General features: G+C 40.0%; 4 protein-coding genes across 6 annotated transcripts; 2 read left to right on the top strand and 2 right to left on the bottom strand.

Moving 5' to 3' along the window:
* Positions 1-15,928: 15,928 nt before the first annotated feature.
* Positions 15,929-45,790, bottom strand: gjd1b (gap junction protein delta 1b). The gene is made up of 2 exons (XM_075473986.1): positions 44,899-45,790; positions 15,929-22,421 (listed from the first exon to the last, which is right to left on the bottom strand). The coding sequence occupies exons 1-2, from the start codon at positions 44,967-44,969 to the stop codon at positions 21,572-21,574; spliced, it is 921 nt and encodes a 306-aa protein (XP_075330101.1). The 5' UTR covers positions 44,970-45,790; the 3' UTR covers positions 15,929-21,571.
* Positions 45,791-52,964: 7,174 nt separating this feature from the next.
* nop53 (NOP53 ribosome biogenesis factor) lies at positions 52,965-61,522 on the bottom strand. 2 transcript variants are annotated; one of them, XM_075473981.1, is made up of 12 exons: positions 61,289-61,522; positions 60,738-60,814; positions 60,522-60,618; positions 57,735-57,937; positions 56,845-56,900; positions 56,641-56,736; positions 56,318-56,419; positions 56,057-56,221; positions 54,104-54,279; positions 53,655-53,721; positions 53,163-53,239; positions 52,965-53,052 (listed from the first exon to the last, which is right to left on the bottom strand). In XM_075473981.1, the coding sequence occupies exons 1-12, from the start codon at positions 61,492-61,494 to the stop codon at positions 52,992-52,994; spliced, it is 1,383 nt and encodes a 460-aa protein (XP_075330096.1). In that variant the 5' UTR covers positions 61,495-61,522; the 3' UTR covers positions 52,965-52,991. The 2 variants fall into 2 exon arrangements, with proteins under 2 accessions (XP_075330096.1, XP_075330095.1); XM_075473980.1 differs by having other exon boundaries at positions 60,522-60,624; positions 61,289-61,521.
* Positions 61,523-62,141: 619 nt separating this feature from the next.
* Positions 62,142-64,819, top strand: LOC142388571 (histone H3.3A). Its single transcript, XM_075473982.1, has 4 exons — positions 62,142-62,230; positions 63,169-63,312; positions 63,718-63,871; positions 63,963-64,819. Exons 2-4 carry the CDS (start codon positions 63,185-63,187, stop codon positions 64,089-64,091), a joined length of 411 nt encoding a protein of 136 aa, XP_075330097.1. The 5' UTR covers positions 62,142-62,230; positions 63,169-63,184; the 3' UTR covers positions 64,092-64,819.
* On the top strand, positions 62,170-69,245 carry LOC142388572 (histone H3.3A). Of its 2 annotated transcripts, none has more exons than XM_075473985.1 (4): positions 62,170-62,230; positions 66,992-67,135; positions 67,412-67,565; positions 67,788-69,245. In XM_075473985.1, exons 2-4 carry the CDS (start codon positions 67,008-67,010, stop codon positions 67,914-67,916), a joined length of 411 nt encoding a protein of 136 aa, XP_075330100.1. In that variant the 5' UTR covers positions 62,170-62,230; positions 66,992-67,007; the 3' UTR covers positions 67,917-69,245. The 2 variants fall into 2 exon arrangements, with proteins under 2 accessions (XP_075330100.1, XP_075330099.1); XM_075473984.1 differs by lacking the exon at positions 62,170-62,230 and adding an exon at positions 65,770-65,878.
* The last annotated feature ends 2,427 nt before the right edge of the window (positions 69,246-71,672 follow it).

The raw sequence follows: 71,672 nt of genomic DNA, 5'->3' as shown, positions 1-71,672 counted from the left end.
TCTGTTTTTAGCAGTTCATAGAACATACAACTTCAGGTGTACATAAAATCCATAGAATATTTTACAGTGTCATAACTGATTCAACGAAATTGATTCATATTTTTATATTGACAAAATTATATGTCAGTGTAAGTCACCATTTCCGTGTCTTTAGAAAAAGACGCACTCCAGTTAGCCTGCTAAGAGCTCCTGTCTTATGTCCCTGTTCCTCTGTTTGCATCTTAAATCTGTATCTGTATTTTAGTGACTGTAGCTACTCCTTGTGCTTTAAAATTTCCAGCATATAACAAGGTTTAATGATGAAATCAATCACTTCTTACATTGGGACCTGCTTAAATCCTGAACCACATAATAAGAACATTTAATTTATTGAATCCAAATGAACAGTCCACAACAAAAACAATAGGCAGAGATGGTACAAAGATAGTTTAAAATCATGGAAAGGTCAAGAGAAATATGACAGCTGAATGATGTTCTCTCAATCCCCAAAGAAAAATTATATTGAGAGGTCCTCCTCAAATTGCACACAGCTTGAAAATAAAATCACAATGATAGCTGATGTCAGTTATTTATAATCAAAAGCAGCAAAGTGAAATTTTCTACAATAAATGAATGGAATTCCTTCACATTCATGACTTAAACAGTATGCAAGTGCCTGCTGGAGACAATCAAAATCGGTCTGCTTTAAAGGGCATGATTATGCCAGATTTGTGCAATGTATCAGCCTGTCATTTAAATCCTATTATCAAGGTCGCATTAGAGGATAAGAGCAAGTAACTTGCCTACTTTCATATGCTTTGCAAATGTATTTCAAAATTTTTCAAGTTTAAACTTTCCAAGTTTACATGAATGAATTCAAACACATATATTGTCACAAGGCTTCCGTGTGACTACACAGTATGACGTAAATGCTGTTTGAAACGTGTTGTGGGTCTTGGCACACTGCTGTTTACATTAAGGTTCCTGGCCCATGATGAACAGGCTGTGTATTGCGGAGAGACATTTACGACTGTTTGTAGAAGTGGACTTTCTTGTTATTCCGTTTGAAATGATTCAGTTTTGTCACTGCCAGCACCAACTTCCTTTAGTTTATTCTTTAGTCACCAAACAATTCTTTGCTGTCACATCCTCAAACATAACTTAATATTAGTAACTGCTTCTGTGTATACCTTTGCATTACCCAAGCTCAACATTATTATGTATAAACGACAGAGGTACAACAGTGAACATAGCTTGGTGTAGCTTTGAGTCTGTGCGGTGTTGAATTGTTTCTGAAGTGAAAGTGAATGTTCTCGGAAACATCATATCTAGAGATAAAACAGAGATCTGTGAAGAAAAGAATCTAAATTTACGACCCCCTGTACTTAATCTTTGTCAAATTGATCTATTCAGATTGTTTATTTACAAGAGTCCTCTCACCCTCTTGCTAAAATTTGTAGTTTATTTACTTAATTAATCTGTAAAAAACCTAATTTCTCATCTTTGATGATAAATGACAGCTTCTGAAATGATTAAAGTATGTCCAAACTTAAATATGATCCAAATTAAGATTAAACAGCAGCATGGGAATTCCCAGGCTAATTAAACATCTCAACAACACCAGGAACTATTTAATTTGATGTAAAATAATGTGATGTAAAAGTAATTATGCTACATTTGTAAAAACCTGTATTTAAAAACAGTTTTAATGCAAGGGCTGTCCAGATCTAATCTCAAGTATTGTATCAGGGTCCCGATCAAGGTGTTTGATTGGTGTCAGGGTAACTAAGAACAACTCAGCTCCCAATGTCTGTTATCTTATATCACCAGCACCATATTACAGCTTCCCTAAATAGTTGTGACAGACACTTGCTAACATGTCTGGAAATACTTTAAAGTGGAAAACAGTCAGTCCAACAGACACTTGTAACGTCTGCAATTCAAGTGTTTCGCAAAGTGGGGATGACAGAGTGTCATTAAATACCACATACTTAGACACTTAAAGTTTAAGCACTTGGTTGAATGCATCAAGTTCACTCAGCTAATTCAGGCTAAGGCTATTACTTCTTTTACAACTAAAGTGTCACAGTGCTTCTCTCGCAATTGGACACCTCTCCAATTAAGTAAAAAGAAATTAAACAAAGCAACTTGAGGGTATGAAAGTAAGAAAATGGCACTAATAACTGTTAGTTGTGTAACATGGGGGCACACATCAGTTTCAGCCTCAGTTTGATAGGTACACTTAAATCTTCTACTTATTGAGTATGTGTATTGTGTGTCACACAATGACCTCAAAGATTGCAAGCTTGAGTGTGAGGATAGGGGCACTATGACTGGTGCTTGAGGAAATGGTCAGACATTGCCTGGACACTGGGTCATGCCATCTTATCTGTGTGTGTGTGTGTCTGCACATGCTCATAATATCTGTATGTTCATACTGTTGTTCAAGAAAGGCGCCTGGGAGAACTGGTGTTTGATTGGCGCATGCCGCTGAGATCTGCTCCTTCCTGTTAGCGTACGCATCACTTCCTCTCACCCTGCCCTGAGCTACTGCCTCGCCCTCTCACGATCACTCTGACACCATTCAATCCCTTCTCCTTATTTCTACATCTTCCTCTTCTCATCGTCTTCTCTCTTTTCCTCTCCTCTCTTAACTTCCTATTTCTATTACTTATTGTCTCAATTCATCCTTTCTTTAAATGCCTCCTCACTCTCTGCTCTCAATTCACTCTTCCATCTTTCATCTTCCTTTTTTCACTAGTCTATGCTTCTTACTGTTTTATTCCCTCTATCATAGTGGTCATTTCCCCCCTAGTCTTAATCCATTTGTCTCTCTTCTCTTCCCCATAACTCTCAGAAGGCCACTTTTGTTTTAACAACATGACAGCCAGTTAATCATCCTCAATGAAGCATTACTTTGCCTTCTCCTCCCTGTATCTCTTCCCTTCAGATTTTTCCCTGTCCTTCCCCGACCTTTTTCTCTCTCCATATCTGCTTTGTTTTCAATCCTAAAGCGAACCCCTTCCTCCTCCTCCCGATCTTCCTCGCCCCTTCCTCTCCTCCTTCTCAGCTGCTCTCCCTGAAGACAGAGTAGAGGCAGCCAGGCAGAACAGCCAGCATGTTCCCATGTTCCCTTCTCTTACTCCAGCTCTGCAGCAGCCCTTTTAAACCTCTCAGTTTTTCTCCTGCATACACCTTTTCCTCAGCATGCAGTATATTTGGCATTTTCAATTTCTTTCTTACTTTTTAAATTTCCCTTTACATACAGCTTTTAATTCTCTCATTCTGTGCACTGTGCTTCAGTACCTCCTATGCCTCCTTTCCTTCCCCCTGCAGGATTTATACTTTTCTCCCACCTTACTAAACATTCCTCGAGGCCATGTTTGTTCCGCCCCTTTACCTTTCTGTTTCCATTTTCTCTTCTACATCTCTCTCCATCATTCTCCACCATTTCTCCTGTCATCGTCTCCCCCTTTGTCTTTTGAGCATTTTTTTTATTAGCATCACATATGGCTTCATGTTTATGATAATGAATCTCCTGCTTGTTTGTACTTTGCCCACAGCCCCTTCGCATCATATGCAGTGGAATTTTGAGGGCAGTGGCTCAGCTTAAAAAAAAAGAAGAAACTAATTTAAAGGAAAGATAAAAGCCCTTATTGGAGTTGTGTGACATGGCTTTCAGACATTTTCCATAAAGATTTTGCTTTGAGCTTGCTACTGATTTGCTGACAGCTCTGTTCAGTTCCCTCTCAGTTTGTAATTATCCACTCATGTTAGATAATTACTGGTTAAGGCAGGTGTATTAGATTGTGTGTATTTAATCTCATTTCATGAGATCACTAATATATATATATTATATATATATATATATCGTGTACCCACGAATGGAAGTTGGCCAATTCAATTAAAAAGCAGTTCGTCTGAACACATTAACATATTTGAGAACAAACTGGTGGTGAAAGCTGAAATATACATGCAGGGTTTTTTGTGAAGACTCTTGTGGGTGATGTTTTTGTTATCTGATTCAAGAGTCTAAGGATAGAGGCTGTTATATACTGTGCAGGCTGTAAATCCCCTTGAGGCAAATTTGTGATACTGGAATATAAAAACAAAATTGACTTGACTATCAAATCTTGTGAGTTAGGGGCAAAATGCATGCGAAATGGAGAGCTTTGTTATTACTGCTTCATATTTTGCAAAACTACATCATAAAACAATGTGAATTCAGTGGCATGCAAAGGTTTGCCCAGGGCGATTTGAACTTTCAGATTATTTCAAACAAGGTCTCAAACTTTATTCAACTTGTTAGGACTCTGCTTTGTTAGCAATCCCAAAACTGATGCCCGCAAGCAGAAGATTAGAAGCTTTTGGGTAGCTGTTTCCTATGTTTTTAATGTAAAATGTAACAGTGGCTGTCAAGTTGTGGAATCTTTCTCTAGAAAAGTGAAAGGCTGTTAAACTGTGGCCAAAATCGTACAAATGTAAATACGTTTTTCTTGTACTCGTCAGAATATTTATTGTCAGAGTGCTGCAAATTAAAGGGATAGTTCGCCTCTTTTGACATGAAGCTGTATGACATCCCATACTAGCAATATCATTTATTAAATTTGACTTACCCCCTGCTGCATCCTGTGAGCCGAGTTCCAGCCTCGTTTTGGCGTTGATGAAGGTAGTCCGGCTAGTTATATGTTCAAAAGAGTAATACATTTGCATCACAAAATCGGTCATCCAGAAAAAGTCAGACCTTACAATCACTTGGCGCTATTTTCTCTCCCTTCATATCAATGCGTGCAGCCACCTGCCGATAGCCGCACCTGTTACGGTGTTTACTGCTTGGTCTGCACTTCGGTCTGCACGGTCTACACAGCCCGTAGTGATACGAAGGTAGAGAGAAAATAGCGCCAAGCGATTGTGAGGTCTCACTTTTTCTGGATGAACGATTTTGTGATGCAAATGTATTACTCTTTTGAACACATATTATTTTGAGAAGCAAAACGCTTTATTTTTGTGGCCCCAGCCAACTACCTTCATCAACGCCAAAACGAGGCTGGAACTCGGCTCACAGGACGCAGCAGGGGGAAAGTCAACTTTAATAAATTATATTGCTAGTATGGGATGTCATATAGCTTCATGTCAAAAGAGGCGAACTATCCCTTTAACATTTAAACAGACCCGATTCATTTTGAGCATGAAGTTGAAATGGAACTTTCTGGCTGAAAAGTGGAAGCTGACATTTCTACCATGATGATTTATTCCACACAAGCCCTACACATCCAAAAGTGACGCTTCTGGGTCGTCTTCTACTTTCAAAACCAGTGCAGGGGACTCCTCGCCACGTATCACCATGAGCCGAATTGGGAGTGAGCATGAGTTGGCTTTGGGATTTTCATCCAGCCAGAGGTACAGGGAGAGATTCATTGACAAAAGAGGAAATGTGTGACCAGGGAGCCCCTTAAACCCTAATTTCCAAGGCGAACAAAAAGTGGAAATTTTTTACTACAGGGTTCATAAGACACTGTCAAGCTTAGGTTTTGTGAAGTGATGAAGCCAGCAACTGATTAAGCAACCTCACAGCAATGCAAAAACAATTTCATGAAAAATATTAGTTCAAGTTAAATTAGATGAAAAAGTTGGGACAGGTGCAACACAAGGCAAAAGAAGAAAGTGGTACAAAAAATAAAATAAAAAGCTTGAGGAACATGTTGCAACTTATTAGATTCATTGGCAATGGGTCAGTAACATAACTGGGTATAAAGAGGAAGGTAGTGAGGCAGAGTTACAGAGGTAATGAGAGGAAGAAATATGGCAATCTGCAAAACCTACACCCTACAAAGATCTGATGGTCCTAGGTAAAAAAATTTTTAAAAAATGCAATAAAATAGCAGTCAACCCCACAGCAAAGTAGCATTTCACCTTTAGGGCCCCAGTTGTCACACAGAACATCTATGCACTTATTTTCTTTTTACTTCTAATGCATTTAATTGTACTTTATATGTGCTCTCACCAACTTATGACTTTCCTGCATTTGTTACCACAAACAGTACATAGCTGCTAGATAAGTTTGTCTGTAATATTTAAACCTTTAAAACAATTCTCATTTGATTTACAATAAACTCTTCAACTAATAACTTCAACCTATCTCTTCAAACTCTAAATGAGCGTGTCCTACCTGCAGTTGACAGCAGTTTGGAGAAACAGTGTGGAGGGCTGGTAATGAGCAAATCAAATTTTTGCCATCTTAAAAAACTCAAACCTGAATAATTTCATTTATGGTCATTTTCAGCTGATAATATATTGTATTTTTACATCTATCTCTTTTGCATTAGATGGTTACTTGCTATTATATTTTTTTAACCCAATGGAATTACTTGTTAATTTGCATAATTTCGTGCATGCTCAAAAATCTCCACTTCTCTCATGCCACATTGTTGTTGTTTTTGTGGTAACGTAGTTTTCAATTAAGACTGGCAGCACTGCCAGTTGATCAGCTCTAACTTCTAACCTCCATGGGTTTACATGGGTCAGATTGGTTAAAATAGTGGCTTGTTGGCTTTAACTGGAACGGGGAAGATCTCAACAAATATGACTAGCCTCCCGGTGGAATGCAAATTAGTTGCACAACAATTTTCCCAGCTATTTATTCATTTATTTAGGTGGTACTGCGCATGAAAATAGCTCCATAGAGTAATTCAGTGTCACACTATTTTGTCAAATAACATATATCAATTGTGAAATAAAGTCAGTGGGTGTCAGGGCTTGGAGGATGGAACTCCCCTGCTTTCATTCACTTGCTGTTTCATTGCTGTTTTACACATTACAAACTAATTAATTAAGGTTAGGTATAAATTTCAGATGATTAAAGCAATACAATGTAACTTCTCAAAAAGCCCATTATGGAGCTCCCCCTACAGGCTTGGAGGTAATGTACGGTTACACTGTCGTAAGTACAACACCCTTTCGCTTTCACGTTTCACGTTTGTTGACGTACCGGCGAGGAGTCGGAAGGTGCAAGCTATGTCGACCGAGAAGGTAAGAGTAATCAAATGTACCTGGGAGCGTGAGAGGGGTCTATTTGTTTTAGCGGTAGGTGTGCCAGAAAGCAAGTCGAAGTACTTCCGCTCAGCTCCCGGGCCGGTCCAGCAAAATTACATAGCGCAGTTTTTCCAACTCAGACCCCCGAAGGGCATAGGAGACAGGCCAATCGTAATATTAAAACTCATTCTAGCCTCCTCTCGATGCGGAGGAGCAGCTGTTCTACTCTCGAAGGCCCTCGAAGTATTCCCCCCACCGACTCACGACGTCCATAGTTGAAGTCAGCAGAGCCCCGCCCTCACCATACACGGTGTTGACTGGGCACCGCTTCCCCCCCCCTGAGCCGCCGGATGGTGGACCAGAATCTCCTCGAGGCCGTCCGGGAAGTCGTTCTCCATGGCCTCCCCGAACTCCTCCCAAGCCCGAGTTTTTGCCTCAGCAACCGCTGAGGCTGCGTTCCGCTTGGCCTGTCGGTACCCATCAGCTGCTTCCAGAGTCCCACTGGCCAAAAAGGCCCGATAGGACTCCTTCTTCAGCTTGACGGCTTCCCTCACCACTGGTGTCCACCAGCGGGTTCGGGGATTGCCGCCACGACAGGCACCGACCACCTTACGGCCACAGCTCCGGTCGGCCGCCTCAACAATGGAGGCACGGAACATGGCCCATTCGGGCTCAATGTCCCCCACCTCCCCCGGGACATGGTTGAAGCTCTGCCGGAGGTGGGAGTTGAAACTCCTCCTTACAGGGGATTCCGCCAGCCGTTCCCAACAGACCCTCACAATACGTTTGGGCCTGCCAGGTCTGACCGGCTTCCTCCCCCACCAGCGGAGCCAACTCACCACCAGGTGGTGATCAGTTGACAGCTCCGCCCCTCTCTTCACCCCAGTGTCCAAGACATACAGCCCACACCTGCTCAACGCCTCTCACCGCGGGCAACTCCAGAGTGGAAGAGAGTCCAACCCTTCTCGAGGAGGCTGGTTCCGGAGCCCAAGCCATGCGTCGAGGTGAGTCCGACTATATCTAGCCGGAACCGCTCAGCCTCGCGCACCAGCTCAGGCTCCTTCCCCAGCAGAGAGGTGACGTTCCACGTCCAAAGAGCCAGCTTCAGTAGCCGAGGATCAGACCGCCAAGGTCCCTGCCTTCGGCTGCCGCCCAGCTCACACTGCACCCGACCCCCATGGCCCCTCCCACGGGTGGTGAGCCTGTCGGAAGGGGGACCCGTGTCATTTCTTCGGGCTGTGCCCGACCGAGCCCCACGGGCACAGACCCGGCCACCAGGCGCTCGCCGGCGGGCCCCACCCCTGGGCCTGGCTCCAGGGGGAGGCCCCGGTGACCCGCATCCGGGCAAGGGAACACGGTGTCCAAACATAGTATTCATCATAGGGGTTTTGTGAGCTGTTCTTTGTCTGGTCCCTCATCTAGGATCTGTTTGCCATGGGTGACCCTACCAGGGGCTTAAAGCCCCAGACAACATAGCTCCCAGACTCATTGGGGCACGCAAACCCCCCCACCACGGTAAGGTGACAGCTCACATAGAAAATGCTAAAAATAATTGAAAAACAGGTCATCTTTTATTTGCTAGATAATTTACAGTCACATAAGTTTTGCTATGGTTCTCCCACCTGATCCCACCCACAAATGTAGGCTGAGGGTGCTGATATGTATACAGCCTGGGAAGAAAGAAATAGGATTTATCTGTGAGATTTATTGTCAAGCATTGGCTACAATAGAGATTTTAATTTTAAAAATTTGTTTATTTGTTGCTAAGAGTTATGTGGGAAGTTAATGCCATTCACAAATTCCTCAGTTTGGAATAGGAATTGAGCAAACAAAGCAAATGTTTTTGTCATCACACTGGACAACAGGTGAGTCCACATTGAACACATTATTTCTCTGCAGCTTTAAGTGGCATTGGTACATCTGTCATTAGTGACCAAAATCAAAACTTGACACATAGATGTACTTAATAAGATTCTGGCTTGCGAAGTTTTTTCATTTTGGTTCATTTTCATTTATATAGCACAGAAAAAGTAGCCTGGGTGCCAGCCGAACTTAGCCCCGCCCATAAAAGTTTTGGTCGGGAAGTTCGGTCTGGCTCTGCTCAGTTGGGAAATCATTATGCCCGACCAAGAATTGGCCGGACCAATCAGATTGCCAGGGCGGGCTTTATACGATGATGGACAGATGATCAACAGGGACATTATCGACTACGTCACTAAAGAGCTGAACACGGCTGCCGCTGGAGAGCTAGGGCGTGTAGATTCTGGCTTCGAGTCTGTTCTACAGGATCTCCACATTGCATTCATTTTGAAAGACGAACAGAGGAACGCGATAAAGGCTTTTATCGATAGAAAAGATGTTTTTGCCGTCCTTCCTACAACAAGTGTGTGTCGCTTAATCTACGTCACATACTACGTTGCTCTGATTGGTTGTAGGTCTATCCAATTGAGCGAAGAGGCATTTTTTCTCCTGGTTCGGTTGAAACACGCCCCATACCCAAATCTCTATTGAGCGGTATCAGACTCACATTCTGACTAGAATCGTGAGTATGACGTAGTCAGGCTACAGAAAAAGTAATGTCAATGCACTTTTCATAATTTGTAACCCTACTTGGGGTGATGTCAAAAATTTGAGAAAAGGGGAGAGCAATAGAGAGAAAGAAAACATATAAACATTAAGCAATACTGTCAGGTTCAAATACCTACAAATTTATAAAGACGCGAGAGAGAGAGACGTTTATAGGATTTTTAACTCATGAGGAGAGCCGATGAGGAGACAGCCTTCACAGCTTCTTCCTGATCAACTCTGACCATCTCCTCACGCCTCCTCTATTTTATTCAGCAAGTGGGTGTGTACAACAACTCTCAACACAGAGGAAAGGGGGTGTCACGTTTCAGGCCGCATTCCTAACAAGGAATTTACGACCTTAACACAAATGAACAAGGCACACTTTTCTTACAACTCTTGATCAATACAACAAACAGAGTATATTATGGGATAACTACATCACATGCATTTACAACTCAACAAATACATATTGGGTAGATTGGTTTCTGCAGCCAGAAATACCTGCTGGGATGAGAAATGTTGGCGAGGTATACAGCAGTCGGCCCAAACAAGTGAGCCACCAAATTCATTTAAACCATTTTTTTTTTTTGCGTTGTACTTTCGGATCCGAATTGTTTTAACTGTAATTTCTGACATAGTGAAATATTTTAATTCATCTCATAGGGAGCCTACACATTGTCATTTTCCAGACATTTCTTATTAACAACCTGTTTTTAGATGAGAACATTTGGCCTCATTCACCAACAGTTCTGAAGAAAAAATTTGTTCTTAAGTCATACTTACCGCAAGCAATATAGCTCCATAAGCATCCAACTCATTTGCGATTCTCATGAAAGGAAACCACCAAATGAATGCAAAAAATTCGAACAATTTCGCAGTCTAAAAACACGTTCATGAATCTGACATTGAGTTGTCTTAAGAAATTTCCTAGAAACAACTCAAAAAAGAATTTTAGAAAAATTTTCAAAAGATATTGGTGAATAAGGCCCGTTGCTTGTATGTCTGTAAGAGAAACCGGGATCAGTACAGATGCACCAGCTGCTCTCACTGCAGCTTCACCACAAAGTATCACTTCTCATGGAGACAGTAAGTATACGCTCAACATCATTTGGTTGGAAAGGCATTATATTTGATACACCTCTTTTGAACACACCAGACCAGCGCAACGATGTGCCTCTCTGATTTCTAAGAATTACTATATATTATTTGCACATATCACATTAGAATTATCATTTTAGGTGATTTCAATCTGCATGTGGACAGTTGATCAGACTCCTTTGCTCTTTTTGCTTTATTAAATTTCCTGAACTGCATGGATTTTATTGGGCATACCCACAACAGAGGCCATATTTTAGACCTGATGATAACTCGTGCCCTGTCTGCTGTCATTTTTTTTTCTACAAATATAGATAGAGACATAAAATATCAGACCACTACTGTGTTTTTTTTTGTTTGTTTGTTTTTTTTACTGCTGATGTTAGGAAATGCAATTTAACATCTGAGATGGCTGGAAATCTGTCTTTTCCGTGACATTCCTACAGACATTTTACCTTCCTATTGTGATTCTATTATAGATAGTTTTGACGATAAACAATGAAAACTATAAAACAACCCTCAGTGTAGTGGCTCCATTAAAACTAAAAATGATAACTTTAATCACAAACCACCCTGGAGAAAAGTTAATCAGATACATCATAACCACCTCATAATTTACAACAAGGCAGTCAAACAGGCAACGTACCCTCAAAATTGATTAAAAGACAATGAAAACAATGACAGAATCCTGTTGTCAGGTTTTCAATGTTCATCTTACTAAGTTTGACAATACGTGCACTAATCCTAAGTGGGAAGAATTTGCAGCTCACAGGTGAAATAGAAACTATTATGTCAGATTTACTCGAAGTTGAACGCAGTCATTTTATTTTCCAATAATCCTTGTTTGTACATGAGGAAACAGTCAAGACTTTTGTCCTTGATTGACGAGCAAAGTTATTTACCAATTAAAACTGACAACCTACGTTTTAGATCTTTTTCCTACATCCTCTTTAAAAACATTTTGTAGATTTTTTTTTAAAGATCCGAACAAAACTGTACAACATTGTAAATTATGCCCTTCAGATGGGTTTTGACTGCTTTTAAGACCGTCATAGTTTATCCCCACTTGAAGGAAGCAAATTTAGATCCATTCATCGTCAATAATTACAGATTAGTTTCTAATATACCATTTTGAAGTAAAGCTCTCGACTAACTTGTTATGAATCAGTTAATTTTCTAAAATTCAGAACATTTTAAAGGAGACCAATCTGGCTTCCGGACCAATCGGAGTACAGAGACAATACGAGTCAAGATTGTGAATAATCTCAGACATAGTATGGACATGAATAAACTTTCTGAACTGGTATTAACTAAGTGCAGCCTTTGAAACAGTCACTCTATTCTTCTTGAAATATATGACACACTAATTGGAATATCTAGAACTGTTCTTAATCGGTTTAAATCTAATCCTGGGTGGAGTATGCAGTACTACAAGGCTTAAATTTACACATCTAAATTTACACATGCTAATGTTATCAGTAGACATGGCATTAATTTCTACAGCTTTGCTGATGACACAGGGCTTTACATTGCTGTGGCTCTGATGGCCCAGGGTCAATTGATATTTACTTTAAATGTGTTTTAGGTATTAAGTCAGAGATGGCCAGAAAGTACTTGTCATACATATTGATGCTTAGAGAGATTAACTTAGCTCTGGAAAATTCAAAACAATTTTTTTTACTCAAACCTAAAGTTTTAACCCCACATAATAAATGTAGCAAATAATGGGTTTTATTACACAGGGTATTAGGGTCGGACTATTTTTCTCTCAAGCCAGGGCAGACTGCATGCTTTCTGGTCTCCCAAAGAAAAGTATTTCACAATTACAACTACTTCAGAACACAGAAGCGCAAACTATGGTTAAGACCAGAAAGATAACTCATATTATAGCTATTTTAGATACTTTACATTGGCTAGCTGTCAGCTTCAGAATTCATTTCAAGATTCTGTTATTAGTTTTTAAAGCTCTTAATGACTTTGCTCATTTATCTGATCAGCTTTTACCTCATGAACTGTCCAAAGCCTTCAAGTCTTCTGGAAGAGAACTTTTAATCATACCCAAAGTAAGAACTAAAACCTACGGTGAGACATACTTTCTTTAAACATTTTTTATAATAGCCCACATCTGTGGAATAGCCTTCCGAGCCTCACCTGAGAGCAGCAGTGTCATGATTTTAAAACCGAACACAAGACTTACCATTTTTGGTCTTGCTATTACTTGAATATTAAATATTTATTTGCCTATCTGTCCATGAATTTTAGATGTTTTTACTTTTTGGAATACACATTCAGTTTTATTCTACTTTTAGCCCCATACTTTTAGCCTGATTGAGGTTTGCAGGAATGCCTACTGATATTCCTCTACAATAATCTAAGACTGATAACATCATACGAGAGCGATTACGAGAACGACACCTTCAGCTTATCGATGCTGAAGGTGTCCTACAAGCTGCTAAATCACGGGGCCCATTTAGTTTTTCACACGCTTCTGCATCTTGGCTTTGTTTTTGTTCACTAAATAATGACACTGTGCAATATGTTGTGCGTCATCGTTCACCTGAGGTTCCATTAACCTAGTTTTAAGATTTCACAAGAATGAAATGATCTTTTCAGTATGTTTTGATATGTAAAACCTTGTATCTGAGAGAAGGTGGGTTTCTTTTTCTCACGGTTGTAACAAAAGGATCGCTCTGGGTCACCTGTGACAGCTTGCAAAATCTATATCGAAAAAGAAAAATTTTCAACCCAATCTCGAGTGCTTTTGTGTCTTGTGAACCTCTGGAAGCTGTTGCCTCAGGATCCCATTCTACTTTTAGAAACTCTTGGAAATACAAGTAAGCCTACCTTCTGAGAGTGAAGTGCTTTTTTTGGGACAATGTAGCACTCTGAGGTCTTTAGGATACACTGCAGCTAGGTCATTCAGGGCTGTGTTTTTTATGGAGAAGGATTTTAAATTCTATTCTTGATTTTACACGGAACTCGAGACATCCAGAATTACAATAGTCCAAATTAAAAGTGATACATTTATGGGCTAATTTTACTGCATCACTGACACACAAGACATTAAATTTGCCAATATCAAGCAAATATCAATATATTTGTGAGCCAAAAGACCTGTTCAATTATATCTTCAAGGTTCCTCGCAGCAGTAAAGGAAGTCAAGGTAATGCCATCAAGAGTTACAAGATATTTACAAAGTGTGGTTCTGAGGTGTTTAGGGCCCAAGAAACAATAATTTTTTGTTTGAATTTAGAAGCAGAAAGTCACCTGTGATCCAGACCCATGTTTTTAAGATATGACTGGTTTCATAGATTTATATATGCATTTATGCAGTGTCTCTTTGGTATGAAAGAAAGACTCGGTTTACATAAACACCCTGGAATCTCTGACCGATATGATAAACCGGCCTAGTGCTGTCCCCTTCGTGCGAATGGCTCCGGCCCCTTGTGAGTAACAGATCGATGACCTGATGGTCGGCACACAGACTGTAGCTATCAGTCCATATTCCCTCTTATTGTGAATATGAAACCAGCTGTATGAAATCTGAGGTGACTACTACACTTTAAATAGAGTTTTTAGCTATAGTTTACATAAGTACTTTTTTCATGAATCTCGTTAAGTTTTCTGGCTTGATGATAGTAGTGTACTTTTTTGGTTTCAGTCAACTTGAAAATTACCCTTTGTCCTTTTGGATAAACTTAATTAATTTATTGTTAACATTTGAAGTAGTTTATTTAAATTCATTATTTTTTTGTGTGTGTGTATGTGTGTATGGTGGATTTAAGTCCAAAACCAATGGTCTTTGTCAAAAACTGTCATGCACAATTCAGTAAATATGGATCCTTGTGTTGAAAAAGAGACAGGAAGATGAGTTGAAATGTCAGTTGAATGTAACAATAATAAATCATTTTTGTGCGATTTATGGATGGAGAAGGAAGAGATGTAGACAAGACACATGAATGGTCAAAAAGAGTAGATTTTTATTTGTTGAACAATGATCAGGAAAAACTGAGCAAGTCTCAGATCTGATCTGCTTTTAGCATTCATTATCTACGCCTCTGGAAATTCTCAAGAAAGTAAATCAACTCTTTGTGTGGACGAGGTACAGACCCCCTGAACCATGAGTTAATGTCCTGCCTCTATTATCATCGCGCTGCGGTGATAAATGGACAGGCATGTGCAGTGATTTAACTGCTGCCTGTTGTATTGATCCCAGTGGGATGCAGATAGTTCTACATAATGGCCGTAGTGTTTCGAATAATGGACATGATGATTGGAGTTAGAATTGTGGTGGCTGTGGTAGGTCATCAAGAGGGTGAGGAGTAAAAACCCATCACGACGGTTGCTGCAGTAATGATAAAAGCATAAATGTTGCAGATAGGGTTCGATCTTGGCTTTAGTGGGAGAAGATGATGACATGTGTGAATGTCGACAGCAGTGAGGGTGATGTGAAAGGATAAGGGTAAAATGGTCATACTGTATGATGATAGAGAATATGAATGTGTGTGTTTCAGGAAATGACGCTGAGCAGCTAGCCATCTGTTGGCAGATTAATCCTGGCTATGCTTAGAGATATTACCGGCTGGCTTATCGCCGTAGCAACAAGCCTTCAATCCCAGTCGAGCGTAGCCACCATGTGACCTCTCTGATGAGAGAGAACAGGGGTTGGAAACACACAAACAGGTTTAGAAACATGGAGCATATCTGGATACACTGCATTTTGTGAATGCACACATACTGTTGCACTAACATGATTTGTGCTCTCAGTAAGAGGGGAGGTCATGAGAAAAATATAACGGCACACACACACATACAGATGGGCCTCCTTTGATCTCTTAAGTGACATCTTATAAAGGTTTTAATCCTGCTGAAATGTTTCAGTCACCTAATGAGTTCAGAAATGTCATTACGCCAACCAGCTGCGCAGCTCTGTAAGTGCTGCTTTGTATCTGCTATTTATAGACCTGTACAAATATGACCCAGTGTCATCTATGTGCCTTTACACCGCAGAATGATTTTCTTTCTTCATAAATCTCATCGTTACGACATGGTCACGTAACCACCCACTCACGTTCTATACACACAGACAAACTCTCTCACACACACACACACACACACACACACATGCACATTACTTTATGTGCAGGAAACATCGCAGACCTAAACACACAAACACAGCACACTCGCTTATAGGTCACAAATCAGCAGGCACGGAGCAAACTCGGGCTTGATGTAACATTCAAGGTTTTATTCAGTCTTTACATACAGTACACCAGTCAGAAATATACAGTGAACCTTCAAGGAAGGTCCGTCATATACATCATATAATCTGCAGCATTAAATGACAGATTTTCGGATGAAGGTCACAAAGCGTGTGTGAGTGTGTTTTGCGTGTGCAGTCTATCGTTCCTGTTTTCAGTCCACGTTTTTACATCCGTACAGATGTCACAATTGAATGTAGAAGCTTTGCTGGAGAATGACAAGTTCCTAGGGCTAAAATCTAACTATTTTCTCTTTCAGATCCCTTAATCATTCATCACTATGATGCCAAATATTGGCCACACTTCACATTGCTCCCCCACTCCCCTGACTCACCACTCAGGGTTCATCCCTGTGACTGCAGCATTAGGCTTCACAAAATGTTCACAGACACACGTCATGATGCAAAGGTGGTCTGCTCTTAGCTCATGAGGGGGTGGTCTTGGACGAAGAGTAGAAAAGGTGCGACTTGGCCTGACAATATGTTCAGAGTTCCTCTTTTTTGCAAAACTCAATGAACCAACAGTTTGAAATTGACTGAATTTGTAGTAAATAAATGGAACCCATTTGGTCAAATCTGGATGGTGGTTTTAGCCCAGGAGCAGCAGTATAAGACAGGGATCGGAGAGGGGAGAAGGGAGCATTTTATTTCACAACAAAAAGAAAATTGAAGCTGAACATTTGGGTTAAAGAGCTTTACAAATTTTAGTCGAACACTATGAAAAAGCTTTTATTTTGAAACAAGATGTTCATTTTTCAATTGAAATGCAATGATAATTTCAATGCCTGACTTCCTGTGAATGTAATTAATCTAGGCCTACGAGCACAAATTGTACTCTTTCAAAACAATGTGCCAAGTCAAGTGTGAATTCTTTCCTGTTTTTTATTTAAATTATGGCTTTTTAGTTTGCAATGAGTAAAAAGCCCTTGAACATTTAAGATGGGCATTTTTTAAAAACTTGCTCACGGGTCATTAACGAGCCCTTTTGATTGACTATATAATGTGATTACTAAATTAATCTATGGTCCTTCTGGCAGCAGATTAAAGAGTAACATAGTAGTAGCGGTAAGCTCTGTGTCGATGAATGAAACAGCTCATTAGATGCTGCATTCCTGAGGAATCAAATTGTTTGCTACATTTCTGCAGTAGAAAGTAACTCAAGAGTTTGTTTTAAAAAATTACAATACCTGCTGTAGGGCTGTCACAGCCATGTCCACTAGTAAGTAACAGTCAAGAGTAAAAAGCTTGATTTTTTTTCAAGGAGACTTGCATTGCTACATGACCTGTAGAGTGTGGGCAGTAGTTTGCTGGACCAAAGGGAATGAATCTGAATGCCTGCTTTTGGTAAAGAGACTAAACTCAATTAGCACCACAGAGCAAATGGTCATACTTTAGGACAATTTTCTTGGCTGGGCATAACAGTACAAAGATTGATGGTAAATGGAAATTATGCAGACGTACTGTTTCTATAAAAGTGTTAAAGAAGAAACAGTATTTTTACAAGTAAAAACTGGTGTAACAGATCAGCTTTGTTTTCCTTCCTGAGTCTGCTGTCTGTGCACTGTACTTGAAAAACTTGTCCTTACGGTGCTTCTCTGAGGATTTAATTATATCACACTGAATATAGTTAATCGTAGACTGAAAAGCACATTGTGCTAGAGGCTAAACCTTGGAATGTTCTGGAATCTGACATCTATTGGTGCCAGTTTTTTAAGCTGTATGCCTATATTCCTGTGTACCCTGTGTTTTACAGTAGTTCATTAGAGTGACTGGCTAATGATTTAAACATCTGCTACTGATTTTAAAGATATATATTCATGTGCATTTTTTTTTTAAACTAGCTATTGTTAGCAGTTTTAAAAGTCTTTTGGAATTCGAAATAGATCAAATGTAATAGGTAGTTTTAACATTACTGAGTTGATATTGTCTGCCTGGCTCTGTACGGTCTGAAAAACTGGGTTTTTATACACATTGGCATCAAGACGTAATAGCTTCACTCCATAATTCGGACTAGAAAAGTCTTTCTTTAAAGGTTCTGTTGAAGAAAACATAGAAACATGCTTACTATAGCCATTACACATGCAATTAAAAAAACTTTGAAAATGAATTAAACTTTGCATATCACTTTGGCAAGGGAGGAAATATAACATATATTTCTGCTATTCTTATACTTAAACACTCTACCCTTGATTTTTTTTACATTTAGAAAATTTGTTCCTTAACATAGAAAAAAAAACATCATTCTTTTTTTTTTGATATGTCACTGCACACAAAGAGCAACAGACAACAAAATGAATTCACAAGTCAAAAAAGTAAAGCAAATGAGAGGAAAAGGTTGCATAATTCATTTAACATTTGACAAATAAAAAAGCAGACTGTGAAGAGTAGTTGACTGTTGGAATTACTGGGCCTGTTTGCCGTGGAAGTATTTGACTCAATGACTGTGTAACCACAGGAGGCTTGAGTCACTAATGAACACTGGGTAAATGTAAACTGATGAAAAGTAGGACACATTTGTGCCCCTCTGTGTTCTCACACCATTCGTGTTTGTGTTTCTGACCTGAATGAAACCAGACATAACCACAGAGTCCAAATGCACAAACTCAACTCAAACTGCAAAAATGAGTCCATGTCGAGAATGTGTTTATGTGCCATTCAGCAAAAATAGTTCTCAAACCAGCACTGACCTGTACTCCGTGGAGATTAGATCAACAATGTACTATGAAATGACTTTCCAGCAGGAGCTGCATATAGCACAGGGCATTGGCTTGGCTTTTAAGCTCAAGGTCACCACTTTAAGCTTTCACAAGAAGCACAATAAGTAACAGTTGACACTGCCTCTATTATTAGGCATTCTGGCATGCCCTGTCAGCGAGGTTGTCCTTCCTATTGCATGCAGATGACCGTACACTAAGCCCTATTAACATCCTCTGAGGAGACTAAGAGTGGAGATAATCACCGGTAAGAATCCAAGAGATCATGAGAGTGAGAGTGAATGGAGAAATAGAAACTGTCCTTGTGGCTGCATTGTGTTGATGGTGCACATGGTGCTATGTTGTGCCCAGGTATAAGAAAAAAGATTAAATGTAGAACTTATCCATTTCACATCTGCTCAGTTTTCTGTGCACTGGTAAAGATGCACTTTAAATGTTGATATATGTAATGTAAATAACATTTGGGTGCTCTTAAGTGTCTTCTGTGGAGTGGGCATCTCTTACTCAATTTGACAACCAAATGTGAATTATGAATGTCTCCCACAAAACGCAGCCTGAAACAGATCATAAATGATGTAGCTGGCCTTTCATACCTCTCAAATGTTTGGGTGAGGTCTAAGCATTTCTGATTTGGTTTTAAGAACTATCCTTATATCACTATAATATATTTTATCACTATAATAATCTGACGCAGGACTCTGTCACCATGAAATCATCTAAATTGAGACGATTCTTCCAGATTATTGAAGGGTATATTTGGGTAACCCAGTCCTGTGTTTTATTCTTCCATTACCCCGTATGAGTCCGTATGAGTGATAAAGTATATGTATGTAGTCTACCAAACTGTCATTATATCTAGCTCACAATGTCTTGTGTCCAGAAACACAACCTTTATTTAAACATGAGTTCCTACAGTCTGCCACTCTTCCACTCATCTGCATTAATCAAGGTGCACCACTGTCATTTTTTTCTGTTTCTTACATGTCATTCTCTTGCTTTTCTCTTGCAACACATGCATGCTGAAATCCAGTCAGGAAAGAAATGCGACATAAAAGCCACTGAGATTCGAAAACACAACTGTCCGTACAGAGTAAGTACTCATCAGTTACACAGCTTGATCATTCAAGAAACATTGCGTTTTGTAAACATGCCTTTATCGAATGGCTCACAAGCCTTAGGTGCCTGAAGGTGTGCAGCTGATGCTCCGTGCAGGAAACGTACCTTGCAGATGTTTGTTTAAAAGCTGCACTGGTCTGCATTTAACTAAATAAATGCAGTAAATTAATGTCATTTCCTTTTTTCTTGAACGGTTTAAAAAAAAAAAAAAGATTCTTTTAAATCAGCTGCACACCTTCAGAGCATTTTATAACAAAGCTCACAAACTTGTCCTTTCCCACCCCCTTTACATATCATAAGTCTGTTCCATCAGTGAGAAATGCTTTACACTAAACAAAAATGAAAAAAAGACAGTTTTTACATTAGAAAAAACAGCACATGATTTCCCGACCAACCCATCTCCAAAAGATAAATAGATCTATTTGGATATACTCTAAGTGGATAAATAATATTACCATGATATATTGTGTAACTCTTCAATAATAAATATCTCAAGGATGGCACCATCGCTTTCTCAAAAAAAAAGAAAAATCATAACTCATAGTGATGCATTTAAAAAATTTGTTTAGTTATAAGAAAGTGATGTGCTGCTCCTCCCCTGCAAATTCTCATTTTCCTGTGCTCTTGTCGTTCTGTTTCTCCTGCGTTTCTTAGCACGCCAAAAAGCTTGAAGGACAGAAGTTTGGTTTGTGCTTTTGGAGAAATTGACGCTAACAAGCCGCCTGTCCATTTATTCACCAAGTCCTCTCTAAGGTTTACCCAGCAGGAGAGCAGCAAGGGGCCATTACTGTCATTCGCAACCTCCCTACCTCTCATCTATGCAGCTGCCAACCATGGAGCTGAGAGAGCAGGAGATAGAGGAGAGGGGGAAACAGTGTTTATGGTAGCTTCTCTCTGTGTTTGTGTTGAAATCATCTTTTGCCAAGCGACAAAGCATAAACATCGTCAGTCTTTTCTCTTGGTTTGGCTTGTGTCGATGTTTCAGCAGAGGCCAGACACAATGTACAGTGGCAGTTCTTTCTCTCTTGGCTTCAGTTTACTTCCAAATCTCCAGCAAAGAGCGGTAGGAAAAGAAAAACATTTCCTCTCTTCCCTTCTCTCTTCTTTCATATATTGTCCCAGCTTTACGCTTTACTTTCCCCTGGCTCCCAAACAGGCCTTCGTCCTCTAAAGTCTGTCACAGCTCTGACAGCTCTTCCGTTCCTCTTTTAATGATGTTGCTGCTCATCCTACTTGTCCCATCCTCCATCCTGCTCCCCCACACTCACCCCCCTTCTTTTTTTCTGAAGTTGATACAGTCCAGATGAAAAGCACAATAGGATGCATCAGACACCACAGATGTCTTCCAATATCCGAGAGAGCACAAAACACCCTCTCTTTCATTTTCCTCTTTCGTCCTGAAGTGTATAGTCATTCCCTCTCCAGCCCCTTGGCGATTTGATTTTTCCTATTACAAGGGTCAAAAAAGGTAATTGGGTAAAAAACACAAAAGTATAAAATGGCAGGAACGTTTTTCCCATGAGATCACTGTGTTGATTATGTTCCTTTTGCGGAACAAAACAGTTTTTTTTTTGTCCTGGTTTAAGGTTTGTCATGTGTCTCTTCCTCTGGATCTCTTGACTCCGAAAGCCACAGAGCAAGAGTTTTGGTCTTTTTACATTCTTTTTCATTCCATCATTTCAGAGGAACGGTTGTCCTTTTTTTTTTTAACCTCCACTCCTCATGAAATTAAAATCAAAATTAATTCACTGTCTCTCGTTCACATTCATTCCACTCCTCTTTTTTTTTTCTTTCTTCATCGTCCTCATCAAACGTAGGCGGATTCGCTGGACTGAGTGCGTCCCAGGTTGGGCGGCTGGGACAGATGTGCCATGTCCTTCTTCCTAATCTCACAGATAGACTTCCTGCGGGCCTGCACGCCCCTGATGGCAGCCTTGATCTTGCGCCAGCCCAGGTGATTGAGCTCGGCCAGATTGAGCACCACACAGATGCCGCTCACCGCAAACATGAACACCAAGAAAACCGTTTTTTCTGTGGGCCGGGACACATAGCACTCCACTTCCTTGACACATGGGTAGCGGTCGCACTCAAAAATCCCAGACACACTGAAGCCATAAAGGAAGTACTGGCCTGCCAAGAAACTAATCTCAAGTGCATTACGGAACACTACCTGAATGATGTAAAAGCGGGAGATCCCTTCTTGCCTGCGAATCTTGGAGCTCTTCCCATAGGTGAGGCCCCGTGGGGCATTGGGGATCTCCTTCACTTCCAAGCAGTCAGGTTCTTCCTTCCCTCCCCCACCATCGCCGCCATGTTGAACAAGAATTCCATTTATATTGCGCAGCTTTCGTGTCCCGTCCCTTCCCCCATAATCCCTCTCCATTATTGGATAGAGAAAAGAGTAGCGCCGGTCTTTTTGCTTGGCTGACTGATGGACAGAGTAGGTGATAAAACACAGGCTGGGTGTGCATACCAGTATGATCTGGAAAACCCAGTAGCGGATGTGGGAAATTGGGAAGGCTTTGTCATAGCAAGCCTGGTTGCAGCCTGGCTGGAGAGTGTTGCATTTGAACATGGTCTGTTCATCCTCGTATACAGTCTCTCCCACGATGGCGACAATCAGGATACGGAAGATGACCACTACTGTCAGCAAGATCCTAGGAAAGAAACAGACCAACAGAAGGGGTTAATATGGTCAGAGGTATAAAATGATGAACTGCAATAGAGAGGACGAAATTTAATGAGATGTCCTTTCCAACAGGGACTATAGATGGGCAGCTTATGCAAAGTAATGTTTAGAACAGAGGAGACGGGTGACCTGGCACAAATGAAAGATGAAAAAGCACTGAACGCATTTTTATATTTTCAACTTCTAAAGGATATAGGTGTAGAAAAAATTATGTCTGTGTTGATACTGATTTCAAAAGCAAACATCAAACAGTCCAGAGACACCGTATTGGAGTGTTATTTACTTCTGCACATTTACTTGTGCCCTGTAAAAACAGAAACTCATATCATGGTTATGGCTACTAGCCTGAGCGGGCACCGCCCACCTTTCCACTTCAGCCTTGTTGAAATAAAAAAACAAACTACCTGTGACTGCTGCTAGGTGCTGGCTCCAAAATATTTGTTTCTCGAATAGACATCCATACAAACAAACGTCAGCTTCTCTCAGTGACTATGTTGTAGCTACAATTTTTTTTTTGGACATAGATGAGTCTGACCCATATTACTAGATGAATCATAAACATGTTTTTTTTTTAGCAGAGCTGCAGGTGCGTTTAATTGTAAATGTTTAGTTTGGACCCTCTTTGGCCTTGAGTTCAGAGAGACAATGGAGATGAAAAAAAAATAAATAAATAACATCTCTAAACTCAGACATTCCATTAAGTTCTAAACATGTCATGCCCTGAAGAGTGCACATGCAGCTACGCCTGAGCTTTTTAAAATAGTCTATTTAGATGTCATTAACATGTCGGCTTAAAAAAAAGACATTCTAACCAAATGGAGTGCCTAAATGGAGTTTTTTTCTAGAAAAAGAAATAAAGGCAATTCATTAGATAGAAGGACAGTCAATTATCAATAAATTAGCACAAAATAATAATAAGATAAGAAGAAAATACAAGAGAAATCTTACAAATGAAACAGAGCATTTTAGTCTGAATCAAGGTTGAGAGAAGAAATGTGAAATTTAGATGACATTGTCAAAACAGGGGTCCTTAAGATGGGCTTTAACCTGTTCAGTACCAGGGGTCTTTCTGGGGTTTCTGCTCGAAAATGACATGCCCAAAATGAAATAAGTCGTTCTCTGCGATGACAAACTCTGTGTGAACTGTCTTGGTATCAAGTTATCAGAGCTGGATCAAACTGGATCCAGTTCCCCTTCCCTCCCAGAAAAAGAGTTGCAGAGAGAAGTCACAGAGGCAGAGACAAGCGGTGGGAAAACTAATGAAGGAGAGGGACATTGTGATAGTGTGGTCACTGCTCCTCCTGATATGAATCAGAGAAGAGGAGTGCTCCAAATCTCATTTATCAGCCAAAGTAAACACTCCAGAAGAACAGTCATGAGTGCTGGAGCCTCGACGCTTTGTCAGTCCTCATAACTCACACTGGTACCTGTTATTCAATCCTAAGAGAGTCACATTTTGTGAGGATGCTTAAAGGTAAAAAAAGGAAATGACGTATTGCTTTGTCTAATTTTAGTGTTTTCTGCTTCATTAAATTCATTTAGCTTGGCAACCACAGTTTAGACTCACTTGTCCGTGAATGATTCCAACAATACAGTACGGACACAAAAATCCAGAATAACTTCTCAGTTGTTGGCTTTGTTATAAACAATAAACCCTCTGCCTTAAGTCTCATGGCAACAGGTGACACTGAAGTGAGGCTGTTTTTTGGATTATCTGCTATTTCTGTGCAGGATGTGGTGAGACAAAAAAAATTATTGTTGCCTGAATGGTTTGGTTAATTCAATCTTTGTGCGTGTGTGCGTTTTAACAAGTGTTTATCCAAGCATGGTGACATGTGCTGACTTGGCGTATCCGCACAATTTGTCTGTGTGCTTCCATGATGTTAGACACACACAGTATATGGACTGCAGTTTTATCTTCCTCCCCCTCTGCTGTTTCCTCTCCTGAAGACATCTTTCTCTTTGTTCTTTTCTTAATTTACTCATAGCTCATTCATTTTTTAGATGTTAGACAAGCAAGCACTTTAGAAAGTAGGCTTTTTGCAGTCCTATGAGCCTGCTGCATGCCTCACAGTGTGAATAAGTCTAGAGCAAGACTGCAGACTCACCATTACTGTTCATCACTGTAGCTCTCTCTCAAAGATATAAGCAGTTCAGACAAAGTTATTCACAAGATCCTTTCCCAATAATCACCACTATTCATATTAATGATATTCTCAGACATAACACTATGATCAATAGCTGTATTTACTCCATAGAAACTCAGAACACTTATCATTATAGTAGCCCAAAGAAATCCTGACCTCATTGCATTTATCATAGATTTAAGGATTCTGCATACAAGTCAATAGATTTAGACATATAAAAATACTTATGGGTACTACAGTGTCAGACAGGTGAATGGTACCTCACAAGAGTGAATTTTATTTCCACCAATTTCACATTATAGTGACATTTCAGAGAGGGTTTCAGCAAAAGTCACAGAGAAATTCTAGTTTCAAATGTTACATTGTTACATATATTTGAATAGTCTGACTATGGCTATATAGGTACTTGACACATTACGTATCAAGACACTTAGCTTGGCATGGACTTTTGGAGTGTCACTTTAAAAGGGGTTATTTACTCTTCTGTAGAAAATAATATATGGCTTCCATATGCAATATTCCCATTCCTTTCAATGATTGAAGTAAACTTAAGTGGCCCATTGCTGTTAAAACTTTGCTTGTTATCCACAACATCCAGATCACGAATAAAAAGAAAAAAAAAATCAAGACTCCTTTAGCCAAAACAGTCCAGTTATGTTTGAAGAGTGAAAAATAAAATAATAATACATATACACATATTTATTTATTTTTTACCTGGTTTACATGTCCATAAGGTGCTTTACATGTGTTACAAGACATATCATGAGCAAAAAATTTTATGTAAAGCACTTTGAACTGTTTGTACATGAAATGTGCTATACAAATAAATTTGATTTGATTTGATTTGATTTGAAAACAGTCAGCAATGCTTTGACTGGGGATTGCTGCTCTGAATGTATGCAATCTAATCTTGACTATGTGCCAGTTGTGGCTGAACAGCTATTTTGCATTCACTGAGAGGAATTGATTGAATGACAGACTAGTGCAAGCTACAGCAGGGGTTAGCCAGGGGCTAGCAGCCACTCAGTTAGCTTCTTCTTGGCAGTTGGAGAAGTTAGCCAAGCCTGGGCTGAACATTCTTGTTGTGTGATGACACAGCAAACCACCTCACTGTGCCACCCCAGGATCCCTTCAAAACCATAAAAATCCCTAATGTACCCTGACAGGGAATCTTAAAGGTGCTCTCATACAGATTTGCATGTTTTATTGAATTAATCTTCTATGACATTGAAATACAGCTTTGATAAGAATAATGGCATGGCATTGCACATTGCAGCACTGGTTTATTTTGGTGATGATGTGCCATTAAAGTGGTGCTTAACATTTCCTGAATGTAATTTAATTTTCTATTCAGCTGCATGAATACAATCTAAATTGCCATTAGATTTCCTCAAATTCCTTAAAGTTAAGAAAGAAGACGTAAGAATTAACAAAGTATTCAAAATATTTAAACAGTTTTTTTATTGAAGGAAATTACATTGCAAAGAATAGGTGAACCTCTGGGATTAGGACTTAATTTGAAGTTGAAATTTTAGTCAAGATGTACTTCAATCAATGTTTGTCTATGTGGACACAGTTGGGACTGGACAGAGGATTGAGCGAGAGTCCTACAACACGGAAATACAGCGTAAATACTGCCTGATAGTCATTAGATGACATTTTGCTGTGTGAAGGGTAATCTACCATTCAGACAGTGGTTTTGCCAAACTCGTGCGGCACAGATGTGGAGTCGAAGGGCAGAGTTAATCCTTTCCGGAGTGCGACGGTGTGCGGTTCACATGTAACCGTCATCAAAACGACAGGTCATCAGCAATGGCCTCCAGAATTAAGAATAAAAAAACTTGTCATTGACAGTCTGCCCGCCTGTGATCATCCAGCACGGGCAGGGGAGTGGGAACCGAGCACAGGGGGAGGAAAGTATAAACGCAAAAAATATTCAAATGCTGTTGCCCTTGTCGTGACTCGATTAAGGAGCTTAGTGAGCAGAGAATTCACAAAACGGGACTGAGAGGATATTGTGCACGCACGTTCAGAGAAACCCGAGTATGCTGCACAGCCCCTCTTCCAGTACATATCCAAACAGCAAAGCACCAACCTGACAGCGATGGGAAAGCATTTCAAACTAACTGAGGGAAAACATTAAACTGACACTGAACTTAATCAGTTCCAGACAGAGGTAGATAACAAAGATGCGCCCACCCCCAAAAAAATAATAAATACATTAAAAAAAAACAGTGTGTCTCAAACATATTGTCCTTAAATCAAAAGAGAAACATGTCAGTGCTGAGACAAAGTACAAGAGATTTGGGGGGTTGGTAAGAGAAACCAGGAAAAGAGGAAAATCTCATCATAGAGAATGAATTATATAATAGCTTCCACACACAAAACCAGTTCATTAATCTGTAGCTGGGCAGAGGGAGGACTCATGCATTAGGTTTCTTTTTCTTTTTTTTTCTTCTTCTTTTTGGTTAATGCCATCGAATAGCGTTAGGTTATTGTACCGCACCCAACAATTCCCTCCTGTATTTTCTCTCTCTCTTTTTTTATTTGCCCTGACTTTTCCTCTCACTTAGTGTTCCCCTCCCCACCACATCTTCCAACTCTATGGCAGGAATAATCTTCAGTTTGTGGCTATAGTTTTCTATGAAAAGCCCTATGTCCTGTCTCCAGTGGTTTCCCACAATAGAATGGAAAAACACCATCCAATCATCTCTGACTGCTCTTAGAGATACTGTGCACCAAACGGTGCAAAAATGTTTACACTACATTTTGTGTTTGTCATTTACTTAATTAGTTGAATAGTTGCTAATCATATGAATCAGTCTTTATAGCAAAGCAAAAATACTAAAAATGTCCTGGTTCGTAGTTTCTAAAGTGTGTGTTCTGCGCCACTGGTTATTGAATAACAGTCAACATATACTGTAGCAACCCTACAATATATACATTAACATGTTTCAAAACCCTTACACCTTTTTTTTCCTCCAGCAGACTGTTTGTTGTTCCTCACGACTAATGGGTTGACTTTGTTACCACCCAGGTACTGGTGATTAACATGCACAGTAATATAAAAAAATAATCACAGGTTCGGCATCTGGCAGGAAAAATCCAGTTCCATCTGCCTCTCTGAATGAATAAACACGTGCCAGTACACCCACACACACAGACACACACACACATACACATACAATGCCCAAAAAGATCATACGCTTTGGATTATTCAACTCTCAAAGAAATTAAAATGCAGTTCACTGAGCAGATTTGATGTTATCGAAGGTCTCCCTTTCCCAAAAAAAATGTTTAAGGTTTTATAATTAAACCTTGGATGCTGTTTACAAGGCAACTAGTGAGAAAGAGCTGAATAAAAGCAGCAGTAGTGGTGTGATGGGTGTTAAGTGTTGCTCGGTACATAGGGCTGGAGCTTAGTTTTAGGGTTTAATGAGGCAAAGCATATGTAAAAGGTACACACATTTACACTGTTCTTGTAAGGCATTTTGGAGTACTGTGTCTACTAAAGAAGTGAAATGCATGCTGTGAGGTAAAAAAAAAAGGGAGAAGGTGGTCATAGGGCAGGAAAATACTAAATTCATAGCTTGTAGATAAAGACAATGGAAAAAAAGTAGATGTGTAAGGTGTAATAATGAAGAGGAGGCAAAAGACAGGAAATAAATTACTCCGGGATCGATAAGGAGCATAGGACTGAAGAGTGAAAGATGTGGCAGTGGAGATTATAAAGTAAGTGGGAGAACGAAGAGTTGGGTGGAGGAAGAGCAGCTACACCACCCCACATCCCCCAACCCTGTTCCCTTCAATTCCCTCCACACAACTTTGCTCTGCTAGTTACCACGGCAACAGGCGAGGGGCAGAAAAGAGAAAGAGAGAGAGAGAGAAATCTGCTGACTAGCAGCTAAGTCAACTAAAGAGCGGCACGTTCCTGTTGGGAAGGGGAGCAGCCACGCTCTAACCACTCAAAGAGCTTAATGCTCTTTTATTTCAAAAGCCTAAAGAGTTCAGAAGAGTTGCAATGACAACAGCAAGCCGACCAGATGATGCTGTGGTGAAGTTGTTTATTTCAGTTTGGAAATCTATACATTCAGCACCCTCTACCCCCACCCTTAGAAACTATTTTAGAACATGATGTCAAATTCTAATTTGAGCAAAAAGAATAAAGAAATGTTGATTTCACGGGATGGAATCCCACAATCCAACAATAAGTTAAAAAGGCAGCAGCAAGCTTTGTATCTGCAGGCTCGAGGCCCTTTGCTGCTCTGTGTTGTGATGTAAAAAACCTGCTAATTCTTTTCAGAGCCTCACCTTTGGTCTCTGTCACTACTTGTTTCATCACAGACGAGCTGCTGCTTGTTTCTACCATTAATTAAATCTTCTTCATTTATGCCCCACGTTTTGTCTCTGCAATATTTATCAAAGGGCCCTCCATGTTACACCTTCTGTTACACAACCTCATGCCCCTGAAATGGCCTGATAATCACACAGTTACCATTTAATTCATAAGTATAAAACCATAGAGAGGAATTATTTTCTTGTATTACGTAATCATCACCATCATTTCACAAGGGGCCAGATCTCAGAAGGGCTGCTGAATTAAGTATCTGACTGCTGTATCTATGGGCTAGAGGGCAATTAACCTCTTCAGCAGACCGCGGGTTTAATTTGTGAAATAGTGTGCTGGATCCATGTTAGAAGTGTACATCTACATTCAGAAAATGATTTTAAAAAAAAGTTATCATCAGCTTTGTGCTGTAGAGTATGTAAAGTACTGTAGTTAATGCTAAGTATAAGTCTGCTAGATGGGTTAGGTGGCTAGACTTTGACTTTTTTGAAAATTGTCTTTCTTCTGGCACATTCCACATGGTATTCTCAGCGTTTGAAAATGATGTGATCTTTCACCTCAAAGAAAATCTTATAAACAAGAGGGAAAACAATAAAATGACACTGATTTTGCAAAATGCTAACTTGTAAGAGTAACCATCTTATCATATCCCTGGCTAATTAGCATGCAAGAGCTAGGGAATTATTGAATTGTTAAATTTAATAATTGCCTCACAGGGAGCATCCTAAAAAGTAACCACGCTACGCAATTATCAAAAAAAATGACTTTAAAGAATGATATCATGCAATACAATATAATACATCCAGTTAGACAAAGATTAACGAAGCTATGCCTTTGACAAAAAGTGCTAGAAGCCTTATTGTAAAATCTGTAATACTTTTTGATTCCCTTTAAAATGAAGAAATAACATCTTGCTTTTAATTTTCATTGCAATGCCTGATTATTTTAAATATTATTTTTCCTTATGCAGTATGTTTTGAAGAGGTAGCTTCTCAAATGAGTTGACTGATTCATTTGTCGATTCTCTATTTGATGCACACGAACCTGGTTTTAGGACATTAAAAACAAACTTTTCAAAAACTCTTTTTAGGGTGAAATTATGTAAAGAATCAGTTTGCAGTGTTGTTGCATCGTGTATATGGAGAAAACCAAGGACTTATGGCTTAAAATGTGCGCTGTTTTCTTTCCTGTTTACTTGAGGTATCTCCTTCTGTAGGGGGCTTTATGTGCTGTAAATTGTATGGAAAGAGCAGGTGAGAGCATTGATTTAGACTGTTCTTTACTTGAACTGAATGATTCTATGTCTGTTGTATAGTTGTATGAAATGTCCTTGGTTAAACTAACAATGAAACTTGTGTCTTTCTCTTATTGGGCTTTGGATTGGAAAAAAAATCATTTAAATTAGTAATTTTTTGGGCTCTTTTTATTATTTAGGTTGGAAGATGTGTGAGGCAACAAAGACTTAGTGGTGAGTAGCAATAGAAAATCGGCAAATGTTTTTTCAACTGAGTAAGCAGTGGTTTGCGAAAATCTATTCTTCATCATCTTATCTTGCCTCCTTATTCCTTATTTCAGTTTTTGTTTCACGGAGCTTTGATGTTTCTTTTTCTTATATGTGTATTAAGGGTGCCAGCTGTTACCCCAAATCAACACACCGACAGCACTGACATATCTAATCCTATCAGATGAAATATGGACTGACAGTTGTCATTCTCTCTCTGTCGCTCAATCTGTGTGTTCCTTTGCCAGGGTTTATCAATGGCTCGTGGTTCGGGGCAGGTCATCAGGCATAAAGCTGAATCCAAACTCACGCAGGAGTCCCCTGACACACATTCACACAAACACATGCACAAAGATCCAAAAGGGGTGTTTCTTTGCTTAAGGTCTGTAACAGAAGGGATGAGGGGACAACTCTCCTGTGGACAGACATTTATCCTTCCACCTTCAACTCTCACTTACAAAGACCTTCACTGTCATGCTCAAATACTGTGACCAACAAATATCATACCAGTGTGTGCACTGATTATTTTTTCCCACAGAATAAGGACCCATCTCAATGCAGCTGTGCACAACAACAAACTTTATTCAGACACACTCCTGCAGCTCTTGTAAAGCGTCACAAAGCCAACACTGCTGAAACTGATTTCGGGAAGAGAGGAAGATGAATTTCCCACAGACTAACCAGTGAAAATGGTTTTACCATTGGGTTGTCAGGGGCCTTTAGTTGTTCAGTCTGTTGTCTTCACTCAGGCTCTGAGTTATATGCCTTTATTTACCTTTGCAGCTCCGTTGGATGGATAACAAGCAATATACTGTATTCAAAACACCTTGAATAAAACAATGCCAGGCAGAAACATACATGCAGCACTGTGACTAAGTCCATTTACCTGTTGCAGCCTTGAGGTACTTTTGAGACTGATACTTAAGTAGACATATTGTTTCTTTTAGATGATGAATATTTCCTAAAGTATGGGGTCTGAATTTGTCTTCCACCAATAAGTATATGTGTAAAGACTTCAACTTTACACACATTCTGTAAGCAGTCAAGAGATGCCATCATGAGAGATGTTGTGCATAAATCATTGTGGGGATACAAAAATACCATTTACCATTATATCAACAGTTTTTCAACATACATGATGAGGCCATGTATATGGTGCTTACGAGTAAAAACATGCAACTATTCTTTCTATTCATTAGCTTTATGTACTGCATATTTCTGTCGCTACATTAAAGTCATTTGTGATCTCTACCAAGATATATATTATTTTAGTGTCTATAGTCTTGGTTCTGTGAGCAGCACAACAACAAAAATCTATCATGTTTCTAATACTGTTTTAATTTGCATTCTAACACTCCATCACAGACACACTAGGATAGCATTATTTAAGTGCTGTTTATTTCTAAATATATAGCAGTGCACATGCACATGGGTGACTGTATTTTTTGCGTGTAGTTGTACCAATCAGTATGTCAAATCTATTAGAAAATATTTTCAAATGGTCATCAACTTATTATTTATAGTCTTTATTTTTCATTTGACTTCAAAGAAACAGATTGAGTCACTTTCCTACCCAAGCACAGGTACATGTGCACGGGGGTCTCCATGACGATAAAAAACCATGGCAGTTACCTTGGCAACATATTAAGTGAATAAGTAGGAGTTCAGAAAGAGACCATGAAATTTAAAATAGACTTTATAAAATCTAGTTTGAGTGATGGTTCCCTATGTATATATGTATAAAAATTAATAACAAAGGAGATCGCCATGGCAACAGACCAGCCTTCATGAGAACTGGCTTTTGGGGTGGATTATATGGTCTGATTGATGGAGGGTTGAGGCATAAGCAGGAGTAAGAGCAGCAGGAGAGAGGAAGAAAGAGAAAGTATGAGCAGAAAAGGTGGGAGAGAGGGATGGGTGTGTGGGGGGTGGGGCAACGGAGGAAAATACGGAGAAAGAGAGAGAAATGATGGCTGTAATCCGGATTAAATCAGTGGGTTTTGGACAATCCCTAGCTTGGGCCATCACATCAATGCCAACTCCCCACCCATCCCAGCTTTCCCGTGCCAAGCTCCAAGCCCAATCAGCTGCTCTGGCACATGGAGGGAGCCTCCATGGCACATAAGCCACACAGGGAACATCCCAAAAGCACTCAGCTGACAGAAAATATTCTTGTCTCTTATGCTTACATCTACCCTTGATAAATAATGGTTCACACTTATCATCATTGTTCCAGTGGAAATAGCTAAGAAATCTGAATGACTTGAAAAAGATGTCTTTTAAATTTGACATGACCAAATCTAAAGTTCACAGTGGGTATCTCCTTTCCACCTTGACTCAATTTACACTCTGAATTTCAAGCTTTCAAAAAGGACTCTCGCAACATCTCATTTTCTATTATATCTGTTGTTGAATTATATATATATATAATGTATATAATATATTGATGCAAAAAATAAAAACTTTGTGCGTCTAAGAAGGAATACTGGGTTCAGTCTGAGGCAGTGAAGACACATGTATTTAATGTGTATTTAATGTGTTTTTGTTACCATGCCTAAACAAATGTATGATCAAAGGATTTTATGACAGTGTTCGGGCATTTTTTTAGATGACTGATGCTCATCAGTAAGCCCACTCAGTTCCTGAACTTGTGTCTATCAATTGAAAAATGAACAGGAAGTCTTTAAAAAGCTTGCTAAATAGAACATCTGGAATTCTATGACAGCTCGGCATCTGCTGGGGAAATCATGTAATATCATAGAAAGCTTAATAATATCTATTTAGCGGATGTTCTGATGCTGCTGTTTGTGCCAACTGATCTGAGTTCACGTTTTAGGCAGCCCAAACATTAACCTAACGACCCAGATGGTTTGTTACACAGAACCATCTGGAGAGCCCTTGATGGGAGCAGTTTTGGACAGGGCATACACTTTTTAAAAAAAAGGTACTTGGCAAGTGATTGGATTCACCATCTGTCCATCTCTGCTAGCTTCAACCAATCAGATCAACAGAGGGGAGACGGTTGCACTTAAATTTCAGAAGGTATATCAAACCAACGGCGCCGGAAGGGGGGGACCAGAGGGCCATTGCCCACCCCCCCAAGCCCGGTTCCACCAGTCGCAGATCACCATATGCCATTAGGCCAGGACCTGACTGTACTGACAGGCTGTGACTCAGAGGCGTCTATCTCTCTGTGTCTCGCTCTCGCCCACACTAGAATATGAATAGCAGCGGCTGGCCAATAGAGGGCGCTAGGGCGCCGCCCTCCCAACAGAAAGCATTACAGTATTCATAAGGATTTGACAAAAATGTCAAAATTTCATTTCAAAATTACAAACTACTGTGTAAAATCTCTTATTCCTGCACGTCCACTGTCTGTATGTCTCAAATTCAGCTCTGGGGCGATGAAGAAATTGTCCCGAGGAGGTGGGGTTTTGTAGCAGATTAGCCAATAGCATAACTATATTGTCAAACTTCTGATACAAATTTATCCAATCAGCGCTGTCAAAAAAATTCCACGAAGGGTGACAATTTTATCGCCCCAAGCCTAAACTAAGGCGGTTAGACTGTCAACAGGCGCCATTTTTCTACATGACAGCAAGCAAAATGACAACCCCGATAAGACCGAGTCCAAACTACGTAAGATCTCTACTTCAAAACCCATTTGAGAGGAGAGCTTTGATGGAGAAGCTTCGGGTAAAAGAATTGGGCCCGGATCAACCTGACCTCGCTATCAAACAGCCGGTGAGCAAGAAGGGAAAGTGCTACGTGAGAGGCTTCTCTCCTAACTGGTGCACCATAAAGGCTTGGCTAGCTGGATGTAGCCATGCTAACGCTTTATTTTGTTTTTTACGAGTATGCTTTTTAAAACGACTGGGACAGATCCCGCCTGGACAGTTACAGGAGTAAGGGATATGAAACATCTTTCTGAGAAAATAAAGAAACACAAGAACACCAGAGCACGCATGGTTAACTCCGCGAAGCTAGCCGTATTAGGACGGCAGAACATCGCTACGCAGCTGGATGACGGTCACAGGCTGGCGGTGAGGAAGCACAATGAGGAGGTCGATAAAAATCAAATAGTCAAATATCAAACCTATAGTATAAACTTGAAGTCTGTTGAGAACCCACATTTACTGTGAAAGCGTTGAGCCATGGGTTTTTATAAGAAGTTCTACCTCTGCCATCTCCACAATCTAATATGATGTGAATGAAGCCTCACATTCCATAAAAGGTCACACAGATGCCTATTGGGAGATATACCTTTTATAGCAAATAGCAGCCAGCACTCCTGTCTTTCTCCAGGTTGTGAAGTCTAAATTTATCCTTTTTACACAGTGCTGTCTACCAAGTGCTTCTTTTTATAACTGGCTGCGAGAGTGGTGTGAACGCAGCATATTGCCGAGAGTCAAGTGCTCTCCCTGAGGCTTGGCTGCTTGATTGAAGAATCTGCAAAAAAGGGAATAGTGTGTGGTGAGGTGTGAATGCATTGTCACACTCTTTTGTGGTTGCTCATATGATCTGCTGCAAACATGAGGACGGTGACAGTTTTGGCAAAATGCATGTGTGTGCGTAAGAGAGCGAGTCTATGTGCACGTTCCTGCCCCTGAGATGTGTGTAAATATAGTAACCGTGCTGCACGTATGCTTACGCACATGTTTGTATATTTGGATGACCATCTGGTTCAGAGAGTGCGCTCGTGTGAGCAAGGGTGCGTTTATGTGAGAAAGCAGTGAATCAGATGGCTTCATACAGCATTTTGGAGTGGGTGGAGACAGCGTGTGTCTGGTGTGCACGCCTTGTTTGTTATTCATCTTGGGTCAATCACATTGTATAGAACCAGAGACAAAGTGATTCTTACACTCTCACCTTGTTCATTAGAGACCTCAGTTAAGAAGGAGGGATGGGAGTTGGGTGGGCGGGGGAACAGAATAAATCAGTGGCTGAGGAGCATTCTTTTTATCTACAAAGAGAGAGATGGGGGGGGGGGGGGGGGGGGGGTTGATGATGATGTGTGGAGGCAGTATAATTAAAAACAAAAGAGGCGTACGTGGTTTTGTGAAAAGGAGCAGTTTTATCTGCAGTTACACCAGCAGACAAACATCATGATCAATCAAACAAAACGAGAGCCTCAGCTTTATTATGCCGGAACAGAAATGCTGCAAGTCGTGTGTAATAAAAGCAGGTTGTCTAAATAAAACTCACAGCCACAACCGCACACAAATAGACCCAACTGAGAAGACTTCAAAGGTCGCAGCTTTGCTTTGTGCCAAATAAAGATCAAAGTTGGCTATTTCTTTTTAATTCAGACCTCATATTTTATGCAACTTCTTTATCTTACACTTTTATTTTTGTGAGGACTAAAGTCAGTTCAGCAATACTTTTCATCTATTTCTTTATCAGTAAACTATTGCCTCACTGTATTTTGTGACATTTTGCACATAATGCTAGTGCATTTGTACACTTAGATAATTCTGCCATGGTCCTACGGGAGTCTTTGTTCCTGTGTTATCTAATGTTGAAATATTTTGATAGATGTACACGAGCAGGGCTGTGACCTAAGACAATGGGCCTCATGCAAGAACATTTTCGTATTTTTATTCAAAATTTCTCTTTCTTTTTTCGTAGGAAGGTCTCGTACGAACACGCCACGTCAGATTAAAAAAAAAAGCTCTTAACTTCGGAAAAAGTGTGTAAATGACCTGTGTAAATGATGAATGTCACCCGTGCGTATTTAAGTTCATGTGCACAAGGATAGAACATTTGCATACTCCACACCCAAAATAAAACCATATAAGGCTACGCTTCCTCTCTGCTGTGCCAGGAAGTCCTGAGTCATGAGAATGGTATCAAGGCTCGTGTATACTTCGCAGCAGTGTGTCGCAGTGAGCTTGTCGCAGACACGACGCAGTTATTTTTGATTTATGCCTACTTTTGAAGCGCTGTCTGCGCTATGTTAATCCCACGCCACAACGCAAGAGGGACAATCACGAACAAGCTAGGATTGTGGGTGTTACGGTTACGGAGGTCATTCAACAACAATGGCGACTGGACGAATGCGCACTTTGATTGAGATGCAGCTGATCGATCTAGAAATAGAAGAAATATTGCTACTACTGGAGCTGGCAGAGAGGTGAAAGAATCGTCACGGTTAGCATGGTTAGCGTCACCATTAGCCGGTTAGCAAACCGGAAATACGCATAGTGTAGAGCGGAGTTGACCAATCAGAGGCCTCCTTTCTCTCCCCCCCTGCGACGATATCTGCGACACTGTCTGCGGTGAGTTACAATTTTGAGGAGGTGCACCAGAGTGTCTGCGTAGGGTCTGCGTAGGGGGCGGGGGCATGTCTGCATTAACTGCGACACATACGCAGACGACCTGGTTTCCGACCATAAATCAGGCTTCAAGGCGCAAAAAGAACAACTTTACGGGCTCTGAGATTGAAGTTCTGCTTTCAGAGATCCAAAAAAGTCAAATCTGTCATTTTTAGCAGTGTCAGCAGTGGAATTACGCGACCTGCTAAAGCGAAGAAATGAGAAGAAATTACAGGTGCTGTTAATTCCGTGTCACTTGTAGTTCATAATGTCACCAAATTAAAGAAGAAATGGTTTGATTTGAAAATGGCTTAAAAAAAATGTCTCCTCATGGGCAATTTAAGTTAAACAGAATAATGTCAGCATCATTATGGGGTATAATGTATATATTTATTTATGTTTGCTTCAAAGTAATTAAATATATTCGTACCTGAAAGAAAAAATTGTTGAATGCGCAAATTCTCTTAAATCACTCGTACGCACGACTTAAGAACAAATCTATTCGTACGAATGGTTGTTGCATGAGGCCCGATGTTTTAATATATCAGAATGACAAAGGTCACTCTGAATAAAAACCTCTGTGCAGTACCCAAACTCCATTCAAAGTATGAAAAATATTCAGATTTTCTGATGAGCCGATAACTTAACTATTTCGATCGCGCTACAAGCGCAATATCTGGTGAACACTGGGAGCTGCTTTTCATCAAGATAAGGCCTGCCTAAACTGAAGCATGGTGGTGGTATCAAGTTTCTATCCCTGAACTGCAATGTAAAATCTAAGACTTGAACTCTTTATAACATCTATGAGGACCTCCCACAAACTTAAACATATAATGAGTGCTAAAGGGTCTCTCGCAAAGCAATAAATTAAGGTAGTTTTTTCGTTTTTGTACTTTTTTGAGTATTATGGGTAATTGCGTGTAGACACTGATAGGAAATTGTAGGAAGATTATTAACATTCTCTCAAATTTAAACTTCAATTTTTCATTACCAGTTTGAGTAAAGAAGAATCTAAAGCAATTATACTGATAATACACAATGTGTAAGCAAAAAACACTTTATATAACTGGAAATGTGTGGTTAAAAATTGTGGACATGCCGTGTTGTTTACATCTATCCTCGAGGTTTACTTATTCATGCTTTCTGGTTTCTACATATGCTATTTTTGTTGGTTAAACTGTTAGTTTAGTAGGTTAAATAAGACAAATTAGAATAGCAAGCAAGAATTTTTTGAAGTGACTTTAATACCCTCTCCGGGTACTCCGGCTTCCTCCCACTGTCCAAACACATGCATGTTAGGTTAATTGGTGTCTCTAAAATTGTCCTTAGGAGTGAGTGTGAGCGTGTATGGTTGTTTGTCTCGTTTGTCTCTGTGTGGCCCTGTGATGGACTGGCGGCCTGTCCAGGGTGTACCCTGCCTTGACCGCAGGGATAGGCTCCAACCTCCCCGCGACCCGACCGACGGATTCAGCGGTACAGCAAATGGATGGATGGATGGACGGACTTTAAAACCCCAAAACCAAGAGATCTACTCTGACCATAGTTTGGCTCTGGGAAAAGCTCACCAACGAGTATTTTAAATGATTCAATATCATGATAAAAAGTGTATATCATGCCAATAGGAATGAAGATTCAACATACAATGCAGAATGTCAGGTGATTCTCACTGCTTTGATGTAAATTGTAATTGCAAGATTGACGGGACATCCTCTTAAACCTGATTCAGCTCTCAGCTGCACTAAGTGGCAAGTGACAAACGGCGTGTGATCGCTCTGATGGATTCGTAATCGCAAGCAAGAGTTTGCTTTTCGCAAGATGATTTCCATTTTGCAGTTCTCAAGTGAAATGAAGGTAATGGCTGCCTGGAAGACGGTTAATATGTATCGGTCTAAAATGCTATGAACTAATGGGGAGATTCAGTAACACCTGGGTAAAATGGCTTTCCAGTTATTTGAACCATTTTTTTTTTCCTTTTTTAACAGCAATCACTCTAAGGTATCACAGTTAATGTGTCAATACTTTAAAAAGAGAGGATACTTAATGAAGGCGACTTCATAAAGGACTGCTGGGGAGGGGGCTGTTTTTGCAGGGATGCTGTCCTACATTTGTTTGTGAGGTAATGTCCAGGTTAAACTCACCTCCCAGTTTTATTCTAACACTGACCTGCAGCGGGGTGCGAACACGAAACCTATAAGCCTTGCTGAGTCATCCTGCCAGAGACAGCTTCTCCCCGATGGCCTGAGGTGAAACCTGTTCGAACTTTGGCCTCTTCGCCTACTCTCACCTCACTTTCTCTATCCCCTCACCTGTGACCTCACCTGAGTTTTCTCCCCCAATGTGTACTTACATAGGTGCAAAAATTGATGCGAGGTTTGCATGAGCAGTCAGCTTAAGGATGACAGTTTATCTCCCAACACAATGTCTGATGAACACACACATACACATACATTAGGAGCTGTAATCCATCATCAGCTCTGACCTCAACATATGTGGACAGTGACGATGAAGAGAGGCCGAGTAAGCCACTGAGATACAGAGGCAGGATGGAGAGATAGTACATAAGAGGTGTCACATCAGAGTAAAAAAAACAGAGTTGCGTAATTATGTGCATTTACTCTCCCTTTTTCTTTTCCAGTCACAACCCTGCTTCTGTAACATTCAGTCATGAAAGGCTACAGAAAAGCCCTTTCCTGCTCATGGGGCTCATTTTCTGAATTTTTGTATCTCTAGTATCACAGCTATAGCAGGTCATTCTCACAAGGAATACTAACATCTGAACAATGAATAAAGTCCATCTTTTAACATTTAAGATAATCTAAGTTTTATCAGCAGGTAGTTGCCATTTTATAGTTTTAGATGGTGCAGGAGGAACACATGTCAACCTCCCATCAGGGATTCATAATCTCCCAGTGGAATATGTGAGGTCATCTTAATAACCACCCTCTTATAGCAGAGCTGAGAGGGCACTAACGTTACAGCTCCCATGTCTCAAGGGTCATTCCATATGGATGCAGGAACTGTGAAAGCAAAGATGGGGAGGGGTAGTGTGAATAACTGTTGGAAGTCTCTGAGACAGTGTCTTTTCAACAACCTCTCTGGGTATTCTGCTGCAAGCCAAGCAATCGGACAGCCTCTTTATTCTGTTCTGCAGTGTAGCAAACATGTGCTACAGAAGCTTAAGTCTGCACAAACACAATCACCCATCATACCCAAAATGGATTGTGAGTGCTCCACAGGGATTTTCTCCAAAAAAGCACGGAAGCGAAAGGTCATGCGGCGACAGGGCTGTAACCTGCGAGTTTCTGTTAACACAGTTCAACGGTAAATATCGTTTTTGGCTCGGTGTGTGCATCACACCGTGCAGAAATGGAGCACCTGGGATGCACAGATACATGAATGTGCATTTTGCTAGACGACTGAGCTGTCACATTAAACCTCTTTGGAAACATACCCACATACCACTGAAGAGCCTGCAGAGACACGCCGAGATATAAGGAAACCTTTCACTATTTGTTCTATTTTAGGCATTCTATTAACTGCTTCACATGAACTAAAGCTGCAAGGACTATTTTAAACGAACATCTGGTGCTCCTGAGCTGTTTTGAGGCTTCAGTGTGCATCAAAGTGCTTGTCAGACCACATAACAGCATCTGAAAGCCCTTACTGACGGTCTTAATTTTGGCAAGTGTGATGCAATAAATGCTCCAAATCATCTAAAGTGACACAGAAAGAAAAGACAAAAATGACATACAGATTACTTTCTAACCTGTTTTAAGTGTTACCCGTCAGAAAAGAAATTAATACTTCCCTCTTTAGCTTTTTGCTGTTTAATAGAAACATGTTTTTGATAGATGTTTGAAAAAGTGAGATATGTTTGAGGACTAAATGTGTTCACATCCCATGCCGAGCCCATTTGCGTGCACCCCTGTAATAGAGACAGGGATGTGTTTGTGTAATTTGTAGGCTTAACATTGCAGAGCTGAAGTGATTCTTCATGTCCGTTTTTTTTTCTGCCACAGGAGGAATCAATCCCCGACATCTTCCTACGTTTCTTATGTGTTTGCTGCAGAAGTTCAGCAGGGTCAAAAGGATCTGCCAAAATTAAGCATTGCCATAAAAGGCGGAGAAAAAGTTCTGATGGATTTCAAGAGTCTCACAGAATGTGATTAATAGCCAACAGAAAAAGGGACGTTTATGATCTGGTTTTTCATTGACTGCCATATCCTTGAACTAACTGTAACATGCAGAAATTTGTTTAACAGGTTTTTTTTTTGGTTTTTTTTAAAGGCTTATATAAAGGTTGTCTTATGAGGAGTTGTAATGATCCAGTTAATTGCTGCCTCTACTAAGCAGTGACAGCGATCGTGAAGACATTTATAACAGTCATCTAATTGTTCTGAGTGTTTAACCACTGGCCTTCTAACTGAGAAAGCTGTTGTGAGAATAAATACTTGAGCTGCTAATACTATTCAGGTTTATTTTAACTGGCAAAAAAAGTCAATGAGGTACTTACGGCTTTAATCTCACGCTTACCATTCAAGTCAGTGCGACCTCTGAGTTCATTTGTTTTGCATACAGACGGGTGTAAACACTGTTTCATTAAGTGCCCTTTCTTCTATCACGCTCTACTTTCTGCTCCATTATTGGAGATCAATATGAGAGAGAGGGATAATAGATATGCATGTTTAGTAGTTTCAGGCTGACCAATGGCAGCTCACAAATAAAAGCTGTCCTGTGGGAGAGAGACCACAGAGGCAGCATGAGTGATGTGTTGACAGTAGTTAGGTGCAGAGTTCTTCATCACAGTTTTTCCTCACAGGCTGTGTGTCACAATGGGCTCAGCAGTGCCAGAGCTAATCAGACAGTCCATCACCTTGCCCACTACTCATAATAGCTGGAATATATCACTACTAACACACAAGGATGGACGGGACTTCTATCTACCCATGTGATATGCTGAGAGCTCACGTTTTATACACAGTCAATCTGCGCATGCACACAAACACACACAAACTCTGACCGAAAAAGGGAATCTCACGAGCCTTCTGTAATCTAACACAAACGAGTGTTACATTCCCCCTAATGTGCTTGTGACTCATGTATGACAAATGACTCAAACATGCAGGCTGTTGAGTGGTGGGCTCACGAGAGCACACGCTGGCATCGCCTCAGGGACAGCAACCTGTCCATGGCCTCCAAACATCGGACGGTACCTTCATCGACCAATGAGAAGCGAGAAAGCTGCGGCAACAGGACCAATGGGTTTCAGGACTGAGGGAGTATTAACGTTTGTTTATGAAAATTCATGTCAGCAGTGATGGCCCAGATTAGACGGTTCAGAGCTGCAGAAAAGCCAGATGCACGGAAGGCATGTTACTGTGGAAACGTGCAGATTGTTACTATGATAACTGGTTCTCTGCATTTTTCACTGAGAGTGATAGGAGCTCATCAAATAACCAAATCTTTAGAAAATACATAAATACCACAAGTGACATGAACCATTTATCCATTCTTTTGACTGGACAAGTTGGTATAAATGTCCTTCAGGGTAACAGAAATAAACAGACGAGCTGGAGGTCGCTTGAGCTGTGAAGCCAATAGACATCCAAGATGTTACTTTTTCAGTATGGAGACCATAAAAATAATAACTTGGATGAAGTCAGTAGAAGTCTCATAAGGAAAGCAGAGCCTTTAAGTAATCTGGTTGAGGAAAAGTCAACATGTTCAGTTTACACCAGTGGAACTGAGACTGAAGGCTCATCGTTTTGCAAGTGTTCAAACTTAAACCGAAACTCTGGACCAAATATATGGAAGATTGAGAGCATGCCACAGTTAATTATCATCAATCTTATAGAGGGAATATGATTGTTCTTGTTTAATTTAGTAGCAAGCCATCCAGAAGTTCTTTATCCAGGTCATTCAAAACTACAAATTTAAGATCAAGGTGAGGTGGCACTTGAGTAAAACTACAACCTGGTTAGAGCTCCAAACAGTAGGCACATCAGGGGCTTTAAATCAATGTATTTTACCAAAAACAATTCATGTCGGGGTTTTCTTTAATACAATCTCAGTTTATTGCTAATTCTTTTTATCAAAAGTGATCAGACTGCCAGAATATGACCAGAAAATCCCCAAGATATACATTCAAAATGTAAAATAATATGTTTTTTTCCTTTTATGTAAATTATATGCATGTTTCATCGTTTGTCCCATAGATTAACTCGTTTACAATGAGCCTTTGCCATTCACTGTGATACACACTTTTGCTTCAGTATTGCTCACCACTGATGAAACAGGAACATAAACTGACCATCTTTTGAATGTCCAATTGCTTAGTTTGTTATAAAAATAGTTGAGAAGCCACTGTTGTCGTAACAACACATTTCTGTGTTTCTAGAACACGCAGGAAGAAGGCTCGAAAGAGGGCAAGGTCATGTCTCAGAATCAGCTAAATCTAGTTGACACTGTTTTCACTCCTTGGTTCAATTTTGCAAATGGAAATTGGAAAAACAGTCACTCAGCAAAAAAAACTTTTATATGATACTGTTGAACTTCTTGCAATTCACTGGCTTGTGATACAATATGAAATATAAAATCTGCTGTTACGCACGAGACACAAAAAATCATTTGTGGCTGCAGGTAAGCCTGTGTGGGAATACAGAGTTGGCGAGTTACTTTGGTCATGTGAACATATCAACCGTCTGGGCGACAGATGTAATCTGTGTAAAATGATTTTGCTTGGGTCGTGACATGCAGCAGGATCTTATGACAGACAGCCCTCTTGGCTTCCTGCCCACACAGACTGAGATATGTGTCTGTTTACTCGTCTGTGTGGATAATGTCCTCAACATATCATATTCTGATTCTTCTATCCGCTGTCTCTTCTCTTTCTTGCTCTCGCTGAAACCCTGCAACCAGTATGACTAGCCAGGTTGATGAGCAACAGTGAACTTCTAATGTGTCATGAACGAATGGAAACAAACGCTGACCAATCATTTATGGTCACAGCAAAGAAAAACGCTCTCCAAATCGCTTTAACCTCTTCTACCGCCGGAGCCCCCGGGACCGGGGGCAGGATGGAAAAATCCTGTTTGATTCAGCTCTGATGAAGTCTCTCAAGTGTTAGCTCTATTTTGATACCAAGATGGTTTACACAGTTTGTCATTTCAGAGAAATACTTCATTCATTTTGGGCATGTCGATTTCGAGCAGCAACCACAGAAAGACTGAACCTGAACAGGTTTAGTTTACAACTTCACTGAACAAAATTCACACTTTATCATCAGAAGATGGAGCCTATCCCAGCTGTCATTGGGCGGTAGCTCGTGTACACCCTGGACAGGTCGCCAGGCCATCACGGGACCACACAGAGACAAACGAGACACACAACCATCCATGCTCACACTCACTCTTAGGCACAATTTAGAGTCACCAGTTCACCTAACATGCAGGTTTTTGGACAGTGGGAGGAAAACATTCATGAATATTTGCTTAATCTGCAGCTGACAACCACAAGTTTTACTAAATAAAATACAACACATCCCTGTGAGTAGGAGAATGGATAAATCATAACTACCGTGATTGTGCGCTGAATCTTTTCTTTTTTTTTAAGTTGGGAAAATTATTTCATGAGTCAAATTGGGAGGGGATGATGTATACTGTGGTAAGCTGTGAAATGAGGCACACTTAACGTGGTGGCTTTCTGAAGTGCCTTGGCGTAAAATCAGGAAGAAGAAAGAGGAAGAGATAAAACATCTGTACGGGAAGGCAGCAGAAAGCTGTTAAATGTAGGCAGGATGGACTTCTCAGGGGAGACGTCTTCACTCTGCTCCGGATCCCCTGATATTCAAAGCCTCTGTGCGGACTAATGCTGTCTCGGCCGGCTGCATAACCCTCCCATCATGTCACTCAGAGGGATTAAAAGAGCTAAAGCCTCCCCTCACTCCACAATCAGCCGCTCAGAACCAGGAATCATTAAGTGGCAGCAGAGAGGGATTCACACACACATGCATGTTACAGTCATTGTATTTGAAATACTGTGTACACATAGACACACTGCAGGAACATTCATAGCTGAAGACAATTAAAACATCATTTTGAAGACCACAATAACACCTTCCACTGCCAACCACTCACCTTCCTATCATAGTAGAGTGCTGCTGCACGGCGGCCTCCAGGAGGCGTTCGAGGATGGTCCATTCTCCCATGGTTGGAGTGAGGACGCATCCACTGGGCACAGGAAATCAGAACTGACCCCACAGTGGGCTTTCCAGTCAGCTGGAGTCTTCAAGTCCACTTGTTGTGTTGGTTTGAGGTAGAAAGTGGCTTCAGGTGGCTATCGCTGTGTTTGGAACCCTGCAGAAGCTCTGTGTCACTTCACAGTGGTCTTTCTCTGTCTTTTTTAAGGTGCTGGAACAAAGCGCACCGCAGTGTTCCACGCTACAACTCTGTGATGGTTAGACAGTGCTTACTGCACAAACAGCCTCTGGTGTCAGTATACCTCTCTGTCCATGTACTTCCACACGTGAGCGTGCCTTCCCACTTTCTTCTCTATTTTCCTCCTCTGGCTGCTCCTGACCCTGTTTAAACCTCAAGCAGCCGGGCTGTCATATGTTCTTACACACACCTGATCTAACACAAGCTCTCATCTACTTCAGCTGAGTTTCAAGGAGCAGCCACAGTTTGTGCAAATGCACATCCATCACTTGCCGCTGACACTCCGTGGTTACACACTCATTCTTTTTCCTCTCTTCTTAATTTCTTTGGTTCCTCCCTGTTGCTCCTTCCTTCGCTCCTGGTTTGCTTCAGACAGAGCAGGACTAAAGCCTCGTACTTCTTCTGTCTCCTTCCTTGTGCTGTGAGACTTGAAGGTTTCTCCAGCTCTAACTGCCTCTCCCTCTGTCCCTGTGGTTGTCTCAGCGTGCTTTATGAGCGGTGGCGCTCCTTTCTTCCCTTCCCTTCATCTTGTTTTTTTTCCCGCTTCCCCTCTTGGTTTCTCTCTGTTTGCCTTCACCTGCTGCCGTCTCCCCCTTCCTCTCTGAGCCAGTGGGCAGCCAGACCGAGCGTGTGTCTAGAGGATTAGAGAGGAATCATCTCTCTGCTCCTCCCCCCTTTCGCTCCTCTCACTCACTCTCCATCACCATGTTTATCGTCCCTCCTCCTCCTCCTTCTCCCTATTCTCTTCATCTATGACTGTTCTTATGCCACAAAAATAAAAACATTTTCCACTTTTCGCTCAGGCAACACAACGATTTTCTCCTGTTTTTTTTTTTTGTAATCTTCTGTGCATTCCTTAAACCTGCTGTAACTACAAGGATGATCGTTGCTGCTTACACATACACTCTCATTCAGATAGAGATGTTGGAGGCTGTGCAATGCTGAGGCTATACAAGGATAGTGAGCTTACACAGGGGAGTGTGTGACAAGCCAGAGCGTGATGCAATCAGTGTGTGCAGGCGACGCAAACAGAATTAGTGGCAGTCATTAAAATTTAGAGCAGTTTACTCAGAGGATGCTCCGTATCAGTCAGTTAAGCATACAGTCAAACATGCAAGAGGGTCATGCATGACCAAACATTCAGGTGTTTTCATTATCAATAAATCTCACAATAGTGATGATGACCAGTGATCTGGTCAACAAAATGTCAAGAAACGCTGAGCCCGTATTCTTTGAAGTCACTACTGCAACTTAGAACTTTACAGCCATGCCCTTGGCTTTTCTCAGGATATTCAAACCTTTAGTAGATTTTACAATATGAATATTGTAGAATTGCACAAATCTAATACAAAGATTCAAACATAGTGCAAATTCATCATTTGCTTGTTATGATTTTTCCAAGACAGTGACATTTTTTCTATTTATATTAACAATATTTATTTGCCTTGGCTATTGAACCGCTGGCACAGAAAATCCGTGAATGTGAGGAAATAACCGGTATATATGTAGATAGGGAGTGCTACAAGCTAAGTCTGTTTGCGGATGATCTTATGCTTTACCTAACCAATACTAGTAAATCAATCCCGGCATTGATGGGGGTAATAGAGAGCTTCTCCAGAATATCAGGATATAAAATAAATATGGATAAAACAGAAGTAATGCCAATAATAGGATGCCGGCAAAATAAAGATGAACTAATATAATTTAAGTGTCAGAGGGATAAGATTAAGTATCTAGGATGCCATATCAGTAAAGACAAAAAGACATTATATCAAAATAATTACTCAACTTTACTTGTGGAACTAAAAGCTGGTTTAGGCCAGTGGCAGGACCTCCCGATTAACATCATTGGTAGAATTAATTTGGTAAAAATGATTTGGCTGCCCAAATTTCTGCTTGTTTTCCAGGTAATACCAGTTATACCCCCAAAAACCTTTTTTAAAACTGTTGAAAGACTTATTAGTTCATTCATTTGGTCAAATAAGACTCCCAGACTGAGTAGGATGCTCCTTCAGAATAAAAGAAGCGAAGGAGGACTTCAATTACCAAACTTTGAGATGTATTACTATGCCGCACAATCGTTCTATTTTGATAAAATAATAAACAGAACAGAGGAAGAGTCATGGGTCAAGATAGAGGACTTTCAACTTGGATTAGATAATTTGTTTGTAGCTATGTTTACAAGACGAAAAATAAAAGGCGGTTTTGTAATTAACAGCACACTGAAGGCATGGCAAAAAATAAAGAGCATATTACATACAGAGATTGGACTGCCAGGGACTGTAGGCCTATGGAACGATTCTGCAATTACTATACAGAATAAAAAACTTAATTGGGGTAGTTGGAAGGATAAAGGAATATTAACAGTGTCGGATATATGTGAAGAGAGTAAAATATTGTCCTTTGACCAACTTAAACAAAAATTTAACTTAACAAATACTGAATTCTTGAAATATTCACAATTAAGAAGTTGGTTACAAGATACAATTTTGTTACAGGGATGCATAGAATCACCTGCAGTTAAATGGATATTAAAAACCGGTGAAAAAGGGAAACTGATAGGAACTTTATATAACGGTCTGATTGATGAACTAGCTGGCAGGTATTCATTACACAAAATATATCAGAACTGGAATAATGACCTTGGGATCACTGACTCAAAGGTAAAATGGAAGGAGTGTTTACAAGTAACACATAGTATCACTACTAATGAAAATCTACGCCTCATTCAATACAAACTAATGACAAGAATATACTATACGAGATCTAAGGTGCACAAATTTGATTCCTCCTCTTCTGCTCTTTGTATAAAATGCCTTACAGAGGAAGATACATTAATACATGCCTTTTGGGAATGTCCAGCAATTAACCAGGTTTGGATGGAGATAGAAAAATTGATTGATACGGTGTGCATAGTTACAATTAATCTCACACCTCAGTTATGCATCCTTCTGAAGCAGACTGAAGGTGAAGGACGCCAACAGACTGAACAAACTCATCCGCAAAGCCAGCCACGTTGTCGGAGAGGAGCTGGACTCTCTGACAGAAGTGTCAGAAGGAAGGATGCTGTCCAGGATCAAATCCATGCTGGACAATCCTGCACATCCTCTTCATAATGTGTTGGTCAGCCACAGAAGCACCTTCAGCCAGAGACTGATTGCACCACGCTGCACCACTGAGCGCCACAGGAAGTCATTCCTGCCTGTGGCCATCAAACTGTATAATTCCAGTCTCTGACATCACTTCACCATGTGCAATAACCCGGTCATAACAATAATAATTAGCTACTGAGTAGCATTGTAAATACTGTTTATTGTTTATTCTATTTTTGTACATATCAATATTTTTATTCTTATTTTATTTTTATTTTATTTTTATTTATTTATTTTTTTTCCCTATCTTATTCTTATTAATCTTCATTTTCCTGTAAATAAGAGCACTGCAACAAAAGAATTTCCCGCAAGGGATTAATAAAGTTATTCTGATTCTGATTCTGATTCACAATACAGAACAGGTAAGATACCCATTAGGTTGGCAGATATGTTTTTGTTCCCTGATTTATAAAAAACTTATTTTAAAACATTGGAAGAACCCTGTAGCAGCTTCACTTTATGAATGGAAGCGTCTGTTGAAACATTATTTAAGTATTGAAGGAACCATGAAGAAAATAACAAAAAGCAACAGTTTAAAAAAGTGTGGAATTGCTTATATGATGCATTGTAATTTCAGTGGCAAGTAGTAAGGTAGTGTCTGGGAGCGTCTGAGTGGAAACCCTGAAGTGTGTGTGTGTGCGTGGGTGTGTGTGGGGGGGGGTGTCTGTGTCTGTGCTATGGGTGTGTGGGGTATTAGTGTGTATGTGGTGGGGATTGGGGGGGATTATGCATGGAGGTATGGATATTTGGGGTGACTGGGTGTGGATGGGGGGGGCACACGTGTGAGTGTGAGGGGAGGAACGGGTGGAGAGAAAAATGTTGTGATGTGGAGAAAGGAAGAAACTTGTTGTTGTTTTTTTGTTTGTTTTTTTTGTTCTCCAGTCTGTGTTGGAGTTTATTGTAATGCACTGGGCTTTGTTCAGACTGGACACATATCATGACAAAGTAAAAAATAAAATTGTATAAAAAAAATATATTAACAACATTTAATAAGTGTTGACTGCTATTGATATTTTTTTTTGTATTAAGGGTGAATAGTAAAGGGGAAACAAATATTTTACCTCCAGCACTAATGACAGCAACCCTTTAGTTTGTTTTGCCCCCCAAAAAACGAGCTAACATTCACTATAATATTATAAGTATTATTTACATTTTTATACAATGTATTATAAATTGAGAATTACAAAGACAGCAGATGCCCTCAGCTTCTAAAAGTAGATGAAAAGTTAAGATGTTTTTAACACTGTATACACTACCAAACGACACACTGTTGGCAGCTAGCTGGTGAAAACAGTGTAGCATTTAGCTGCTGAAACTAGTCGTCTCAATTGGTAAAACATTCCCCCCCTAAATTAATGTTAATTCAATTCAGTTGTAGGCCTATTCATATAGCACCAATTCAAAACTATATTGAAACCCAGGATTTTATACATTGAGATTCCTTATTGCTGTTAATGATGCTGTTTGTAAGTAAAAATGTGTAAATGCTTCCAAAAAAAAAAAGATCTACTACTGTAGGTTTTAATTAACTACTAACATACTAAACAATATTACAAGTATTTTTCTGCTGATAGTATTACCACTGACTGGTTTCAGTGCTGCTTCCATATGTGAATTTTAACTTAAATTGGTGAACTCTAGGATGTTTATTACCAATTATGCAATTATCCTGCAGCACAAAGCTCATTGTGTTCATGTGCCTCTGCGTGTGCCCATTACAGTACCTGTGGGTGAGGAGATAATAGAGGCATCTATTAGAGGCATAATAGATATCCATGCGAAAGCCTGTCATTTTTTAGAAAACATACTTGGGATCTCACATATATAGTAGCAATAGTTATACCCATTCACTATGCAGTGTAGCCGAATGTTTCAGTGACCTCCACCATCGCTCTCCAGCTCCTCAGACTGCAGGACTAGTAATCTATTCTGTAATGAGTGACTGCACACACATAATCCGTCCTACCCCATGTCAAGACAATCTGGCAATAACATGTCTCGCACGTGAGGAGAGGAAGGAAAAACAGGGGGAGAAAAAAAAAAAAAAAAACACAAACAACTTGGCTGCAATCCGTTTCTGGCACGAAGCACAAGATGGAACCAAGATGATTCTCTAACCCTCTGTCCTTGTAAGGTGATAGTGAGCTCTATAAGTATGATATTTGGTCTGTCGCTGGCTATACCACCCTGGTCAAGGCTGGAACATCTCAGCCACTTTTAAAGCACTTTCATGTGCTGTGTCCGATACACATATTTATGCTGCAAAAACTCAGCCCACTTAATACCAGTGATCCCCTGACTCCTCCATAAGGCCTCCATCAAAAAATAAATAAATAAATAAATAAAGTTTCAGTGCAATCTGATGGTTTCCTTAGCCGGGAAATTGTTTTTGAATTGTCTCTATATGAACGAATAGGATTATTTTATGAATAATTATGATTACAATTAATTGAATTCCAACTGGACTTTATTATTTAAGTGCCTTGAGATGACATTTGTTGTATTTGGCGCTATATAAATAAAAATTAATTGAATTGAATCAAATTCAAGGAGGTATATCTGTGGACGCCCAGGACTTCATGACTTGCTTACAATAAAACACCCCAACACAATAAGGGCCTGACAATAGACCCATAATGAAGACCTATAATTGTTCTTACCGTGCTACTTGCATGGACTCAACTTGGAGGGCGTTCCATATAAAGTGTAGTTCTGTTTCTATAGCTGTCATTTACAGATTGAAGCATGATACTGTTTGTAGGTCATGTTTTGTGTTGACTTCAGTAGAGAAAGTGACACACCTGTTTATGAACAACACCACAATGTCATGCTGTCTTTCATCAGCAGAGTTGTCCAGGTGATAAGGGTAGTTACCACATGAGGCAGGAGTATTAATCCAAAGAAACCCAGTGTAGAAGGAAAAAGTCAACCTTATGCTTAGAATGAGTTGAGAATTTAACTCGTGAACTCTTGAGTTCAGTCCTACTGTCATTAAACAAATGTGCAGCATTGAAACAACGTGGTAGCTTAATTTTACATGCAACTGTAGAATTTAGTTTAGTTCACATAACTTAGTTAATGCTATGCTATGTTCAGTTTGCTTCAATATTTCAGGGGATAAAATAGGGTTTAAATAAAACTATAGAAGGAAAATATTCAGAGATACTAATGATTATTTTAATGAATATCATTAGCCAACCGGGAAATGTACTTGCTTATCATTTCAGAACTCTGGTCACTTTATGATATGAATTATTAAATGTTAGATATGGTTAGGAGTAGCGTTAGCTTAAGTTTGTGGTAAAGGGTGTGTTGTGAAGGATAGCACCATAAAAACAGATTGCTTGTGGTCTTAAGTTCAGAATTGAGACAACTTGTGATTGTCTTTAAAAGGTAAGAGAGATTAACGTCACCCTCAGAACAAAGTGTAATCCTGGTTTAGGACCCTAAGTCCAAAATGTAGTGACATTCTCATTAGGTGATGTTGTACTCTGTGTGTTCAGTTCTTACTGGAGGAATTGAGACCACCAACTTGCCAATATGGTGAGCACATTAACCATGACACTATATCTGCTAAAGGTTGCTTCAACATTACAATTTCTAATATAATCAAATCCGACTCGAGCAGCTTGGTGACTTAAACGATTCACTTCAGCCTCACCTACAGCATGTGCTTAAATGCATTCTACAGTAAATCCTATAAGTAAAACATCCTGGATGAGGTTCCTTGGGGACAAACAGGCTTTATGAGTTAATTGATCATCAGGTAACTGATGTAGATACTCTGCTAAGACACCATAATGGGATGTGGTCCAGAATGTGCAGCGTACTTTGTCAAGTGACAAGAAACCAACTGATTTAGACAGCTTTGTGTGTGTGTGTGTGTGTGGGGGGGTCACTTTAAGACTGAGGGTAAAAGATTACAATTTCACACTGATTATTGGATAAGAAGCTTTGGCATAGCTCCAGGTATCGTGAGACCAGCGGGACATCGAAGGCAATTATGCTTTTAAGCCAGCAGGTTGGAATCAGTTATCGCATGCCAACTCCCTGAAGCCCGTCAGAAATTACCCAAAAAAATAAATAAATAAAAAATAAAAATTGTAATTTAGAAAATATTAAGATACTCAAAAGAAAATGTAACATTATTTCTTTCTAACTTTAAAAAAAAAAAATATATAGTTGTCATTTCTATGTCTTAGCAATCCCCCCCCCCAAAATCGATGCAGTTTTTCCCTTGATCCGCCTCTGGGATACTGCGAGTCACTTTGTAACACCGACTTGATTGTCCAATGAAATGACTAGTTTTTGCGATATTGAAACTGTTCACATTTAAACAAAATATTTTAGCATGCATGTTACAAAGTTTCTGTATGTGAAGGTGCAGTAAACAATACTCAGAGCTGACGTAAGGCGGACAAAACGCTGCTGGGGAAACTAACATTTTGATGCGGCTGCTGACCCTTTTATGAACTTCGTTCGTCTGTGAGCAGAGTAGTGGCCCACTGACACTCTGTTGCACACTAAAAAACCCTTTGATTGCCTGTAAGAAATTCTATCAACAGTGCTAAACAGATACAACAAGAGAAAATAGAAAAAACTCAGAAGCAGTGCTTATTTGTCAGACTTTATTTAACATTATTATGTGATCTCCTTAAATGCCCTCTTCTCAACATACTTCAACTTCAGTCTCCTCTTGAACCTAAAAGACAGGGAAAGGTGAATAAATAAATTTTTCTCAACCAACACCTTATAAAGCCATACAATACACTAGATTGTTACGTCATGAAAAAGTAAAGAGGAGGCCCTTACTTGGCTCTTTCTCTGGGCTCGATGAGGTTCCTCTTCTGTAAGCTTTTAAAGCGGTCCTTGAGGATGCTGCCCTCTGGCTGCAGAGACATGACATTACAAGAAATGAGAGGGGCGAGACAAGTCTAGACAAGTCCACGTAAGATCACACTGCACTAGCTAAATAGACCATTCCAACCAAAATCATTAAATCCCCCTTCACACTACAAAGGCCAATTAAGGTATTATACAAAAACATTAAACAAGAGATTAAATAAAAAGGGACAGTTAACAATTAAACAAAATATCCCTAAAGAAAAAGTGGGTCATCCCCGTTTTAAAGAACAGGATAAAGCTGAGAATAAGACAATACTGAGTGCTGAAGATTATACACAACCCGAACAAAGCAAAACTCTTTTTAAAAAAAAAAAAAAAAAAACAATTGTGCCCTGATTTAGAAAGGGGTCAAGGTGGATGAGCAAGCAGAAATTACAAATGTTCATGATGGTCAAGTACCTTGAGTTGTCGTAGGGAGCCAGCCAGCTCGTCGCTGAGCTGCACCTCCAGGTCTGGAGCCTGGAACCTGCAAATAGGGAAGAAAAGAAAACATTTACAAAGAATATCAAAACATTGCTTCACTGTCAAACTGTCTCCTGCAGATATGACTGCAGGCCCAGCTTCATAAATTTGATCCGAACATCTCCAGACGTTACGGTGTTACAAATGAAGCGCACTGAAAACATTTGGGTTTATGCAGACATCATTAATCATGGTGCTGAATTGGCACCAGAGAGTAACCCACACCCTGTAGGCTTCTACCAACAGAAGACTGACAGAGCAAAGTGCTTTCACAGTTTTATCACTGCTGGAAATAAGGATCATTTTGTTGCCGATTAACATTCTTACAGTGCCGGTAGAATGCAAGTTTAAGATAATATTCTACAAAAAGAGGGTTAGATGTGTACTTGAGTTTGCCGAGACGTCTGGGCTGAGCTTTCTCGGCCTCCTGCTTGGCCTTGCGTTTGATCTGTTTGGTCTTTGTGTCCTGTTCCTGCTGTTTGATGGAGGTCTTTATGGAGCGAAGCTGGAACAGCTGCTGCTTCTGGTTGACCTGCCGTTTGCTGGCGAGCCGCCGCTGCTCCTGCAATGGGATTAAAAAAAAAAAAAGGGAGGAGCAGTCAGATTAATGCTTTAATGGTAATGCTGCATGTACACCAAGAACGACCTACGCTACCTGAGCGCCGGAAATCATTATTTCTCTATGGAGAGTGAGCTACCAGAGCGGATTCTCCAGTGGCGAAGACAACTGCGCTACCAGAGCGGATTCAAGCGATTAAACTCATGCTAACATTATGGTAATGAGCTATGACACATTTCGGCAAAAACCAATGACAATCCACAGATTGTAGGGGTCCGACAATCCGCGGGGTTCGCGGAAACAGACGTGTAAACTTTGGTTCCTATCCAAACAATAGTCGTTTCATCCTGAGACTGTTGCAATTGCCGTGTCGAGTGCTTCAATACAATAGTGTAGTAACCCCATGCATACCTTTCTCACTGCAATTAAGTTTTATTTCGGATTTTATTTCAAATTTAGTTTCTTTTTCACAGCTGCCTCTGCTATTCCTGCTCTTCTCAGGTGTACCTAATGTAGTTTTACATAATTTGTAACATGATGTACCTCTTTTATAACAAATTGTAAATAACAAAACGTTTATTCGTGTCCCTGCCCTCAATTTCCGTTTCTAAATGTGACGTCACGAGCTACCAAAGCTACCAAAACAAATTCTCAAGCGAAGCTTCTCCAGTGGTGTACTTCGCTCTTGGTGTACACGCAGCATTAGGGTAATGGCCAATTTTTAGGCACTCCATGGAAGTCATTACAACTGATTGTGAGACAATCTTCATATTGTTCACTGGTATAGAATTCCACAACAGTGTTATTTTCTGAAATGCGGTGGAGTAAACTAAGTTCTAAGAACTGTTGTGCAAGAAGGAAGGCGTTTTTATTCTAACAAGTAGATGGAAAATAACAGAAATACAAACTTCCCTTCCACAACCTTTGAGGCAATTTTATAGCAGATCTGAGTTAACTTGAATGATTGAGTCATTAAACCTCGTGTTTTGCAATATAGATCGACCGTCTGTGGTTGCGCAATCAATGTTGGAAGTTTCAGTGGATATAGTTTGATGATGTGACAAAACTGTGGGATACATCATCACAGAGATCACAGTGCAATGAGTGCACAGCAAGAAAATCTTGAATAATCACGACCGGAAATCGCTTCAAACGTTTTGTGAAATCAAATCAAAGAAAGTTGGAGCGTTTCCACATGCAAAGGCTTCATTTTAGTTTTAGTCCAGTCCAGTTTTACCTTGCTCCAGAGTGATGGGCTTCAAATATGCTTGGGGGTATAAACATTGGACTCTGGTTGATTTGATGAGTCCAGTTTTAACCTGTTCGAGAGTGACTGCTGCATCTGGTTAAGATGAGCAGAGGATGAAGTGCTGCACCCATCATGCCTAGTACCTCCTGTACAAGCCTGCGGGGGCAGCGTTATGAGCTGCGATCAGTCAGCGCTAAGCTCAGAAACGGCCAAATAATGCCAAAATAATTAGGTCAGCTGACTATCTGAATGTTTACTATTAATATTTTTTCTTCACTTTTGGCACGGACATATTCCAAGATGACAATGTGAGGATTCATTGGGCTCAGATTGTAAAAGAGTGGTTCAGTAAAATGATGAAATCATGTGTTGGATAAGACTTCATGTAACTGTACAACACGTCTTTCATCAATACAATATCTTGGCGACAAATTAAAGCAGTTCTTGGGGGGGGGGAGTCAGTGCATGAAGTTATACATGAAGCTACTGAACTTTATGTATAACTTGATGCTTTAATAACTATGAATGTACCTTAATTTTTTCTGCTCTCTCTTTTTTTCTCTGTCTCTCAGTCTTCTTCTCAGCCACAGCAATGGCTCCCACAGTCGTTTCTTCATCTGCCTCGTTAGCAGCTGCCGCTTCTTCGTCATTCACCTCCTCGACCAAACCTTCTACCTGCTCACGGAGGATCGTCTCCTGAAAACGAACACAGATACACACACCGAATTACAAAAAAAATTATAAAAGCCACAGATGGCACTGATGATAGAGGACTGGGTGAAGATTCTGCACCTCTGTAGCGATGTCTTCTTTGTTGACAGCCACTTGTCTCTCTATTTTGGCTTCTTGCTTTTGTTTCTTGACTTCCACCTCGTGGGCCTCCCGAAGCAAAGCCTGTCGTTCACACAGAGATAGCCAGTGACTGCAATTTCAATCAGCTTTTTAGACAGTGTGGGAGAAACTGCAATTCCATTAGAATCAGTTGAGACTTTGGTTCTCACAATGTCCAGTGAAAGATTAAGCAAAATATAAGTTCAACATTACTAATATTTTGTCTTTACATGACAAAAAGTTGCATCAGTAACTACATCTACAGCCACAGAGGTGGGAGTTACCTGGTGGGAGATGAAGTCTGGATTGTAGGAGCCTCCGGGAGCGATCACCTCCACGGCCGGGATCACAGACGGCTTCTGATTCAGCTTCGCTGGACGCTGACCAAATAATGCCACATTAGTGCAACTCCAAAATCCCACCCGCACAGGTGCCAGACATCACTCAAATTAAACATATTTTCCCAACTAACAAATACTTGGTCTCACCTTGACTACTTTCTTGCCCGTCTGTTGAAGATACCAGGGATCGGCCGAGTCTTTGACTGCATTTAAAAGGAAGTTTTAAAAAAAGCTTTATACATTTTGTTTTGCAACATTATAACCTAAATTAAGATTTTCTAAACTACTTTTTCTACAACTACAAAAACAAATCAGAGCAGTCAGTTAAGCTTCAAGTATTAGTATGAAGACCTGCATATTATAGCAGATCTGCATTCACAGCGGCAGGAAATGAGATGACGGCCTCGTCTTTTGAATCCCTTTGTCTAACATTTGATTCTTAAAGGCGACTCTGGGTAATGATGTAGAAGGGCACACAAACATCTCAGCGTGTAAGAGTCAGTTCATTTCCTGCTACATTTCATCAATTCAATAGAAAAACTAATACTGACAACATTCAACTCATCTAATAAGCCTAAATTCTTTCGTAATAGTAAATATAGTAATATTTACTATTAATAAAGTAATAGTATTATATCACAGCTGCAAAAATTAATGTCAACTTCCCCTCTTTGTCAGGCACTGTCACCTTGTTTCTAAAAACTTTTAAGCACCACAGGACAAAAGCAACCTGGGTCCTCTGACCCAAATATTAAATACATCGAGTCCAATACTACTGACAGCAACCGTTTGGCTAAAGCAGATAGCAACGATCACGTTCTGTTGCACAGTGGTTTGCTTAAATTGACATCTTCAAACAAGCTTCATAAAATAGTAAATTAATAATGTTCTTGTGTATCCTCAGATAGCCCAGATGAGCATTCACACAACAGTCATCTGAGCTCCATGTTGGTCTTCACATTCCCATTAAGGAAATACTGGGAGCGCAAGGATGGAATCATCATCGGATGGAAATTAAACACACACACACTACTCACCCTCTTGTCCCCATATGTCGTAATATTCTCTGTCTGGGTTGTTGTTGGCCTCCACCACCGCCTTCTTGACTGTCCTGTCAACAGGTTGCCTGTTCAGCAGTCGTTTCTGACTCCGTGGCACCACGCCTTTGGCTGCCAACTCCTCAGCCTTCTGGGCGATGCGACGGAGTTTCTTGGCATTTGGTTGCTGGTAGGACAGCACACTGGTATAGAAGCGGAAAAGATGATTAGTTGATTATAGAAGATTTTGAAGACGGAAGACTAATATCAGATCAGATGTTTAAGCAAGCAACAAAGTGAGAAGCACACTCGATGTTTAGGGCAACAGTGTGGTGAGTTTCCAAGCCCTCAGATCCCAGGACACAGTTCACACAACTGTCTCCCGAGCTCCTCTGTGAAGTCTTCACATTTCCATGAAAGAAATACTGGGAGCGCAAGGATGGAATCATCACAGGACACATTCTTATTGTTTTAATACACCTAGGGGTGGCATATTTATCCAGAAACAAGTGCAAGAGGGCATTTTTTAGATGTCTGCTGGGTGGTGGACATTGCTTTCACAACAGATTTGAAATCATTCACAAGCAAACTACTTAATGTTCAAATTCAAACAAAACAAACTGATTAACTTCAGACAGCCTAAACTCATAAAAACGCAATTATGTTCTTTGTCTAATCAAAAGGCAATGATGTAGACACTAATAACTAAGGGAGAGGTCATTCAATATGCATATTCTCTTGAAATTGTAGGGAGTATAAGCTGTTGGTCTGAACTTTGTTCGCTGTTGCTGCTCACAGATGCAATTTGCAGCGGGTGGATTCGGTGCTGCAGATGCACTCTCGCTGCAGGAAGGTGGTGGGAGGAGCGGACCCGATGCAAAAAGTGTGCTGTTGAACTTGGTGCGTTCTATTTCTCCAAAACACATCAGGGAATGGTGGATATAACCCTCGATCTGTGTTTTTAATGTCAATACATTAAGAGGAGTGAGTGGAAAGCAACTCGCAGGTCAGCAGAATTAAGAGTATGAAGCAAAAGCTTTTACCAGCACACCCACAGGAAATGCTGAGGAAGATAATTATATCCATCCCTTATCTCAGTGGCAACAGGTTCTTTTAAAGCCCAGAGAACTTTTCATGGAGCTACCGCTTTTATGCTGACCAGGGGACTCTGGGGCACTTTTCATAGTGTTCACATCATAATGCAATTCCCACCAATCAGAGTCGGATCAGTTTGAGATTGCACAGTCGGTGACAACAGTGTCATCGGTAAGCAGAGGTGGGTAGTAACGAGTTACATTTACTTGAGTATGTTTTTGAAAAAAATTGTCCTTCTAGGAGTAGTTTTAAATCTCTATACTTTTTACTTTTACTTGAGTAGATTTGTGCAGAAGAAACTGTACTCTTACTCCGCTACATTAGGCTACAATGAGCTCGTTACTTTTCTTCTTACCTCTTTGGTATTGTATGCGTCATTATTTTTATCCCCCCGCATACACCTCATTTTAATGTTTTATTTTGACAGAGAGAGAAACTTCTGCCAAAGGCTCTACCATGTGACTGCGTTTCACCAATCAAACGTAGCCGTGTAGTCTCGTCACCATACTCAATCTCAGCGGCGGGATGGGTTAGCTTTACAATTTACAGTCGTAGCAAACAAAAAAAAGAAATGGATGAAAAATGTCAGAATCAACGGTCGGAAATTAAGACAGGCGAGGCCTCATAGCGAAAGCATGTTTACCTTACAAAAAGTGTGTCAACCAAAACAAACAGACATTTCAGCATTCAAAAACTCAACATCTCACTTGAGGAAACATGGAGCGGTAAGTTTCCTAAATTCCTTTTTTTTTTTCCATGGATAGGCGAATGTTTGTTTTTTAGGTTACATATGGGTTACATATTTTTAAACATTTCCTAAGTCTCTTATTTTTCATTGAAGTTCTTGAATTTACCAGGATTATTTTATGTAAGCTATTTTGTAATTAATTAATTCATTCATTCTAATTTATTTTATCAATTGGATGAACTCTAATTTGCCTAAAGATGATTATTTTGTATTTTTGTCTGATTGAATGCTTGTGTTAAAAATTAAATCAGACGTTACTCAACATTTACTCAGTACTTGAGTAGGTTGTTCACCAAGCACTTTTTTACTCTTACTCAAGTAATTATTTGGATGACTACTTTTTACTTGAGTCATATTATTCTGAAGTAACAGTACTTTTACTTGAGTACAATTTTTGGCTACTCTACCCACCTGTGTCGGTAAGGGTGGTGTGTTCCACTGCGCCTGCCCTTCCTTAGAAATACACACACATAAATTCAGCTCTGTGACCATCTCCCTCATCAGCTCAAAGGTTCATCGGCAGGCCTATCACATGTGCCTTTCAAGCCGGGACTGATGCGTCCTTGCTCCACATTAGTATCATGTGTGACAGTACAGAGGTGGCGCGGGGGCGTGACGAAGTTGATCTGCCACTGATATGCGTCTGAGCCAGCAGGTAGTAACACAAGCTACACAAGCTCTGTGTTAAAGGGCAAGCCAACGTCCCGTACCACGGTACTCTAACCAACAAGACTATCGCCGCTCAGCTGATTCCAGTGTGTAAGCACACACCAACGCAGGACTGAGACTCCTCTATCGAGCATGTATGAATTACCAAAAAGGGAAAGCGTTGGGTTAACGAGGAAACCTTTGTTGCACCAATAAGTAACGGTTGCTGGGAAAAGTTCCTACAGCTTTGGTGTCAGATGTGGAAAAAAAGCCAAAGTGTCATGATGGAGTCTCACTCTTTTGGTGGTGGGATGAGAGAGTCGTGCTGAAGGATCAGGTCTATCCTCAGAGGACGTGACGCTTTTCCTTTTCCTCTTCTTCCCCCTACAGGCTCTGGTGCTTCACAGAAAAGGAGATTATTAGCATTTAACCAAGCTTGAATACAGCCACAATAAACTCATTGATATTTCACCAATACATCACCTCTATAGGTAGAAAGAAACAGCTCTCACCTTTCTGTTCCGCTTTCTCCGTCTGTCCAACATCCAGAAAAAACAGACTGTCGTCTGGCTTCTCAGACAGAAGCCCCCTGTAATAAAGATCACATCATGGTCAGGTTTAAAGCTGAAAAACAAATATATGCCAAAGCCTTATTCAAAAACTGTTTCACAAAGGCGGCTAATCTGTTGGATAAGTAATAGCCTAAAGTACAAGAAAGGTTAATCTAGCGAGTGCTTGATATAAGTGAAACATAAAAACGTGGCAAACTAGTGTGATTATATTTATTCATCATACTATCATAAAGCACAGGTAACAGATTTACGGATGTAAAACATCACAAATATGTAGAGAGCCTTATCCCCAGATGAACCCAATCACCAATCAACAACAATCAGCTGTAACCCTAATCAACTGCGCTTGGTCAATGAATAAACTCAAATCTACAGCTTTTGAATTGTTTTTTGAACAAAGATGTTAGATGTCAGAGGTGACTGTGGACAATATTCAGAAAGCGTTTTAGACGAAATCTAAACTTCTGTCCAGTGCCTCCGCTCGTACTCACCCTGTGGTCCTCTCCTGATGCCTGACATCTTCTAAAAAGTCTTCCACAGCATTTATGTCGCTGTGCTTGTTCCAGTTCTTTTTCTTATTCTTGTTTACGCGTTTTCTCCGACTGCTGACCAAGTCTGCGGGGTCTAAAGAAGGCTTTAAAGTTAAGAAACCACGTTGGGATGTTACCACGCGTTTCAATCTCCTGGCAGCCGCCATTTTGGAGAAAAAGGGAGTTAAAAAAAAAAAAAAGATAACAGGAACACGTTTCTTCTTCTCTAAAGTCGGAATGACTGTGGTAGCGCCACCTGCAGGACGCTTGATGTAAATAATTATTAAATACCTTCGGAAATGAATTATGTAATATATTTATTGCATCAGATTTTAGAAGGTCAGGAAAGTTATTATTTACCCCAGACTTTGTAGGCCTATATTATGAATTTGGGCGTGAATGTAAATAAGTGGGGACTCTTATTATGTTTAAGTTATAAAGTGAAATGTGAATTATCTGATAAATAAATAAATATATTTTAATATGAAATATGTACGTAAATAAAACATTTAAGGATTGAATGCTCATTTTCTTCTGCATTTATTCCAGGAAAAAGATAGTGCTGCTTTTATCTTTTTGCCTGCTAAGTGAATTATGTGGGACTTCAAAAAGAATTCTAAAAATTCTTCAAACTAATAATAAAAAAAAGAAGCGTTCGTAATAAATACTAAAAACTTGTTGCACTACGCTGCCCGTCAGTGTGGGCACGCAGTTGTTTATCATGTTGTCGCATGTGTGAAATATGTTTGCCCCAGATGCATCATGGGAAACGTGTCTCGACTTGGTTTCCTATGTTCATTTCTTTTTTTTTTCCTCCCTTCATTTTATTGCGAGAACAACGCTTTAGAGACTGAAGAGTAATTTCCTATTCTGAAGCCGAACTATTTGCCTAAGTTTTTAAAGGTAGGTATTACTATCTTAATAAAACTTCAATCTATCCTTTAATGTCACGTTTGCTTCGAATAGAAGTGTTTTTGCCTTTATTTTCGGTGAAAAGAAAACGCAGAGCTGCCGGGCTATTATCTGCCTGCTCGGGGAGTCGGGGACCTGAGCAGCACTTGTGATCTACTCGAATTTAACTCGGAAATGCGCCTAAAGTGAGGGGTCATCTGACAAAATATTGTTCACCAATTGATACTCCGATAAGTCTAGTCTCACGTTCAAAAATCAAATCCCACTTTAATGCCGCAGTTTTTATATTCTTCCGTCGTTTTTAATTATCACCCTCTTCGTTCGCTACAACGATTTTTCCTTCCCGTTTACATTCTTCAAGCCAGCAGCCAGCCATCATCTCTTGTTGCGTTGGTTTGCGGATACCGGGCAGCTGGCGCAGGCGGGGTCACTTGCTTTTTCTTGAAAATACCTCATTCTGTGTGAAATTATTAAGACACGTGCACAACCGGAGCGCCCATCATGAAGAAACGAACAAACCCAAGTTCAATATGGAAGGGGCGGGGTTAGTCAGGCTAACATCAGGTTTTGAGTGGACGAGAGGTTGAAAACATCCCGCCCCATAGACCTGTAACGAGAGTCTGATTGGTTTACCCGATAAAGAATTCTGCTCTGATTGGATACATTTGCTGTCTTTTTCCGTACAGCAATTACATAAGTTGTCTAGGGTTTTATTAAATAAAAAACACAGGCTTCTGGTGCGCTATTTATTTCCTTTTTTTTTTTTGGTAACTGAATAGCAAAATTAGACTCTTACATGGGGATGTGATCATGGTAGATAAACAACTGCAAAATGTGTCATTATTCCTCAAATCCTTTCATTAAATGCAGTTACAATCAAAAATAAGGCTTATTAATGTGAAGCAAATATTGTTTTTTTTTTGTTATAGGTGATCTGTAGTTGCCATGGCTCGTACTAAGCAGACTGCCCGTAAGTCCACTGGAGGCAAAGCCCCACGTAAACAGCTGGCCACGAAGGCAGCTCGTAAGAGTGCCCCTTCCACTGGTGGTGTCAAGAAGCCACATCGCTACAGGTAACACACATCTCACATAGTGCATCTTTTTGTGCAAGATAGAGGCTGCAGAGCCCCGTATTTTATTCTTTCAGTTGTATTTGCTGACTAGAAGTTACAGCTGAATCAGATGCGTTCACCTGTTTTCATCCTCAATTCATTCTCAATAAAAGCCAGATTTAGCTTTTGTATTAAGGCTAAATACAAAAGCTATTCACTTATCACTTCATAAACTTAACTGATAGCTTGAAACTTTGTTACAAAATTTAAACAGGAAAACACTTGAGGGTTGTGGAAGCTCTCAAACCCTCACTGGTGTCTGTGAAGCCGAGGATATAGTGCAGTGTCTTAGATAATTTGGTGTTTAAGTAGTGTTATCCAGAAATGTTCATTTGTTCTTCCCTGTTCCTCCACTCATTTCTCCAGGCCCGGTACCGTGGCTCTGCGTGAGATCCGTCGTTATCAGAAGTCCACTGAGCTGCTGATCCGCAAGCTGCCCTTCCAGCGTCTGGTGAGAGAGATCGCTCAGGACTTCAAGACCGATCTGCGTTTCCAGAGTGCTGCCATCGGAGCTCTGCAGGTCAGCAGCTCTTGCTATTGAAGATTTATCGTTTGTTACTGTTTTCAACTGTTCTATGAAATACTTAAAGGGTTTGTTCTGTCATGTGCAGGAGGCCAGCGAGGCCTACCTGGTGGGTCTGTTTGAGGACACCAACCTCTGCGCCATCCACGCCAAACGTGTCACCATCATGCCCAAAGACATCCAGCTGGCACGTCGCATCCGTGGAGAGCGTGCTTAAAATATTTTCTGAGTTATGAAATGCTGTCCTCTTATTTCTCTCTCTCCTTCCTCTATTCTTAGTAGTTTGGTTTGAGGTTCTATATATATATATCATGTGTGTGATAACCGTAAATGTGTGATCATGTCTGCTTTGGTGCTACTAGTAGCAGATATTCCGTCGAGGCATCTTCATGTATCTTTCAAACTTTAAATCAGAATACACTCATGAATTCCTATTAGTAAACGCACAGGTGTACCTTGTTACCTCGAAGAATAAGGGTAAGATTAGTGAATGCTCTAAAATGGGTATAGGAATTAGCATTAAGGTTGATTTTCCTCTAAGAACAGACACATGTATTGATTTTTATTTTTTTTATAGAAATTAGTTGTTAAAGTAGTCAATTTTTTTTGGGGGGGGGGGGGGCACAATAGTGTATTTCTACTGTTATTATTCAGTGTATCAAAATGCAAAATTTTGATTCTTGTCAATTCGAAACGTCATTGTGCTATGATGACACTGCATGGTTTGAGAGACTATGAGCGGCATATATGTAGCAGACCTGTTGATCATGTTTTGATTTTCAGCCACGGTATTATGTCCTGGTGATGTTTTTTTGTTCCTTTCTCAGGTTGATATAACCTTTTTTTTCTAATGTGCTTTTGATTTGTGTTTTCAGTTATTTTTAAGAACAATATTTTTACTCTGAAATTCACATTCAACCATAATAAAGATTCTTGTGGTTAAAAGGTGTAAGTGCAGATCTGTGTGAGGAGAACACGTGATACTTGAGCCAAGAGGTTGAATAATATAGTTTTCACATCTTGTCAAACATCTTCTGGTCAAACTTGTCATTAGGTACAGGCCTATGTTTTTCTTCTTAAAAACCAAAGTCAAATGCACTCAGAAAACCTAAAGAATTTTAAAAAGAGTCTCAAGTTCTTCTTTTTACCTCAGGTGTAGATTCAGTTTAAGAATACAAGCTGATAAAATTTACATTTCTCACAAACTTTGTTTTAAACCCAGAGTCCAATTTATGCAACTAAAATCATGGCAGTGGCAACTTTATCCATAGAGCACATTTCTTTACATATAACTCAGGGTGCTTGACGGAGACAAACGCGAGAAAGCAAGTGCTATGAAATAATAAATATCAAACAACCACATCCATGCATATCCACAGACATCATAGATTTGAGCCATACATTTTATATTTACAAATTAACAAGAAACTTAAAGGTCTAATATCGTCTCGGAAGAAAAATATGTCTCGAACAGTTTATTCTGCTGTTACTCTCACACATAACGACGCACTTCGATCTTAGAACAACTACGAAAACGCCACAAACCTAATTTAAAATACACATTTCCTTTAAACGCATGTTTTTGTTTTGAACATGGACAAAAAAAGTTGAAAATACTCCACGAAGCAAACAGTTTCTTTATAGTTAACTTACGCGATTCAAATATGCGATGTGCCAACTTGTTCAATACACTTGAAAAAAAAAAACACAGTAAAACTCATGACCCCGTCTGCCAAGAACGTGGAAAACTTTTTTATCTTTTAAATATATATTTTTACTCAAGAACAACAGTACACAAAAACATTCAGTGACAACATTCACATGTTAAAAAGCATCTGTCAAACTGTATTCACCGAAATGATATGTGAGCACTGATGCATTGTGGGACACATGATTGACGCGGCGGCCATTTTCCCGCTGGACTCCGCTTCCCATTGTAGATACGAGGAACAAAATAGAGAGAAGCGAAACATTGCTGACGAATTCGACTCTGTTTCCCTCAAGGTAAGCCCCTTAAAATAGATTATTCTGTGTTTGTAAATAAACTTAACATTTTTTTAAGTTGTATTATTTTATAGCAATGCTGATATTAAGCAGTAAAAAGCTGTCATTTTTGTCGTGTGGGTAATTACAGACATGGTTGTCGGAGCGGCGGTGAAATGCAGTCTTCTCTGCAGCCGCTCAGATGAGGGGAAATTCAGTTTCAAATTATGCGCCGGTTCAGCTCGGTTCTACGCAGCCGTTAGAGGCACTTTAGCTCCCCTATGGGTATTTATGAGTTCCTTGAAATGTCTTCTGTGATGTTTTCTTATTTTCCGATACGTTGGAACAACGGTTATTTGTAAAATAGAAGTTGTTTATGTGCTACTCGTTTGCTCCTCTGCCCTGGGTCTTTATCCCGTTTGCGCATCAAACCGCCGCCATCATCAGAGCGAAAGAGGCGGACCTAGCAATAGTGGCAGGCAGCTGCAGAGCCCGCCTACTTTATAAACTCGGCATGGTGATTGGCTTTGAAACAATTATTTTTCATACGTTTTTGTCTACAAGCCAATAGTAACAGCATTTGTGTTTGATTGATGTTTTTAAGGCTGATCGTAATCGGAAATGTGCTGTGTGTTTACTTAGAGAAAGGTAAACTTAATTAAAGTTTTAAATGTGTTTTTGTAGCACGTATTGCCATGATCACGATTGTATTGGTGTCCTCCACAACATTCTATTCATGTCAGTTGTAGAACTATTAGACCAACAAAATACTATCAAGTAGTGCAAGAACGCAAACTTTCCTACCATATTCACTTCATTGTTGCCATGAAAGCGTTTGATTTCATCACATTTAGTGAGTCAAAAAGATAAATAGAATGTAAGAACTCAAAAGTAGATTTACACAGAACTCTGTCCCTGGTTGTGAAGTTATGGCAAAATTGGAAAACTTTTGGGAAAGGAAATTCTGTACAATAATCGTTTAAACGCCATTTATTTTTATTTATTCATAAGTGTTTAACGTGAAAATTTTACAGTGAAATACAGTTTGAGGGTTTTTGTTGTGTATGACGTGTCGTGCACGTATCAAACCAAAGCTGCAAAATTAATTTTCCCATTTTCACTTGTCCTCTTCAGGTGATCTGTAGTTGCCATGGCTCGTACCAAGCAGACTGCCCGTAAGTCCACTGGAGGCAAAGCCCCACGTAAGCAGCTGGCCACAAAGGCAGCTCGCAAGAGCGCACCTTCCACTGGTGGTGTGAAAAAGCCCCATCGTTACAGGTAAGAAAAAAACAAAAAAGCCCCCCAGACTAAGCTTCCAGCCCTTGCTTAGAACAGACATAAATGCTACATCATAAGTAATTGATGTACTTATTTTTTAGGTTATATAAAAAAATTGAAAAGGTACAAATTGATTCTCAAACTATGCATAATAATCTCCCAAAACCAGCTATGGTGTCCTGGTTTGTGTGCTTTGACTTCAATCTCGTCGATATAAAAAGGATTCCATTGTTTCATTTTGTGATGTAAAAAAAAAGACATGTTTGTTGCATGAAGGCCCGGTACCGTGGCTCTGCGTGAGATCCGTCGTTACCAGAAGTCTACTGAGCTGCTGATCCGCAAGCTGCCCTTCCAGCGTCTGGTGAGAGAGATCGCCCAGGACTTCAAGACCGATCTGCGTTTCCAGAGTGCTGCCATCGGAGCTCTGCAGGTCAGCATTAAAGGATATTGTAGTCTGCGAGTCAGTTTTCCTCGTCTGATGAACGTAGTGTTTTGTAATGCTTGTTTCTATTCTTAAGGGTTGTAATAAATGTATTTGTGGCTAAATGAACAAATTAGCCAAAAAGTGTCCAAACTAAGGTGCCTTTGATAGGATACGAAAGTGATCAGTTGTTTTGGCTGACCACCATTGTTCTCCTGTTTGTGTCTGCAGGAGGCCAGCGAGGCCTACCTGGTGGGTCTGTTTGAGGACACCAACCTGTGCGCCATCCACGCCAAGCGTGTCACCATCATGCCCAAAGACATCCAGCTGGCACGTCGCATCCGTGGAGAGCGTGCTTAAACACTCTTCTCCTCTTGGTCTTCCTCCTTTTCTCCTCTTCTTTCCTTCCTTCACCAATCTATCTATCCGTCCCTCTGCTCCACACCCGCCCCCTCCCGTGTTAGTAGTGTGTAGATGAAAACTGATTATATTATGATTAAAGTGTATAGTTGTGTTTTTCTTAGTGCTCTCTGCAGCAGACTTCTAGGGTACTCTTTTTGTGCATGTACCAACTCATTGGTGACGAGACGTCCTCAAGCACATATTCCCTAGTTTGCACTGTTTTTGATTCTGTGGGAGTCGATGACTTGTGGATACAATAAGGAAAAACACAGATTATAACAATGCAGATTTGGGAGGGACTAACAGTAGAAGAGGACAGGCATTTTTTCCGCTGGGGGGACCATGGTCTCAGCAGCAGGGTGCTAGAAGAACTTTCCTGCTTCCTCTTCTGCTGCCTCTGCTCAGAGGAAACATGGATATTCTGTCCCTTTATATGCCTGCATGAGTGTTGGCTCTGATCATCACAGCAAATTGTATACAGTCCATCAACATTTATGCTTAACATTAATAATTGCTGTCATTCATGATGTAGTTTTTTTTTTTTTTGGTGTCTTTGAAATAAGTCTCAAGCGTGAGATGTTTTTATTTCTTAATTCAAACTATTTGTGGATGACAGAAATGGGGGGATGAATCAGATTAAAACCGAACAAAAGAAGCAGATTTGAGCTATTTTTTTCTACTGAAACGTAACGATCAGATCTGACACCAAAGTTTGATCCCGTCGATGGTCATTTTGGACTTTCTGAAGAGTTTGACCTCACCTGTTTATGTGGTATTCAAATTGGTTTCATCTAATTCTTTAAAGCCAAAGCTTAAGAGCTCAAAACGGTGTCGGATACTTTTTGTAGCAGCAGCTCTTTTTTAAATAGAGGACCTTTTTATAGCGAAGGTCCACGGAGGTTTGTAATGTTCGTTCAAACCAAAAACTCTTAAGAGTGTGAAAAGAGATTTTTTTTAGAAAAAAAAGAAGAAAAAAAAGCAAAGTAATGGGTTCAAATAAAATGTATTATAAATCAGTGTGACAGGTCTAATAATACTAATACTTTTTTTCTGTATACGTCCCCCCTGTGCTTCAATTGTTTTCCTTCTGGATCATTATATCATCTGTACACCGTTTCTCAGGTTCACTCGTCACCCTTTTAACTTAATTTTTAATTCTTTTTTTTTTTCAATTTATTTTATTTTTTGTTTTTCGTTTTGAAACGTCGAAGATAATGTTTCGATTAAACAATGTTTGTAATTTCCAGATTTGTCATATGAGATGGTAATAAATGGATGTTACACACATTCTCTGTGTCAGAAGTACATAAATACGCCGTCGTCTTAATCTGAGACGGAGTTCTTGTCATATTCTCAGTAAAATGGGCAAAAAGATCAATGAAGGACAAGCGTTCCTTACCTGTGTTTATTTGCGACGGTATGGTTGGGAGACGTGTGGTCTCGAGAAAAATTTGCGTTAATAGACCAGCTGTAACCTTAAAACGATCAGTCTTTGGGAGTAAACAACAGGCAGTATAAAGCTCCACCACTCTTTAGAGATCACAGATGTAGCTGGAAGACCATTTATAATTATCAAGATGTAAATTTAATCCATCCATTTTTTTATACCACCTTAATCCAATTCAGGCGTGTGGAGGGGTGGGGGTTGGAGCCTATCCTAGCTGCCATTGGGCAAGAGGTGGGGTTCCCAGGATGGGTCACTGGTCCATCACATGGCCTCACAGAGACAAATGAGGCAACCGAAAACATTCTCACTCACTCTTAGGGTCAGTTTAGAATCATCTAGAGTACTACCTTTTGGACGGTCAGAGGAAGCGAGAATACTCTGAAAGAAGCCACGCATGCCTTGGGAGAACATGCTAACTTTACACAGAAGGGCCCAAGCTGGGATTCGAACCAGCAACCCTCATGCTGTTAGACCGTAAGATAAACCTTATTGATCCCACAGTGGGGAAAGTTCACTAATATTCCAGTGTTGAATCCTGCACCAATATCTGTTTTCCCAGAAATCCTAGTTCCACCACTAGATGGCAGTAAAACAGTGTTTATAAGTTCCACTCTGTCCTCGCTCCTTGCTGAGAGTACCTACAATGTGCAGTGATTTGTAATGATGGTAATATTGTAGTTTACATGTCTTAAATTAATCAAATATAAAGGTGTGTACACAAAAAGTAGGTCAAGTCAAGTCAAAGGCCACATATTTAATTTACTCTTGCGGAACTATTTGCACGTTTGTGTGATAATGCCAACATTAGAATTTGATTTATCTGTATGAAAACGATTCTTCATCCTGAATGCTGTTTGTGTTTGTCACAGTTGTCTTATTCTGTACACAAATATATTCTCTTGCTTCTGATCTTTCTTATGCAGCTAAAAGAAAAAAAATACAACTAACGGAACATGACTCAAAATTAAGTCAAATGTCATCAAACACAGGAAGACAAAAACAGGGAGATGTCAGATTCTAGCATTACAATTGATATACTTCTCTGAGTTGACATCATTCCCTTCATCAGGGTTTCATTTCATCCTTCCACTTCCTTGATTAAAAGGGATAAAGTCGTGCTCTCAGCCATATTCATTTCAGTGAAATGCACATGCGTGTACACAGATGCATCGGTGACACTGCAGCCTGAGCTACGCTCATCACAATGCAACACCCATGGACAAAGAAACTTCTAATCAAATACCAGCTTCTAATCCTGTTTTTTTTAATGGGAACATTGGTACAGAATTACAAGAACGCATGTACACCCACAAACCTCCCACAGGCGAGCAATCATTTCATCACGGTGAAGTCAGTGTGGCGTCGCCTCTGATCAACAGTCAGACTGATCTTAGTGAGCCACAATTTTTAAACCAATCCATCTGAATTATTTTTATCTCTTGGCATTTGCATCCTTATTCCCTGTTTTCCTTTTTGTATCCAATTTCATTTAAAAAAAATCCGAGGAGGTTTGTATCTGCAATGCTACAAAAGTGGGAGAAAAAGTGGAACCTTTTACGCTCTTTTATATGTTTTCTTGTATTTGAGCTTGATGCAGATTATCATAGCTGGCTGTTTATTAGCTTGTGGGGAAATAAGAACAATAAGAATTGCTTCACAACCTCCAAATCATTCCACTTCTTCAGCACAAAATCATATTACACGTTATCACCACATTTCTTTTAACGAAACTTTTAAAGTAGTCCTCCCCCAGGTTGAAGCTCCTTGACTAAGATATGCTTACTCACTGAAAGTAGAAAGTATCAGTTTGCTTTAAAATCTTGGTTCACGTAGTTAAATAGTCAATTGTGCATTAAATAATTTCATTGAATTAAAAACAGCCAAGTCCTTGCTAATCTAACAGCAGGATTATGAGGCGGCATATGAAAAGAAGCATTTCTTTCAAGATTTCAATCCAACTCTGGGCTGATATCTTGGCCTTTGTTAGTTCTAAATAAGCTTTTATGATTGGATTATCTATTTATACTGTAATAACTCATCATACAAACCTGATTTTTGAAAAAGAAAATTGAAATGCAACGAAAGCCTAATTCTGTTACTTGTTTATTTGTTTGAAACTATCAAACAGACACCAGTTGGAAAAAGAAAACATGTCAGCATTTATTAGTTTTCTATAGAAAATGTAAACAAATTTAAAACTCTCTGCTAGCAACGCAATAATGGTGAGTTCTCTGGGCACAAACTAATTTCAGATGGACGGTGGACAT

This window comes from Odontesthes bonariensis, chromosome 9 (assembly GCF_027942865.1).
Source record: "Odontesthes bonariensis isolate fOdoBon6 chromosome 9, fOdoBon6.hap1, whole genome shotgun sequence".
NCBI classification, from domain to species: domain Eukaryota; kingdom Metazoa; phylum Chordata; class Actinopteri; order Atheriniformes; family Atherinopsidae; genus Odontesthes; species Odontesthes bonariensis.
Note: the sequence above shows the minus strand (reverse complement) of the source record. Positions and strands in the feature narration are given on the sequence as shown.

Bases quoted from the DNA above. Each gene is read 5' to 3' on its own strand.
- LOC142388571 (XM_075473982.1), top strand. From the start codon at position 63,185: ATGGCTCGTACTAAGCAGACTGCCCGTAAGTCCACTGGAGGCAAAGCC. The intron at 63,313-63,717 runs GTAACACACATC...TCATTTCTCCAG, and splicing joins AAGAAGCCACATCGCTACAG to GCCCGGTACCGTGGCTCTGC. The intron at 63,872-63,962 runs GTCAGCAGCTCT...TGTCATGTGCAG, and splicing joins CTGCCATCGGAGCTCTGCAG to GAGGCCAGCGAGGCCTACCT.
- LOC142388572 (XM_075473985.1), top strand. From the start codon at position 67,008: ATGGCTCGTACCAAGCAGACTGCCCGTAAGTCCACTGGAGGCAAAGCC. The intron at 67,136-67,411 runs GTAAGAAAAAAA...TGTTGCATGAAG, and splicing joins AAAAAGCCCCATCGTTACAG to GCCCGGTACCGTGGCTCTGC. The intron at 67,566-67,787 runs GTCAGCATTAAA...TTGTGTCTGCAG, and splicing joins CTGCCATCGGAGCTCTGCAG to GAGGCCAGCGAGGCCTACCT.
- gjd1b (XM_075473986.1), bottom strand. From the start codon at position 44,969: ATGGGAGAATGGACCATCCTCGAACGCCTCCTGGAGGCCGCCGTGCAG. The intron at 22,422-44,898 runs GTGAGTGGTTGG...TTTCTTTCCTAG, and splicing joins CACTCTACTATGATAGGAAG to GATCTTGCTGACAGTAGTGG.
- nop53 (XM_075473980.1), bottom strand. From the start codon at position 61,494: ATGGCGGCTGCCAGGAGATTGAAACGCGTGGTAACATCCCAACGTGGT. The intron at 57,938-60,521 runs GTGAGACTCCAT...CTTCTATACCAG, and splicing joins CTCATCCCACCACCAAAAGA to TGTGCTGTCCTACCAGCAAC. The intron at 56,901-57,734 runs GTGAGTAGTGTG...TTTTAAATGCAG, and splicing joins CGACATATGGGGACAAGAGG to TCAAAGACTCGGCCGATCCC.